General features: G+C 51.8%; 1 protein-coding gene across 6 annotated transcripts; it reads left to right on the plus strand.

Annotated features, from left to right (window-relative positions):
• Positions 1 to 22,106: 22,106 nt before the first annotated feature.
• Positions 22,107 to 40,015, plus strand: ATCAY (ATCAY kinesin light chain interacting caytaxin). Of its 6 annotated transcripts, none has more exons than XM_035570857.2 (12): positions 22,107 to 22,357; positions 24,514 to 24,578; positions 24,930 to 25,151; positions 25,945 to 26,130; positions 26,813 to 26,915; positions 27,455 to 27,586; positions 27,971 to 28,057; positions 28,545 to 28,643; positions 28,916 to 28,951; positions 34,154 to 34,189; positions 35,020 to 35,052; positions 35,667 to 40,015. In XM_035570857.2, the coding sequence occupies exons 2-12, from the start codon at positions 24,536 to 24,538 to the stop codon at positions 35,674 to 35,676; spliced, it is 987 nt and encodes a 328-aa protein (XP_035426750.1). In that variant the 5' UTR covers positions 22,107 to 22,357; positions 24,514 to 24,535; the 3' UTR covers positions 35,677 to 40,015. The 6 variants fall into 6 exon arrangements, with proteins under 6 accessions (XP_035426750.1, XP_035426749.1, XP_035426751.1 ...); XM_035570856.2 differs by having other exon boundaries at positions 22,141 to 22,357; positions 35,017 to 35,052; XM_035570858.2 differs by lacking the exon at positions 35,020 to 35,052 and having other exon boundaries at positions 22,141 to 22,357.
• Positions 40,016 to 57,334: the final 17,319 nt, after the last annotated feature.

A 57,334-nucleotide genomic window follows, 5' to 3' on the forward strand; every position in this document is an offset into this window, starting at 1 on the left:
GGCTGAACATCCCTAGCTCTCCCAGCCCTTCTTTGTAGGAGAGTTGTAGGAGAGGTGCTCCAGCCTATCGATCATCTTTGTGGCCATCCTCTGGACCTGCTTGAACAGGTCCATGTCTTCCTTGTTCAGGGGGCCCCAGAGTTGAACACAGCACTGCAGGTGGGGTCTCATGAGGGAAGAGTAGAGGGGGAGAATTGCCTCCCTTGCCCTGCTGCCCATGCTGCTTTTGATGCAACCCAGGGTACCACTGGCTTTCTGGGCTGCAAGTATGTGCTGCAGGCTCATGTCCAATTTTTCAGGCTGTTCTCAAGGTCACAGTTCAGTTAAGGGCTTGGACAACAGGTTAATTCCCCCAAAACCCATCAGTTTCAGGCTACACATCACAAGGTCCTTTAAAATGTTTAGTGAAAAGGCCTCTGGGAGGCCATTGATCTGCAAGATCAATGGATAAACACATCAGCTAAGTGAATGGACAGCAGTGCTATTGAAAGAGACTGTTTCTGGCGATACCCAGCTACCGCAGAGATGTGCCTGGAAACCCCATCTCGACACAGATCCCGCTTCCCTGAAATGCAAACACTGCCTCACCCCTCAAAGCACTCAAAATCCACAGTCAGGGCTGGGATTCTTGGCAGGGACTCCCCTGGGGCCTTGAGATCCCCTGGCAGGAACAGGTCCGAGTGAGGCAGGAACCAGCCCCACATGCTAGGGCACACTGACCACTCTGGGGCTTAGGGTCTGAAGGGGGCCTTTGGCTTGTTAAACCTGCATTTCTCTGCTCAAGTGGCTCCTTGCAGCCCCCAGGAAGTGATATCCTCATGTATCAACAATGCACATTGAACATCTAATGTCTGATGTTTCATGGCTCTTTCCCACCATGGTATTTCCAAGAATTCCAGTGTTCTGGTGTAGTGCTGTCACAGGGAACATGTCTGAACCAGGACTCAGCTCTGAAACAAATGCAGGGGGAATAACATTTTCCTACAAGAATAAAATGAAAAGACGTGTTAATCCAGCCTGGAGGGGACAGAGAAAGGTGCCTCAGTGCAGCTGATGGGTTTTACATTAGCATTCTCCTTTTCTCAGGCTGGCCCCAGCTGATCCTGGCACTTTGCTTGCTCGAGACCTGGGGGAAAATGGACCAAAGGGACATGATGACAACCACAGGGAGCAAACTATATTCTCTCAGCCACCCCATTACATCCCCTCCCATAATCTCTTCCAGGCAGCACAACCTTCTCTCGGCTCTAGGTGCCAGTGACCAGCAAAGGAGGCTTCCAAGGGTGCAGAGAGGCACAAGTCCCTCTGGTGCCCAGTGTCCTGTGTGGCAGTGGCAGAAAGGAACACTCGCCATCTGAGCAGAGACCTACAGACAACCCCTGGATCCTCCAGGATGTGGGATCCTGTTTGCTGTCGGCAGCCTGCCCTGTGCAGAATACCTCAGATCTGCATCCAGCACAGCAGGAAGGCACTCCAGGAAGCTATTTCACACTGTCCTACTGCTTTAGATTAGACTCCAGCTGTCTCCTGAGCTATGTAAATGTACGGGCTTGAGAAGTGAACTTTACACCCATGCAGGTGTGGAGCAGCCACTGCAGGGGCTGCAGAAACCACCCTAGATAAAGGGCTGACCAGAGAACTGCAGCTTCAGAGCCTCCCCAAAACCACTCAAGGGCCTGCTACAGATCTGATTCCAGTCAGGGTCAATCAGAAAATTGCCCTCTAATTATCAGCTGTCCTTTGGTTTACTGTGCTTTGTATCCTGAATGCGCAAAACAGTTCAGAAATGCACATTGCCTGTAAAAAACGCCTTGCTGTGATAAACAACCCTGAACCAACATTTATGCGGTAGCTTCCTGCTTCCTCTAAGACAGGAACCAAAGCAGGGCACCCTTTGCAATTAGCTATTGTAGACTTTCATTTAAGATTTTTCTGCCTTCCAGCAGGGCAGTCCATCAGGCACCACAGTGTTACAGTGAGAAACCGCACGGGCTTAATGGGAACCTGCAGATCCTGCACACAAAACAGCCATAGCTTGGAGGTTTTTCAGCACTTAGACTAGTAAAATGCTAATTAACAAGGATCTCTTCTCTCGGTCTTTTAATTTCTTTAAAGTTAGGGTTGCTTTCTGTCCTGTTATAGATGCTGGAGATGTCAGACTTGCTGCTGTTGGCACCCCTTTGCAGTGTGTGTGTGTGAGTCTGGCCCCCTCTGGCTCTCAGCAGGGAGACAAGGAGACTCAGGGACAGGGACATCCTCAGGTCTTGACACTTTTCCAACATCAAAGAAAACCAGCCCGTGAAGGGGGTAACAGCCTTTCCATCAAAACTATATCCACCTCTTTAATCAGTTTCTCCGTTTCTCCCTATTTCCTCAGTATTATAACTCAGAGACGTAACCTCTACCTGCAAATCCATCGTTGTGCCAGTATCTTCAGAAAAACAGGCATTCATCATCACTCGCCTCAGCCCACAGGGGCTCGGCCAGCAGCTGAGGGAAGGCGCATTCACATACAGGCTGTGCTGTCAGCACCAGGACCCAAAAAGCTTCAGCATCTGCCCTGCACCAGCCCCATAACAGGCTCCCATTGCAAAATCTCCTACCCAGCCAGCCAAGAAACCTCTCTACAGGTTTTTGATTGGAACATGCATTTCTAGCACAGCCCAGTCATCTGGAATCATAGAATCATGGAATGGCTTGGGTTGGAAGGGACCTTAAAGATCATCTAGTTCCAGCCCCCCTGCCATAGGCAGGGATGCCACCCACTAGATCACGTTTGCCAGGGCCCCATCTAACCTGGCCTTGAACACCTCCAGGGAGGAGACATCCACAACCTCTCTGGGCAACCTGTTCCAGTGCCTCACCACCCTCTGAGTGAAAGCAAGGGAAAGTTCACACAGAAAGGAGGAGGTAGAGAGGCCAAGAATGTAGCTAGCTCCAAAACAGGATTAGACATTAGACTGTGGATGTCAGGTACAGCTAGAGTTAGTACAATAAATGATAACCATCTTGGCAGGGATAGAAACCAAGTGTTGCAGGATTTCTGGCAATATCCTTCTGTTGCAGATCAAGACAAGAGCATCTCCCCCCTCTCTCAGCACAGGATGCCTCTCTTCCATCTTGCCTTGAAGGAAGGTCCTGGCAGGACCCTGGCTCTGCCCCAGCGAGAGACCAAGAAGCTGTTGTGGGGACCTGGGAGCAGAGAGGAGAACGGGCTGGCTGGGCAGGGGGAGCCAGGATGGGGCAAGGGCAGGGGAATGTCCACATTGTGGTCCTTTCCTTTTGAACTCGCAGCTTGCACAACTCATGAGTTCAAAGCAACGAGACAAGTTTCCTCCACACCCAGGTAATTTATTCTAGCAGATTCAGTTGAAATCCCATGATTTCTAGCACAGTCTCACAACTATTCAGTCATTACTTGCTCCTCACCGGTGATGCTTTAACAGGGAGAGGACAGCACACCAGTACCCCACAGCTGCTATGCAATCACCAACTTCACCAGCTCTGGCCCTGAGGGAGCACCGCCAGAAACACACTGCTTTGCAGGCATCTCCCCAGATCACTCCCATGTGGGTGCCATGGCTCCAGCAGACGCCCGGAGTCCTAAGTGCTTCCAGGCTGAAGAAGTCACGGCTGCTGGTTGGCGTCACTCACACCAGGGAATGGGAGCCAGCGTCTCCCTACTGCCTGCACAAGGCCATGGCAGATGTCCCCAGAAGGAAAGTTACAGGCTTCAGTTACCCAGTTAAAAATGTGTTTGAGGGGTTTTGATTACTCAGTTTGACAGAGGGAAGAAAACCCTCCGGGTCCTGGCAGCAGTGAGGATTTACGAGCTGGGGCTTTGCTTCAGGTCACAATGCCTGATCATGGTAAGTATCACAGGAGCAAAAAAAAAACCATAAAAGCTAAAACCAAACCAAACCAAACCAAACCAACCAACCAACAAAAAAAAAAAAAAAAGGAGCGATGGTGTCTGCATTCTTGCTGCTTGAATCAGATATGTTTCCTGGCAGCTCCAGCTCCCTCCCTCCCCCTCACAAGCTCCAGGGACTCAGGAAAGAGCAGGATGGAGCAGGTTGTCTCTGCTCTCCTGCGCCAAGAACTGTCCATGGCATCCCAGAGAGACATGTCCTAAACCAGGTCCACTCTCCCACCTCTTGTGCAGGAAGGAGGTGATTGGAGGTGTTAAGGCTTCCCCATCACTTGCAATCATCTCTGAAAGGATGTGGCAAATGCTTCAGCCCCAGTTTGTTCAAGGGCAGAATCTGCCTTCTTTTCAATTCAGGATAAACACAAGCCTGGCATTAATCCTGCTGTGTGGCTGGAATGCCTACTCCTTGCATGCCCCCTGCCTTCCCCGCAGCTCTCTCCCCTTCATCTCCCTGTAAAAGCATCACCGTCGAGTTGGGAAATGAGGGAAGACAAATCTCACAGCTGTCTGTCTCATTGCAGCATGTGAATGGCTTCCAGAACTGCCTCCAGACAAGGTGATTACTAGCAAGGGATTTGGGACCATGTATATTTATTGCCACAGCAGTGAATGGGAGACATGTGGCCACCAAACCCCAGTGCGGCTCAGAGGAAGCTAGCCTCCCAGAGCTGACCATCTATCTCCTGTAGGGCCCCAGGAGCAGCCTCCTGTTCACATTCATCCTCCTCACCTGCTTCAGGTCATCATTGAAGACAAGAGGCTGAGTTAATTGTGCTATCACCTTGCTCTTTGCTTGCCTTTGTACATAGCACCAAAATGCCTGGTGTTTCTCTTTAAGGCAACATTAAAATGAAAGGAAAAAAGTTATAAGTTATTTCAAAGGTCTTTGCTTCAAAAACATTCAAACCAAATTTATGTACCAAAGCCATAAATGTTCCATTTATTGCACACACAAAATAACCCTCTGCAATATGATTCCTCTAAATTTATGGTTCTTCCAGAGCTATTAATTCAGCCCAGGTCTTTTCTTCTTTTTTTTTTTTTTCTTCTTTTTTTTCTTCTTTTTTTTTTCCTTTTCTTTTTCCACCTTAAATAGAATAATTCATAAATGCTTCATGCTGGAGTGTACTTTATGAGCATTATTATGATCACTTGAATGTGGAAATGCCTGTGAAGTTATTACAATAACTTTAATACATCACAGACTCCCCAGCAGTATGGATAGCAAGGTACAAAACAACTCCATCAAACAGTGGAGGAAAGAGCTCTCTTGAGAAGCCATTTACTTGGCCAAATAATAAAGACTCTGTAGACCATGTATGTCTCTGAATTCAGTCAATAACAATGTCGGAGGTGAGTTTTAATTTACACTCCAGTTCAGGAGGGTTACATGTATTGTTGGCCAGAGCAAGACATTGATTCAGCCCAAATGGCTTAAGCCCACAAGTCACAATGCAATTTCCTTTATGTCATAGAATTGTCATAGGGCGGTTCCTTTGTGTCATAGAAACATAGGGTTGGAAAGGACCTACAAGATCGTCTAGTCCAACTGTCCTCCTATCACCAATACTACCCACTAAGCTACTAAATCATATCTCATAGCACCTTGTCCAGGCACTTCTTGAACACCGCGAGGGATGGTGACTCCACCACCTCCCTGGCAGGCCGTTCCAGTGCCTGACCACTCTTTGAGAGAAAAGTTTTTCCTCATATCTAATCTAAATCTCTCCAGGTGCAACTTGTGGCCATTTCCTTGAGTCTTATCATTAGTTATCTGAGAGAAGAGGCTGACCCCTTCCTCATCACAACCTCCCTTTAGGAAGTTGTAGAGTGCAATGAGGTGTCCCCTGAGGCTCCTCTTCTCCAGACCAAACAATCCCAGCTCCCTCAGCCTCTCCTCATAAGACTTGTGCTCCAGACCCCTCACCAGTTTTGTCGCCCTTCTCTGGACACACTCCAGGGCCTCGATGTCTTTCTTGTAGTGAGGGGCCCAAAACTGAACGCAGTACTCGAGATGCAGCCTCACCAAACCCAAACCCAGAAAAAAGAGATGTCAAAAATGGTCAGAGGTGCAACAGCAGGGCCATCATAAGCATATTTAGAAGAGCATGTAATTTGAGGTCCCCAGATATCTAGTGAGATGCAGATAAGCAGAATTGCCCTCACCAGAAGGCAGACACTATTTTTTGAACTATATTTTGAACATGTCACAGGATAGCATGCTGTTGAAAGCCAGAAATTAAGAGTTGCAGGATTGGATCCCCACAAAGATATAGCTGAAAACCACTGTTTTCTTCAAAGGAAAGAGGCAGAATACTACAGCTATTGAACTACTCCTAGATGGAAACAGGAAATCACCAAAATTAAACGTATTTTCCAGGATCGTTAAGCCATACAGGGTCTTTCCTCGGAGTGTCTCGAGGCTTTGCACATGCTTGTGGATTCCATGTCTGCGTTTCTCCTCCTCATTCTCCCATGTAAAATAGATCACTGGGGGGAACCATGGCCCAGAAAATGTAAAGCCAAAAATCAGTGGGAGGTGGAAGCATGTTTGAATTCCCTTAGAGGTGCTGTAGGACGAAAACCCCTCCAGCACCCAAACCCAACTGCCCCATGACCTTCCCCAAGACCACCCAGAAAGAGCTGCAAACAGAGCCCCCAAGTCCTGTCTGCCTCTGAACCACCACTGCTCCCCAGAAAATCAGTCTTTTTGTCTTGTAAAGAACTCCTACAGTAATTGCCTTCATATCTCAAGGGTGTCTTGCAGCCACAGAGGTGCAAATATTTATCCATACTTGGAATTGCAGAGTGAAGCCTAAATAAGTGTTCCCAGACACTTCGGCAATTGTTGTTTTAAGACCTGAACCATAGACACCTGGCTGGAATTAATCAGCAGATGTGAATGTGGAGGCAAAGCAAAGCCCTTATTAACCCTTCACACGTGAATGTCAAGGTCACAGGGTGTTTCACTGGGGCAGCCTGTACCTAGATGTCAGCTGTCAACAGCTTGGGAATCCAAAAGCAAAAAATGTTCTCCACTGAACAGGGCATGAACCGGTAGCAAAATTTATTATGCTTCTGTCACCACTTGAAGACTTGCTGTACTGATGCACTCATTCGTGAATAACAGCAATAATAAATGTTTATTATTAGATAATAAAATGCAAGAGTTAACTACTTTCTCTATGGGCTCTAAATTCAATAGGAGTTTAAGCATCTCCAAGGGAAATCGTTCACTTTGTACCAGGTGTTTTCAAGTAGTTCACATCAACAGCTCCCCAACAAGAACAAAAATCCAAGCCCTTCAGAAGCAATCAAGCAAAGACCTCAGAAAAACTCATGGCCTCTCCCATACTAGCTCTTCTCCAACACAGTGGCTGATTCTTCTCCCATGGTAAACGATCAAGCCCCACTGTCCTAGACTCAAGCCTTCAAAAAATACACAGCACCAATGACTACTCCACAGCTGTTGTCCTGGAAGCATCAGGATAAGGCCATGCCCCCTTGATTTCATCCAGGGTGTATTCTCTGCTTCCCCCTATCCAAATGTCTTCATTCCCATCAGTTCCTTGCTAGGAAGGGACAAAAGCTGACAAAGCTAAGGCCAAACATTGGCACAAGGACATATCCCTACATGGTGAAATGAATTTGTTCACAGTAAAATACAACCTGAAATTAGAAGGCAGCTCCCTCAATGGCTGTGGCAAGGGAACAGCCTCTCTGAGGTTCCAGGACAGGCCCAACTAAGCCTGGCTATTACAGAACTGCAGCAGAACTAGCCCTTGGACCCACAAACAGAAGGCATTGCCTTCCTGGTGGAGGAGGTCATGCTTTTATGTCCAGCTAAACCTCCCAATGAGACACCCAAGATGAGGTGCTGTGCGTTTTACCTTAATGCTAACCCATACAAAATCCAAGTATGGATGTAGCTGGCATTGATGAACTACATCAAGATGAAAAGAAAGACAACCTCTGCCCCATTCTGCCATTCCTTTTCACTGTGAGATGTCTGGTGAAAGAGAGTTCACCTGCTTTGAAGTGGGGATGGATCCAAGAACCAGGCAGGTGCAAAGCCTTCCTCAGCAGACAATATGCCATGAAGCTCACCCTGAAAGTCCATCACTTGCAGCTTCCTTTGGGTGGGCAAGGCTTGGGGGGATAATTCTAAGCAGATTAAAAGCCTCTGCATGAATCACACCAACCCATCCATTTGAATCAACTTACATCCTGAAAAAGAAATGATCAGTTTTCTCTGCCACTGACCCATGACATCCCTCTGCTGCTAAGCAGTTCTGATTGTGGGACTTACTGCAGAACACACTCACACACACACAAACAAATAAATAAACCAATCTTCTATTTTAAAGCAGAGGAGAAAAGCCTCCCTGGAGCTGTCACTACAGATATTAGCCCATCGCCAGATTTAAAATGCTGCATTCTTGAGTGATGTTGGTTTTCATGGCCCATTTACTTGTTTGCTTCAATTTCCCCTCCTCAACAACTCCAGTTACTGGCAAACTCTAGTTTTTTGTAGCTTTGCTGGCAGGCTGGGATCTTTTTCACACATCCAGTCAAAGGATAAGAATGGGGCAGAATGAAGCTGGAAGGAGGATGCAGGGGAACAAAGGAAGGAGAGAAGCAGAATAGTGAGGGCATTATACAGGGAAAGGGAGGGACAGAGTTTGAAGGAGCATAAGAGAAGCCTTGAAGATAAATGAATCAGAGCAGGAGGAAGGGTCACCTCAGCCATCCATCTCCCTTTATCCCTCCTGTACCTGAGCAGGATCAAGCCATACTTCTCATGCTGTGCTGAGATGGAAACAGCTTAGGCTCCCAGTTCATCTAGAGCAGCTCTAAGAAATGGCTTCACTGGTTCACAGTTTGGCCAGGAGCAGAGTCCAACATCAGCTTCCTGGAGAGATAGTTCAAAGCATTGCCAAAACAGCCAAATATGACCCTGTAAACAAGAGTCGAGGGACAAGGTCCTTACACAAACAGCCCCACCAGGTCAGGCCAAGGGTTCAGTTTGCCTCGTAGCTTCTCTTTAGCAGTAACTGTAAGAAGATTCCCAGAGAAATATGAGAATAAGACAAGCACATATGATATTACTGCAAGTCCCCTCCCAGTCTCCAGCTGTTTCCAAATCAGAGGAACTCTTGAGCCAGATGTACTTAGTACTCAGCAGTTTCTCTTGCATGCAATTGCCCAGTGTCCTCTTAAATCTGTATAAAATTTTAGCATCCACAGACTCCTTTGACAACAAAGTTGCGGGGTTGAGATCCTGCAATGTCTGTTAACATTGCTCTCTCCAGCTCTGGAGGACTTCCCTGCCTGTCAGCAAGGTCAGACAGCATTGCTGCCTCTGTTCTCCTGACCATGCAAACTTTGAGCAGCCGCCTGGGCCATCAAATGCAGTTTCCCTCTCCTGCAAGGCTCTGGGAAATGAACACAGTCTAGAAGGGCCAGATTTATCCCAGAGAAACTAAAAACAGCAAGGAACTACCAAAAATTGCGGCCTGCTGCACTCAGTTGAAGAAGATCCCACCCAGCCAAACAGGTGTGAGTGCAGCCAAGGCCCAGGATGCTTTGAATCACAGCTACTTCGACACTAAACAATCCACTCCCCAAGCCAGGGCCAGCCCCAGCTCAGCTAAATAAAATAAAATAAAATAAAATAAAACAAAATAAAGCAGGTCACTGGACAGCACTGTTTACGCCTTTCTGCATGATGTTTTCTTACTCAGGAAGACAAACAGGCAAATAGAGGAGGAAGAATTTGCAGCTAATCATCAGGGAGGAGGGTGTGGGTGAAATTTTGCATTTTATGAGATCTAAACAAGTCCAGCAAGGTTGGGCCACGTGATGCCCTCTTACCACCAACCATTTTGTTGAGCTTAACAGCAGCACCCGCACCAGGGCCATAATCTCTCCCGGATACTTTAGTCCTTTGTGATGGACCTGAACTAAGGGTTCAAACCTTAGGTGGGAGAATGGGGGATGAAATAACCTCATCCACTTTCATCCTTCTACAGCATCTAATTTCTACCCCAAAATATCTTCCCCTGGTGCTGGAGTTTGCAGAATGGTACTGCAGTGGAAGACAATGAGGTTTTACCCTGGTGCAGAGCCTGGGAAGAGGATTGGCCTGGGGCTGCTGCCCCAGAGAGTTTTTGGGAGGTAGCCAGAAGCCCTCAGATAGTCAGGGAGCATAACCAACCTGCCGGTCAAGGTCTCTGTTTCCCCACACTCCATCCCCATCACAAATGAGCTTGTCTCACAAAGCCCATTCCAACATGACAAGTGTTTATATAAGACTAATGAACGTCCTGTCACATACGACGCCTTGACTTGCTCAGGCACCAGGGCCCAGGCACACATGCTGTTTCCTCTGCCATGAGCAGGTTTGCAAAAAGCTGCAGCCCTAGTTCGGCCCTGCTGGAGTTGCTCCACTGCAGGGAGCAGCCTGGCTTGCTTTGGGCTGTGCCTCCTCACACTACTGCCAGGCTGAAAGCCATGTCCATGCGGGGAAACTACATGTGGCAAGAACCATAGGTGCTTCTCCAGGAGAGATGACGGTCCAATGGTGATGCTCTCGTCTCTTGCACAAGGACCAAGTGCCAACTGGCAGGAATGAGGCAGCCTGGCTCTCTACAGAAGGTTGCAAGTCCCCACCATATCAGTGAGCAAGCACAGGATGCTTGCCTTTATGGTTTACTCATGCAAACCTCCCTGTGATTAAAATAAACACCATTTTCTCATTTAAATGCCTTAAAAATACCAACAGGATTTGAATAGGAAAATGCCAGCCTTTCTGTCAGGGGTCTCTTCATTCTATGCCACAAATATCTGGTGTAACTGTCTCCATCTTACCACTTTCCCAAGCAGCCCTAGCTCTGCTGGATTTTCCCCCTAAAGCCTCTCCAGAGAGGTTCAATAGTCACATGAAGTGATGGGGCCTGTCAGCAAACGACTGTGATTGGGTTTGGGCCATGCTTTCCTGACAGCTGCCTCTGTCTATGCTAGAGCTCCTTCCAGCTGAGTCCTTTGGGCCCTGTAACCTAGGAGCCTCCTTAGAGCAAACATGTGTAACCTCTGACCGACACAGTCCAGGCTGCACTCCACCACAGGGCACTGCCTTCAGACAGGAAACCTGCAGCTGGGGAAGAACCGGCCTCCCCTCTCTCTTTTTCCACGTTGCCTCTTCCTTCGTAGGAGGCTGGTGGGACCCATGGGTGCCAATTCCCACCACAACCCCAGGATGGCCCAGTAATGTTGGTCAAGACATTGGATGTCGCTTCATAGGAGAGGAGGAAAGGTACTGCCAGCAGTCTCAGTTGGGAAACATGATGCTTTTTTTTTTTTTTTCCAGAAACATTTGGGCACTTTCTTTTTCCTTTGGGAAATGTGTGACCTTATTGATGCAGATGGTGCCCACCTGAATGGATTGTTCCTTCACACTGCATTCTCCATGCCCTTTACAGCTCCTAGGATTCATGCTCACTCATCCATCTGGACCTACAGATCCGAGTTTTGTGAGAGCGCACAGCAGCACCATTGTCCTGAAAAATGCAGAGAACAGAAGGAAGCAGTAAGGAGGAGAGGCAGAGGCTTCTGCTGCTCTAAGATCTGCACTCAGCATGCTCTGGTCCAGTGCAGTCCAAAACACTAATGGTACTCGGCCCTTCCCAACCTGAAAAGCCCTGAAGTAAAGGGCCTGATGCAATGGGAACAGGCATAGATCCTCAGGGCAGTGGGATGTGCATCACAACCCCACTTACTTATTTCACACCATTGCCCAAACAGTCTTTTGCTGCCAACAGCTTTGAGCGCTGTTGTCTCCAGACTGGAAACTGCAGCAATTGTCCTGTAAAAACCTCAAATGGAGAAGACAAACCTCCCAAGAACTGGAAGACACTACAAGGTGAGGGTGTAGGGGTTTCCACATATTTATTCTGTGGTCTCCAGCTCCGCCAAGACTGAGCTGATCTCAGCAGCAGCAAGCGCAGAGTACAGCCATGCCTGGCAGCACTGCCCACGCTGAGATTGGGCTGCCCTACACATGTCCAAGCCCACCCCAGTCCCAGCCAGCCCTGGTTTGCCTTTAACAGAAATTACCTTGATGGGCCCTAGACAGGGGCAGAACCTGATAGTTCTGCTTTGTTACCACACCAGCACCCTGGGTGTTTCCAGTTCACCCCCTCTGGCCTCCCAGTAAGGAATCGCTGCACATCTTCTAGCTGTTGCAGCAAGCAAGATTTATGAAACCCATAGACAGTAAGGGAGGCCTCTAGCTGTCTCAGGATCCAGCTGCACACATGCCATCCTCTGCTAACCTTCTCTTTCACTCCTGATCCCTCCTCCTACTGAACAGTCCTCCAAGCCCTTCCTGCTGAGACCCAGCATGGAAGCACCTCCATCCCAAAACAATCGATCACACCCTGCACCACAATAAACCAGCTCCATCCTCACACAATGCTCCCACACCCAGTTGAAACACCCCACAAAAGGCATAGTTAAAAAATAAGCAATTTGCAAAGGAGAGTTCAGATCTGCAACAACTGTTGTTCAACAGAACTAAGTCCTACCCAACCCCCCATTTCAGAAACCTGCCAGATTCCAACAGTGGCCTCCTTCCCCTGCTCCTCTTCTTAGATTCCTAGAGGTGAAGCTTAGACATGTGCAAATAGCTGGTCTATCCTTTAAAAATCAAAAGAAATTAGAAAGAGGAAAACATTTTCTCTTTAGGTCAACCCAAAATGAAACCTTTCTATTAGTTACATCAAAATTATATTTTTTTTTTCTTTAAGTGAAGACAATGAAAACATTTTGTTCTCCCCAAAATAAGGCATTTCTCTGTTTTCAAATGCATGTTTGAAGGCACTTGTGGTCCCCTCCTTTTTAATTAAAGGCAGGCAAATTTCAAACGGAGAATGTCACAGTGCAATAAAAAGTTAAAGAGTTTAATTTCAAGCATATCTTAAACAAAGCCTGCAGTTTTTCATCCCCAAAATACTCTTTATTTTTTCATTTCAGACTTGAACCAAGGTTGTAAATAATGTCAAAGGAACCAAAATAACTTTTTTATTTTTCCTACAAACAAATGTTTAATCTTAATTTCAGCCAGGCTAGCTTTAAGTGATTGGAGCCAGACTTTTCTCAGTGGTGCCCAGTAAATGGACAAGAGGCAACGTCCATGAATTGAAATACAATTTGTTTTAAATAGAAGAGAAAAATTATTATTTTTACTGTAGGGTAGCTAAACCCTGGAACAGGTTGTGCAGAGGGGCTGTGGAGTCTCCATCCTTGGAGATAATCAAAACCTGACTAGACATAGCCCTGAGCAACCCCCTAACTAATCCTGCTTTGAGAAGAGGGTTGTATTAGGTGATCTCTGGAGGTGCCTTCCAGACTTAATCCTTCTCATTTTATCACACACTGGAAAGGGAAGTATCCAGATCCTGCAGTCTCCTCTCTGAAGATTCACAGACATACACCAGGCCCATTGAACCACTGCAAGCTGTGGTATCACCAGCCCTGCTGAGTTTGAGAGTCACACAGAGCTTCATGCTATTTTTAAGTTCCAGTTCCTGAGATATTGTAATTGACTGTTTAAAATAAAACATGCATTTCTTACCCTTGTAAATGAAGAGAAAACCTGTAACCTCTGCCTGAACTGCAAGGGAGAAAAATAGAAGGCAGATTTGTAAAATAGAAACCCACAGGCATTTAAAATCAGCCATTCCTCAAGCAGTTTGAGCAAGCTGGATTTCTCTGGACCTTACACATCCTGCTTGGGTTCTCTGGTGCCTAGTAAGGTGTAAACTCTGGAAAGCTTCTCCCATAGCTGGGTATTCAAAATGTCCTGTTCCTTGGTAGATTCACTGGATCTTAATTTGAAGAGGCCGAGCTCACACTGGACTGTATAATTCATTAGGGGCTCACATTATTTTCCTGGCCACCTCACATAAGAGTCTGATATCCCCATGAGTTTGAGCCCACTGTCAGCTTGAACTGAAAGTGGTCACTCAGTACAAAAGCTGGTAGGGAAAACAGGCAGGCAGACACAGTGTCACAAGCAGCCTTGCTCATCACAGCAGCAGTCACAGCTCAGATGGGCTTCTACCAGCTTTGCATCAGAGAATTTGCTCAACACTAAGCTGGGCACCATCACCTCAGTCATTGCCACACTGCAGGATTAATAAAGTGCTAGTGACTTTTGGAAAATTCAGGAAGTGTCCAAGTTTGTTAAAAAGAGATGGAAAGAAGAGTGAACATTCAATGGATGTTTCATATCTGGGCTTTTGGACTGTCAGAGTCTGCGGTCACCTCCACCTGTTGGGGTCAGGAGACGGGAGTGTGAATGGAGAAAGAGATCTATGAGTACGGAAATCTCGGACCCCTTTCATCACCAAGGCCTGAACTGCACTCCATCTCTGGGATGTTCAGCCGGACTCAAATATTTTAATGTCCTGGACAATAAGAAAAACATTTAAAGTGCCCTTAATTTCTATAAGATTCCTAGAAACCACATGAACATGCGTGCAAATGCGCACACACACGAGCAATCCACAGCTCTGCGGTGCACACACAGCACTGAGCTCTCAGCTCCAGCAGCTTGTCCCAAGCAGCCCCTTGCATTTGGGGCAGGTTTGAGTTCATCTGTCATTAAAAGAACAGAGCGAGCATCTCTTGTCTGTTTTCTTCCAGCAGAACCCCACCTCGGGGCAGTGGCAGGATCCTTTCAATACTGGCTTTTGGAAAAGCATCTCAGCCCGTTTTCAGTGAGCCATCGAACTTATCTAGGGGTCAAATTTACCAACTCTGTTTTCCTCTTGGAGAAAGCCATCGGGACACTTTCACGCCTCAGACCCAGTCATCTCCTGGTGCAAAGTGACCTCTACAGTCTGCTTTGTGTATGTCCTGTTTCAGCCAGAAGAGACAGATTTCTCCGCAGGCTGGGCTGGATCCACTGCCCTCCTGTGGCCGACTCCAAAACTTCGCAGAAAGCCTGAGGTTTCTCAGTGTTCGATTTCCATCAGTGTAGAGAAACAGCTGGATTTGCCGTAATAGCGATAATATTAGCACTTTCGATCAAGCCAATAATTTATATTACAGGCTCACACATTTAAGAAAGTCAGCTAGAGCCTCTGGACTGCTGGTGACCAGCAGGACTGTAAAGTCCCCATCAACACAACCTCTCGCTGCCAGAAGTGAAAAAAGCTAACAAGTAACTTAAAAACCTGCTATTCTAGGTGAGAGGAGCATAAGGAAACACTAGAGGGACTGGAGCAGGGTAAAAAAAGGTGCTCTGGAAAAAAAACAAACAGTGTTGGGAAGGTCCTGCACAATGCATTCCCTTGCCTCCTCCAAGTCAGCGGGACTCTGCAGGAGTTGTGCTCAGTAGTTGGAGGAACAGCAGAATTCTTGGAGGAATTGCAATGCTGGAAAATTAGCTCAGTGAAGTGTTCACTTTTTATGTACCAGCACATCAAAACAAAATGTACTGCGAAAAAACGTTTGGGCTGGCAAGTGGAGATGGGCTAACTCAACCCTTCACGCTGTGCATCAGCTCAGCAAAATACAAGCAGTGCCTTGGTGACCTGATAGGGTTTTAGAAGCAGCACACTTGCTCCAAGTCCAAGGACCACAGCCAGTAGACGGCATTCATACGGGGTTGTATTATGTATATGTATGCTATTAGGTTTAAACTGTCTTGGAAAACATGGAGGATAGCATTTCTCATATAGAAGTGAAGGTAAAATGCAAATATTAACCTTAGCCTGCTGACTTTGATAAGGAACTTTGGAGCTGTCAGGTGTTACAGACTTTCTGGCATCTCTTTCACTCCCCATTGATCTTCTGGCTGCTTCTTACGCCTTAAAGAAATATAATGCCTCTCTAAAGCATCCCTAAGAATCTTGTGTATCCTGGACCACAGAGATGCCCAAACAGAGAGATGTGAATGAGGGATACCCCACCATTCCTCTGAGGGATGATCCAGGATCTACCAGGCTGATGATGCACATGGCTACAAGCTGCTAGTGCTTAGCTACCACTGAGGAAATACTGCCCTAAGCATCTCGTCCTGTAGGAGCTGCTGGTCCTAAGTAAGCAATGTCAGCATGGAGGTATGCCACTTGTGTAAGGCCTACCTCCCTGGTGATGAACCCAAGGTCCCAGTTCCCAACAGATGAGGATGGGAACACCTAGCAGGTACATGTGGTTACAGAAGAATGAAATGGCTGAGGTGATAGGAGAGGCATTTCCTTGGTGGGCATCTAAGGAGTGTTTGTCAGTAGGGCTCCTCCAGAGCAGGGCCTCATGACATTGTAACTTAGCCAGCAACATAGCACATCAGCCCTTCTCCTCAGCCTGCTGACCTTGCCAGTGTTGACCAAAAGTGCTGGTGGAGCCCCCCAGCATCACACTGCGACTGCATGGGAGCCAAGACAACCACAGGACTCATGTTCTTATTGTAGCAGAAAAAAGAGGTGCAATAAGTAGAATCCTGCTTCTACCATATCCCATTCCTTCATCTCCCCACCCTGCCCTGCTCTCTAGATCACTGCAGTCCCTCTGTCCATGGAACAGCCCCCCAGAAAATCAAATGCATCTTTAAGAGGTGGTAATAGGAAAATCCTAGTGCAGCAGGCAAATGTGGAGTTCACAGCCCTGCTCTATCTATTGATACAATAGAAGAAATAGGCTCTCTCAGACCATGTCTGCTAAGACTCAGAAGGAAAACTGTTTTATTTCCTTCATTGGGGGATCACCACTAAAAATTAAGATGACCTACCTTCATCTTAGTACAGCACCAAGCAAGTTGTCTGCTCTGTGCAAGCTTTAGGGGGATTTTTGACAGTAGACATCATCAAGCTAACACCAGGGCCTCTAACAGAAGCTGGGTTGAGTATTTGGCCTGAACTGGAGGTAATGCTATTTGCTGGAGCCCAAGAATCAGAAGGCAGAAATCAGAACCTCTGAATATTACTGCTACTTCATTCACTTTTAGATTTACACTTGCAAAGAAACTTGCAAAGGCCTCAGGCTAATGCTGTTACTGACATCCTGGAAGCAAGTAACAGGAGTTGATCCCCCAGAATAGGGAGAACTCAGATCTATTTGTACAGTACTTGGCACCAGAAGTGAGACCTGTGCCTGAGTCTTAAGTACAGATCAGCTCTGAATGTGCCAGGCAAGATGGACCTTTAACACTGATACAGACAAGCTCCCTCGCATTCTAACACATGCTCAAACCACTTTTTTCTTTCTCAGCGAATGATGCACTGCATTAAAAAGCCCTCCTCTTCCTACCTGTCCCTCCCCAGCTCCATGCCTCCTCTGGGACCAGATCCTGTTGGATGAGGGGCATCCCTCACTCCCACTGAAAACAGCAAGGAGGTGGTGTGCTCAGTCCCTGGCAGCATCATTCATCCCAAGCAAGAGCGATGGGAGATATTTGGTACCTCTCAGCCAATTGGAGGAGAGGTGGCACCAAGAGGGGGTGCTTTCAGCTCTTCTCTCCACCCATCCTCCCATAACCCCCCCCCGCCCCCCCGTCACTACCACCATCCTCCTCACACACAAAAGCAGCGCAATTAGCTGACTTAAGAGAGCTGACGATTAGCCAGCTGCAAGAGGAAAATAGTGAAACAGGAAGGGAGAGAGGCAGCTGAGAAAGTGGTCGCCATGGAAGAATACAAATAACAGCTCCCAATACCCTCCCAATGAAATCCACATCACAAAGCACTGTCTCCTGCGAGAAAGGCAGACCTAGATGCATCCACACAGTCTTCCACTGAGAAAGCACCACACGTCTGCATCCAGATCCAGGCACTGAACCTCCTGAGCAGCCTGTCTGCACTGGGAGGAATGCGCAGCTGGGATACGGGCAGGATCTTCTTTGTTCCACATTAGCCACAAGCATCGGTGAGTACAGCGTCATCTGGGCTTCCATACTGCCAGGCAATGTCTGATATTAAGAAACATCAGGCTCCACCCTGGGATTCGTTTCAATTTCTTCCCTTTCTCTTTCTCCCTCCATGATGCTTTCAAGGGCTAGCAGAAAGCAGATGACAGCTATGGGGAGCGGGGAGGGAAGGTGGAGTCTCTCTGAGCCCCAAGGTATCTCCCTTGCCTGCAAGTTGGGGTATAAAAATGGGGACACGTATGACATGTCATGGGCATTGCATGCAGCCAGGCATGGTGGTTAAGGCCAGAATACAAAATGTGCATGCTGTGAGGAAAGGCTCAGAGATGCTGGTCAGCGAGAAAGCCCTGCAAACCTCACAGACAGCTCTTTGCTCTGATTTCTATCTCTGTCAGTGCCTGTAATAAAGATGGATGCCTGATTTACTCGGGCCTCTACACAACTTAATTCCTTCAAAGCAGATACACACAGGCAGATTTACTTCTCCCCAGTTCATCACCAGTGACACCCTCTGTAAATACAAGCCTCCAGGGAAGCAGAAAAAGCACTGGCTCTCTAGAAAAGCCTTATAGCAATGGGTCAAATTCTGCTAGATGATGATTTTCCTGACACAGGGGACAAACAGAGTAGCCCCATCCACTTGGGAAACCACTCCAGGCCTGTTACTCTGAAAATATATGTTACTGCCCAGCCCATGCCTGGATACATTTACAGCACAAGGGCTGAGCTCAGGAAGAACATTCAAAACTGTACTGCAGCAGACAAGTTAATGCTGTGCCCACCATTTGCACTGATTTCACCTGAGCATGTTCTGTATAAGATAAAGCCTGCCCTTGTCCCCTTTGGGCTCAGGTGCTACTGAGCTCATCTGCAGCAGCAGCCAGCTGAGAGAAGCATTTCTGCTCTTGCCAACTGGAGCTGGTTCTGCAAGGACTGGTCCCGTTCCCTCAGCTGGACTTTGTAAGGGGTTGCACTTACACACCAAACACAGATGCAGTCCCTGGGAAATAGGTAGAAAAGTCTGATATTTGTTGGCTGGCAGTGTAGGAATCTTCTAATGAAGGCAACAATATTTCTGGTCTTACGGGCCCCTGGCACTACCAGGGTGTTACTATATGTGAGAACAAGGCCCCTGGATCTGAATCTCTCCTGTTCATACCAGTGCAGGTGAAAGCCCAGCCTGGGAACAGCACATCTGCATTGCCTCCATCTGAGGTGCTCCAGGTTTTTTGCTGCTTTTTTTAACTTAGAGCAAGGTAGAGAGCGAACTCTTCAGGGGTGTGAAAGGACATTCAACAACCCTGTGAAGGCCTCCTTACCCTCTCCCATTTCTCTCTTGGTACAGGGACAAGCATGGGGATGGAGAACAGAGCAGGCAGCAGCATTCGGGAATTTCTTTGCAAAACCTGAGCCATTAGCTTCTGTTCAAGCCAGCAAAATGGAAAATGGTGCTACTGCCACACCAACCTGAAAACAGCCTGGGAGGAGCTCTTCTCTTCCCTTTAAGCCACATTTAATTTCCCTCAGCAGATGTGCATGTTAATGTTGAGATTACTATTGCAAGAAAGGTAGTAAGGGAAAATAGGAGGGTGTCAGCCCAGAAGGTATTTATTTACAGGGAGGAGAGCTAAGACCACAACAGTGCAGAGATATACCTGTTGCTTTGATTCAAGGCCAGCCTCACCTCCTCTTTTCTTGTCCAAAATGTGTCAAGAAGCCACAAACCTCCATGTTCTTGTCTTATGCCTTTTGCACAACAAGCAGCCATCTCGCTGCTTCTCTGTTGAGATTGGTATTGGCATACCTGTTCTGAACCTGCTCGGATTAGGTGCTCCCCTGTAGTGATGCTCAGTGCCAGCCTCTCTGCCTTCCATTTTCCAGCCTGAGCCCTTCCTTGAGGAAAACACTGTGCATCCAGACCATCTCTGAGCACAATGGGAACCACAGAAGCCACTCTGCGGATGGAGAATGTGGATGTGAAGGAGGAATGGCAAGATGAGGACTTCCCCAGGTTTGTTCCCTGAAAAAAAAAAATCAAGACAAAACAGGGAAAGCTTTATTTCTTCCTGTAAGAAACCAGCAGATCACGGAGCATGCTGGTCCCTCCTACCAGCCCCAAAGGCAACAGAAGCCTTGACTCCAGCAGAACGACTGGCCAGAAAGCAGGGCTTCTGTAGCAAGGCTACTTTCAATGATTAGACAAGTTTGGGTGGTTTCTGGCAGCACTCTGTAAGCATGCCAAGGAGGGTAAGGAACAGGGTGCAGAGGACAGAGAGAGATTAACAAGGATAAATACATGCCTATAGGGATGGATGGACGGAAGGACTGACTATTGGATCTCAGCCTCTGCATCAAGCAGTGTCTCCCAAAACAAAGCAACAATGCTTTGCCACAGGAACCAAAGTCATTGGGATACAATGACCACTGGAACTGACACGCTGAGAGGCAGAATCTGACCCTGCCATGGGCCATCTGCTTGGATGAATGAATGAATGAGCAAAACACTGCTCTTTTCCTTCTCCCTTCTCCCAGGACAGCTTCTCAGTCCTGAAGATAATTACCTTTTCCAGGACATGGTAGATATAGACTGTTCCACCCACATGGGCAACCTGGTTGTTGCTCTTCTCATGCCTGAGACAACAGAGCACTGGTCGCAACAGTGGTTGCATACCTTGCAGGAAATGATGTGTGGGCAAGAAAAGGTGCCAAGGTGACATCTTTCACCTTCACAGGCGCCTTATTTACTGCACAGAGAGCTGACAAAAATCTTTGTAAGCTCAGTGAGCACTTAACTCCCTGCAGCCACTCAAGCATTGCCCCACACATCCAGCACTAAAGCCCATTGCCCAGCAGCAGCTTGCAGAGGCACACAGCACAGCCAACACCAAGCCTTGCTGCACCCAGCACAGCCAGCCCCAGGCACATAGGGGCCTGGGAGGTTGAGGGGCTTTTCAGGGCTGTTTCACCCCATCCCAGCTGCAGCTGAATCCCTCCAGCAACCCACAGGGTCCCTGTGTTTGCAGGACAGTGGCTCAGTGTGCTATGTGGGTAGGCACACACAAACCCTTGCCATGTTAGAAAGGATCTCCTGTGTCCCTTGGCACCGGTGGATGAGCTTAGCTCTATTTACCCCAAGCCCAGCTGCAGTGCTAATCTAAGCATCTCTGCCTGCCAGCCCAGCACCTGGCTCCTAGGACATCACTTGTCCTTCCACTGGCCACAGAGGAGTGCTCAGCCAAGCCTTGGGTTTCTAGGACAGATTTTTCTTTCCTCTGAAAGCAGGGCTAGCCAAAGCTTTGGGCTGACAGACCTCTGCCAACATAAAGCTCCCTTAGAGTGTTGCACTGACAAGCTTTGAATTGAGTGGAATGGAAAGTGAGGTATAGAAAGAAATTATACACCCAATGCTCCCTAGAAAATCTGGGGATAAAGCTGGGCTAGCACCTGGACACCCGTGCAGTATGCTGGAGCAGGAGTCAGGCTGTTTCACACTTGCCATGCAACCAGCAAACGTACCCTAGCAACAGGCAAACCTTCAAGGGGGCTCTGCAGAGCCCATGGCACCAGGTAACATGGGCATCATCACTCCTGACTGGCAAACAAAGCCCAGGGAGAGGCAAAGTAATGTGACCGTGGCTGGGCAGCAAGTCAGTGGCAGGGACAAGGCCAAAGCCCAGAGAACAAGCTCCACAGCCTGCTGCTAGACTGCTGCAGAGGGATTAAATCAGGAATGATGCAAGTGAAATACAACCCAAATATCCACTAATACCAGCTGTGTTTTGCTGTCATTAAAAAAAAATAAAAAAAAATTTCAATTAATTCCCTCCTAGAAGCATTAAAATAACAGGGCAGAGGCTGCTGCATGTGGGACAGTAGCTCTCTACCAGATGATTTGCTGCATAGCTATTTTTGCTTAGCTGTGATTAACCAATCTTGCTACAAAAAATATATACCCCAGACAAAGATCTGGGCTGGGGAACTGAATTCATCTCCTTATTAAGAACACAAGGGGACATTCCCATCCCTCCCCAAGAAGCTCCTTTGCAGAACAAGCTTCTGCCTTTTTCTGCTGCAAGGGTGTAATGCCAACACACTGAGACATCGCCTGGAGAGATCAAGCAGGGAGGAAGCAGAGAGGAAAGGGCCCCCCCCCTCCTGCTGCTCCCTGAAGGCTGTCTCTTGCTGACAGCCTGTCTCAGCTGTTTGTGCAAGTGTCGTCCTGCAATGATGCTGTAACGTTGCAGCAGGGCGGGTGCAGGAGCATGCTCACTCCGCCACACATCCATCAGATCACAGTCAGAGAAGGCTTGGGCTGGTTGGGGCCTGAGATACAGGGAAGCTGGGCATCACACTATCGGCAGAGAGAAAAATGGTGGCACCTAACCCTTAGAAAAGCGGCTTCATTCAGAAAATTTGGCATCTAGGTCTAGCTGTGTGTGGGAAGGAAGATTTACACGGGAGACTGGGAGGTAGTGATTCAAGCTTCCTTTGGGAAGGTAAGAAAGACCTTTTCTTTGCCTCAGACTTTTGAATTGCTTCTCTTTAATAAATCCTAAAATCAAAGAGCCGAGTGCCTCACTGCAGCACTGACTTGGGTACAGCTGGGCCTTCCCCCCCTCCTTTTGATGCTGTATCACCAAGTTGTGCCAGGCACCAGCTCACAGCCAGATAAACAACCAGACAGGCTCTGTTCAAGGTGAAAGCAAAAGGGAGGAGGAAAAGCTGGAGGGGGGCAGAGGGCCCTTCGGTCTGACTGCTTAGGAATACAGGGGGCTGCCCAAACAAGCAAGGACCAAGCACCTTTGATCAGGTCCCTAGCTCTCATAAATATGCAACAACCAGCTCGGAGAGGATTATCCCTTAATCTAAATATTTATGTGGTTTAATTTGGCTGGTAGCTCTGGTGTTAAGGCCACACAAAGAGAAGCCTTTGTAGGGCAGAGCCAAACAGCATCCTTCTGCTGACTCAGAGATGCCAGTCCTATCAGCTCTCTCCCTGTTATGGTCAGACTAACACCAGCAGCTGCTAGAAAGCAACCCTGTGGTCCCATCCCAATTCTTACTTTACTGCCTTAAGACTGGTGGGTTTTCCTCCATGTTTCACCTCAGGGCCATCCCAGAACACAAGATTTTATACCTGAATGCCTGGCCTGTTTCCCTGTTGTGGGGGAGCTTTCAGCAATGGGCAGGTAAAACAAGGATAGCTTAGAAGGTCGTTTGTTTTTTTTTTTTTTTTTTTTTTTTTAAACAGTCTGTTGACATCATGAACATGTCATGGGGTTGGTGGGATTTGGTCATGGTGTGTGAAAAGTTTCAAACTGCCTCCCCTAGCTAATGCCAGGGAAAGGTACAAATTATAGCTCAAATTAATGGGAAAAGTGTCCAGCTCAATTAACGGGAAAAGTGTCCAGCTCAGGGTGGGCAGTGTGCTGTTCAGTACTGCCAGCTAGGGTTACGCATAACAGAACTGGGGGCAGATTCTTACTTCACTTACCCCTATGAGTTGGGAGCAACTTTACCAGTTTGCAAAGGGCAACAGCCACATAATGAGATCTGGCATTAACATCTATAAAGGAAAGCCAAACTTTTAATTCAGTTGACATTTCTAAGCCTCCAGCAACTGGCATGGTGATTTATACCAAGGGGATGAAGATGAAAATCCTGGCCTCTGACATGGAGCCCAAGGAAGAGATCAGGGGGTCAGCCTTTGGATCCAAGATACTGGTTTGAGTGCCCGTACCTGGATCTTAGCTCAGAATGAACCTGCTTCCAGACCTCAGCAGGGTTTGGGTATCGCTGTCATCTTTTGCCAAGTGGGGACTGAGTCAGGATGGGGGAATGACTCTGTGATCACACCTAAGGTTTAGAATTCTTGCCTTGAACACCAAAAAAACAACTAAAAGAGCAAAGTCACGACAGACTAAGGAGGCAACTGCCTTTCACAAGAGGTGGTTGTGGAGGGTGTTTTGAAAAAACATTTGCTCCACTTCAGCCATAGCCAGTGGCTGAAGGCAGGATGCACTGTTCAGAAAACATTGGTGGACAGTGGCAAATGCTCCTGTGCTAAGCATCTGCTGCTAGCTCACCTTCTACTGGGATCAGAGCATTCCACTCTGTGCTTGTAAACAGCCAAATTCAGATTGTACAGCCCACTGCATTGCCTACACTGTGCAGGGTTCAGTATCAAAGTACCAGCATTGGTACTCTTGATGAGGAGCCCTAGAGTTTGGCACTGCCTCTCAACCTTCTGATGGAGATCAAAATGGGGATAATATGGAGAAAAGGAGGGTGTTTTCTTTTTTTTTTTTTTTTTTTTTCCAAGGACAGTATTTGTTCCAGTGTCACTGGCTAGATTTTCCAGACTTTTGGTTGAATGGCAGGATAAGAGACGTACTGGGGGGATAGTTTGGAAATTTCTTGGGATTGCACTGTTCTCCAGTGAGAAAGCACAGCTATTGGGTTGCTCCTGAGTAAATCCCCTGACGTTAGCACCAGGCTGATGCTCACAGACAAAAGGAAAAGGGAAGCGCACACATGGAGTTGTATGTTTTTCCCTGACATCCTCACTTCTCTCATGTCTGTCATGCAGTGACTTTCTTCTAAATATCACTTGTTTCCCATCTTTTACCTCCTCATCTTGGCTTGCCTGCAGACCTCTCCCAGAAGAGACAGGAATGGAGTCACTGGGCAGCCCTACAGAAGATGAGAATACATCCTGTAAGTACCAGCCTGCCTTATCAGGAGTTCAAAGGAAAACGAGCCTAAGGGAGTGACAGCATGCAGTTAGGGCAAAATTCAGTTCCCTTGGAGTCTCCACAAAAACTCCCATGTGGAAGAGGAAGCCACAGAGATCTAAATTTGCAAATCTTTTGCAAGAGGCTGGGGGAGGAAATAGGGATCTCAGAAGTGTAGGCACTTTTATCCAGCCATACCTGCATGTGTTAGGTACTGCCCACTACCCTTAGCTTCCAAGACCATATCCTGAAATAAGAATAAGGAAAACACCATCTCTTGCACTAAGGATACAGTACAAGGACAATCTGTCAGTTATTTTCCTTTTAACTCCAGCTCCCCCAAATACTTTAAACTTTAATGGGTCGCATCGTAAACGGAAGACACTTGTTGCACCTGAAATCAACATTTCCCTGGACCAGAGTGAAGGCTCCATTCTCTCCGATGACTTCTTGGACACACCAGATGACTTGGATATTAATGTGGATGACATTGAAACTCCTGATGAAACAGATTCCCTTGAATTCCTGGGAAACGGGAATGAACTGGAATGGGAAGGTAAAAGGATAACTTTGGGTGAACTTCTACAGGGGCCAGGGCTTTTTTTTTTTTTTAACCCAAATTTTAACCACTTTTGATAACACTTACCATCAGCAGCTGTGGACTGACTTCCCCAGCAGTGAAGCACAGGACATAAAACCACAGCCCATCTTCCGCACAATATCTACCCCACCAAGACACCAGCAACAGTCCAGGAGTGCTCTCTCAGCATTTCCACCAGTGGACAGTGTGGGCAGAAATAGTTCAATCAAACACCAGTCTAACCACAGTTCAGGATAAAGCATAAGGCTGTGTACATACATTCCCTTCCAGCAGTATCTGGGCCACAACCCCAGGCTGGAAGGTGCTACCTACTCAGCTCTGCAGGTAGAGCTGTCATGTAAATGCTCAAACCAAACCAGATTGGTTTAAACAACTTGAATAACCTCGTCTTTGCTAACCTGGATGATTTTGACTGAACTGGGCTAAGAAAGACTCACTTAAGCAGCTCTGGTAGCAGATCGGAAGAGATCCCCTGATACAGGTAGTGCCCTCTTCAGTCAGCATAAATGGATCTGAAGGAAGATCCAGCAAAAAGTCCTGTGAACTACATGTGACTGCAGGTGTGAGATATTAAACTTATTTCTATTACAATTTGGCAATTGAAAAAAATAAAGATCCATAAACATACACAAATCAAAACTGCACGTGAAAGAGATCATCCCGTCTGTGGACGTTACTGAACACCAAAGCTATTGCAGAGCCTCTTCATACATGTTATTAATGGCAGAAATGTTTGTCCCTTTTCTAGATGACACTCCTGTAGCCACAGCCAAGAACATGCCTGGGGACAGTGCAGATCTCTTTGGGGATGGTGGGACAGAAGATGGGAGTGCTACCAATGGGCGACTCTGGAGGACAGTCATCATCGGAGAGCAGGAGCACCGCATTGACCTCCAGATGATCAAACCTTACATGAGAGTGGTGACACATGGAGGTGAGGCCTAATCCTAGCCAGGCGGATTTCTTGCACTATCTTTGTCAAGCTGGAAGGGATGCCCTGACTGTTTTGGCTGTCTTTAGGGAAATTTGCTATTCCTTTCATACTGCTATGTGGCAGATAAGCACAAAAAGCACCCTGCTTATGCTAAAAAAGAGATAGCCACAATAGCAAGGTTTCAATAAACAAACGCAATAATAAGACTGGCTCTGAGTGAGCACGAATACACCTTGAGCCTCTTCTACAGCTGCAGGCTAATGCTGCAGCTACATTGCCAATGCTGAAGTGACTGCAGCTGCTTAATCCCTCCATAAATTAGCGTCTGAGCTGTCTCTGGAGGCATATCTAAAGGCTAAGATGCCCACAGTTGATGACCATTTCTGAAATTTGGTCATAGGCAAACAAAGACCCAGGGCAAAACTCTTAGCTCTGTGCTTTGACATACATGTATTCCTTCTCTGAACCCCATGTATATGGTACTGCCAAAACCAGGATAAGAAGCAAATCCAGTTGTGAAAAAGGTACGTAAAAAGGGACAAATACTTACCTAGAGCTGAACAGAGACACAAAAAGCAGTACAGGCCCACATTTAGCAATGCATCTTTGCTGATATTTTTCCATGAACTCTTGTGTCTCCCCCTGGAAAGAGTCACTGATGCTGCCTGTCTTTCTTTCCCAGGATATTATGGAGAAGGTCTCAATGCCATCATTGTCTTTGCTGCCTGCTATCTCCCAGACAGTAACCTGGCTGATTACCACTACATAATGGAGAACCTCTTCTTGTAAGTGGCTGGTCAAGGTCTATGAGGGAGAGGAGGGCAAGGAAGGTAATTTGGGTCCTGGGGAACCAGTTTCCATGTATTCATTGCATCAGGAACCTCAGGTGGAAATAGTTTGAATCCAGGCCAAATATCTCTAGCATGCAGCTGCAAACTGGAGCAAACATCACTGTCCACAGCATTCAAAAACAAGTCTAATAAGCCAAAGCATTCAAATATTTAGTGTTAATTATGCCAGTAGTGGACTCACAACCAGGATAGACCATACATATACAATGCTGAACAGCCTGCAGATTCTACTACTAGGCAGAAAAATGGTGCAGGAATTGGTCTATCAATGTACACTCTATGCTAACAAGTGCAGGCAAACCCTGAGAAACACCATCTGCACCCTGCAGAGATGCCAAGAGAGCTTGAAACATATTATAAGGTGTACAAAGAAAAGACCTGGAGTACTTTGGGGATCATACAAAGACACCTCAAGAAACCTCAAGGTACTTTTTCTGAGTCTCATGTCCCCATTGCTTCTGATCACCCAACAGATATGTGATCAGTAGTCTGGAGCTGCTGGTGGCTGAGGACTACATGATTGTGTACCTAAATGGAGCAACACCCCGGAGGAGGATGCCAGGCCTTGGCTGGCTAAAGAAATGCTATCAGATGATAGACAGAAGGTGAGAATCCTATTGGTGTTGCCTCTTCTTTTTTCTCTATCCTCTTTCCACATTTCTTCCACTGCTTTCTCACAGCCTTTCCCACCTGTTTCAGATTCTGTAATTTCTTCCTCTGTCACAGCTTGCTGACTTCATCTCCTCTTCTCCCTGACATGCTCCCTTCACAGAAATCTGACTAATACAACACTCAGGCAAGGAAAGCAGTACTCCTGAAACTGCCCAGCTCTGAGCTTAAATAGGTCAGGGCTTTTGGCTGGAGACCCCGAGGTGTGGCTGCTGAGCATTATTAAAGCCTAAGTGTGCCCACAGAGCCCTGAGAGATTACAGGTGAGTTTAAGAAAAGATAATTCAAGTTTGACTTTCTGTCCTATGACTTTTCCACAGGCTGCGTAAAAACCTCAAAGCCTTGATAATTGTGCATCCTTCATGGTTCATCCGGACAGTGCTGGCTATATCAAGGCCCTTCATCAGGTAAATATAACGTGTTCCCATACTCAGCCGGTTTTGGAATGGAAATTTAACCTCTTTAATCAGATCTTTTAAATAGTAGGGACCACGGTGAAACTTCATCATTTGTCCCATGTCTGATACTTCCAAGGACAACTCTAAAGATGGTTTCAGGAGACACTATGGTGATCTGGATACAGAGCAGACTTTGTCCCAGTGGGTAGTGTATAAAGAACACTGAAAGACAGCAAATTTACTGGGAAGTGCAGGAATGGTGGTCCTGGGCCCCTACTGTAAAGCACACTGCAGATATTGAGTGGTACAGTGATGTAGTATCTCATCGTAGTTTTTAGTCATCAGCATATTAGCACTGGAAGGATATAAGTGCACTAAGACTGCAGAAGATACAGAGATGCAAAACTCCCTGTTCCTGTCAGGAAAAGTCTGACTTCCTACGGAGAGGAAATCAAAGCAAGGCCTCAAGAGCACACTCTTTCCCTTTCTTTGCCAGTGTGAAGTTTATCAGTAAGATCCAGTATGTTCACAGCTTGGAGGAATTGGAGCAGCTTATCCCAATGGAGCATGTACAGATTCCAGACTGTGTCTTGCAGTAAGTATCACAGGGACCCTGGAGCACGTATAGATCTCAGCAGGCCCAGGACAAAAATCCTGTGTAGCAGAATATTGTATTGAATCAAAAGCCATGTACAGAAAACACAGAGCCTGGGGCAAACCATATCTGACTCATACACTTGTGCCAAGCAAAAGCCTGCAAACTGCTAACTTGCAGTTTCTGTCATCTTTGGAGCAAACACTGCATTTTACTGAAAGAGAACAGTCTTGGCCGGGTAACATTTAAATAATGTTTCCTGTTCTTTGCAGATATGAAGAAGAGAGGATCAAGGCCAGAAAAGAAAGGTAAAATTAATTTCTTGGGTGGAAGGAGGGTTGGTTCGTTTTGTCAGGATATTGTTGCCTTTTTGCTTTCTCATATGGTTATTTATGCATTATAACCAGTCAATCCCATGTTCCTCCTAGCCTATTCCACACAGTCTACATTTATTTTCTATTGATTTTCTCAAAATACGAAAAAGCTATAAGAGGAAGAAAAAGCTTGATTAAAAGATTATTTGTCCATAGAATTGTTCCTCTTAACTCCATAAGTCCACGTCACGGGCTCAGAGAATCATCAAATGGTTTGGGTTGGAAGGGACCTCAAAGCCCACCCAGTCCCACCCCTGCCATGGGCACGACCCCTCCATCAGCCCAGGCTGCCCCCAGCCCCATCCAGCCTGGCCTTGGGCACTGCCAGGGATGGGACACTGACAGCACCTTTGGGCAGCCTGTGCCAGGGCCTCACTGCCCTCAGAAGGAGGAATTTTTTCTTCATATCTAATTTAAACCTACCCTCTTTTAGTTTAAAACCATTACCCTTGTCCTGTCACTACATGCTCTCCAGCCATTCATCCCCCAGTCTGTGCTGATGTTTGTGATTGCACTGTCCCAGGTGCAGCACTTGAACATGGCCTTGTTGATGTGCGTGAGGTTCATGTGGGCCTCATTTCACAAGCCCGTCCAGGTCTCCCTGGATGGCATCCCTTCCTTCTCTTGTGTCAGTTCCTCCACTCAGTTCAGTGTCATCCACAAACTTGCTGAGGGTGACTTGATTCCGCTCTTTATGTCATTATTAAACAGCACCAGTTCTGATACAGACCCCTGACGTACACCATTTGTCTCTGATCTCCACCTGCACATTGAGTCACTGACCACAACTCTTTGGATGCTGCCATCCAGCCAATTCCTAATCCACCAAGTTTTCCATCTTTCAATTCCATCTTTCTCTACTTTAGAGACAAAAATGTTTCACGGAAGCATGTCAAAAGCCTTACAGAAGTCCGGGTAGATGACATCAGTTCTTCCCTTGTCCGCTGATGTAGTCACTCTAACATAGAAGGCCACTAGACTGGTCTGGCACAATTTCCCCTTGGTGAAGCCATGTTGGCTGTCTTGAGTCATCTTCCTGTGCCTTAGCATAGTTTCAAGGAGGATTCATTCCATGATCTTTCTCAGGCATGGAGGTAAGGATCACCAGCCTGTAGTTCCCAGGGCCTTCCTTTGTACCCTTTTTAAAATAGCTGTGATGTTTCCCTTTTTCCAGTTACTGGTGACTTCACTTGACTGCCATGACTTTTCAGTTATGACAAAAGTGGTTTGGTAACTACATCATCCAGATCCCTCAGGACCCTGGGCTGCATCTCATTGGAGCCCATAGAATTCTGTATGCTCAGGTTCATCAAGTGGTGTCAAACCCAATCTTCACTGATATTGTGAGGGACTTTGCTTCCCCAGTCCCTGCCTTGAGGTTCAGAGACTTGGGAGATGTTGGGAGAGTGACTGCCAATGAAGACAGAGGCAAAAAAATTGTTGAGTACCTCAGCCTTCTCCACTCCTGTTGTCACCAGTTCTCTCATCTTGTATCAATGGTGGTGCACTCTCTTTAGTCTTCCTTTTCTGATGAATGTACCTGTAGAATCCTTTTTTATTATTCTTTGCATCCCTTGCCAAATTCATCTTCAACTGTGCCTTGGCTTTGCTAATCCCACCCCTGCACATCCGGGTGGCATCCTTACTCTTCCCAGACAACTTGTCCCTGCTTCCACTGACCATGCATTTTATTCTTGCCCTTCAATTTGACCAGCAGGTCCTTGCACTGTATGTGCTAGCAAAGATAATCAGATATCAGCCCATGTATAAAGATGGCATATTTTCCCCATGTGACCATGCAACCTGACCTTAGAGTGAGAGCTAGTGCTCATTTTAAAAGCCACTTCATTCAGCTAGAGTGGCATAAAGAGGCCCATTAGTTTACAGTTTGTTTTGTTTCATTTTCTAGAGCCATTCCATCACCAGTGATTTAAGTTAGAAGTGCTAGCCATAAGCAATCAGTCAGCACTGCTAAGAGCAAAAAGGAGTCATGGGCAGAGGAAGGACCGGCTGGGTTAGCACAATAGCCATGTGCTATAATAACACCTCCTTAAGCTGGTGAACTGAATGTGAGATGCCAGTTTGGGGGATTCCATTCAGTTCAGCATTAGCTGCTGAAAAACAAGTCACCCAGCCCAAATTAGTCAGCTACCACCTTATGGGACCAACAGAAGCATACCAAGAACGTTATAATTATTAAGGCTGCATATTACAGGGACAAGGCAGTTCTGAAGGGCAGAGGAGTCCAGGAAGGCTCCGATCTGGGGATTGTGGTTGACAGTAAGTTGAATGTGAGCCAGCAGTGTGCCCTGGCAGCCAGGAGGGCCAACCGTATCCTGGGATGCATCAAGCCCGGCATTGCTAGTCGGTCGAGGGAAGTGATTGTCCTGCTCTACTCTGCGCTGGTGCGGCGTCACCTTGAGTACTGTGTGCAGTTCTGGGCACCACAGTACAAAAAGGACATTAAACTGTTGGAGAGTGTCCAGAGGAGGGCGACTAAGATGGTGAAGGGCCTAGAGGGGAAGACATATGAGGAGCAGCTGAGGTTACTTGGCCTGTTCAGCCTGGAAAAGAGGCTGAGGGGAGACCTCATTGCGGTCTACAACTTCCTCGTGAGGGGGAGTGGAGGGGCAGGTGACCTATTCTCCGTAATCACCAGTGATAGGACCCGTGGGAACAGTGTTAAGCTGAGGCAGGGGAAGTTTAGGCTGGACATCAGGAAGAGGTTCTTCACTGAGAGGGTGGTCGCCCACTGGAACAGGCTCCCCAGGGAAGTAGTCACTGCACCAAGCCTGTCTGAATTTAAGAAGTGATTGGACTGTGCACTTAGTCACATGGTCTAAAATTTTGGGGTAGACCTGTGCGGTGCCAGGAGTTGAACTTGATGAACCTTATGGGTCCCTTCCAACTCGGGATATTCTATGATTCTATGATAAGGCTGGGCATTCTTCAAGAAGGAAATCTTAATGGCTCAGTAACGGTCTGTCCCCACGTGCCCAAAGACAAGCCGGCGCAGAAGAAGACAGGCCTGGCTGAACAGAGAGTTGTGGCTAGAGCATAGAAAAAAAAGAGTGTTTATGATCTTTGGAAAAGAGGGCGGGCCACTCAGGAGGACTATAAGGATGTTGCGAGGCCATGCAGGGACAAAATTAGAAAGGCCAAAGCTCATCTGGAGCTCAATCTGGCTACTGCCGTTAAAGATAACAAAAAATGTTTTTATAAATACATCAACACAAAAAGGAGGACTAAGGAGAATCTCCATCCTTTACTGGATGCGGGGGGAAACTTAGTTACAAGAGATGAGGAAAAGGCTGAGGTGCTTAATGCCTTCTTTGCCTCAGTCTTTAGCGGCAAGACCAGTTGTTCTCTGGATACTCAGTACCCTGAGCTGGTGGAAGGGGATGGGGAACAGAATGTGGCCCTCATAATCCACGAGGAAATGGTTGAGACCTGCTACAACACTTGGATGTATGCAACTCAATGGGGCCGGATGGGATCCACCCGAGGGTACTGAGAGAACTGGCGGAAGAACTGTCCAAGCCACTTTCCATCATTTATCAGCAGTCCTGGCTATCAGGGGAGGTCCCAGTTGACTGGCAGCTAGCAAACGTGACGCCCATCTACAAGAAGGGCCAGAGGGTAGACCCAGGAAACTATAGGCCTGTTAGTTTGACTTCAGTGCCAGGGGAGTTCATGGAGCAGATTATCTTGAATGTCATCACGTGGCACTTGCAGGGCAACCAGGCGATCAAGCCCAGTCAGCATGGGTTTATGAAAGGCAGGTCCTGCTTGACGAATCTGATCTCCTTCTATGACAAAGTGACGCACTCAGTGGACGAGGGAAAGGCTGTGGATATGATCTAACTTGATTTCAGTAAGGCTTTTGACACCGTTTCCCACAGCATTCTCCTCAAGAAACTGGCTGCTCATGGCTTGGACTGGCATACACTTCGTTGGGTTAAAAACTGGCTGGATAGCCGGGCCCAAAGAGTCGTGGTTAATGGAGCTAAATCCAGTTGGAGGTTGGTCACTAGCAGAGTCCCCCAGGGCTCAGTATTGGGGCCAGACCTCTTTAATATCTTTATCGATGACCTGGATGAGGGGATCGAGTGCACCCTCAGTGAGTTTGCAGATGACACTGAGTTAGGTGCATGTGTCAATCTGCTCATGGGTGGGAAGGCTCTGCAGGATAGGCTGGACCGATGGGCTGAGGCCAACTGTATGAAGTTCAACAAGGCCAAGTACAGGGTCCTGCACCTGGGGCACAACAACCCCAAGCAGAGCTACAGGCTGGGAGATGAGTGGTTGGAAAGCTGCCTGGCCGAGAAGGACCTGGGAGTATTGGTTGATAGTCAGCTGAATGTGAGCCAGCAGTGTGCTCAGGTGGCCAAGAAGGCCAACAGCATCCTGGCTTGTATAAGAAACAGTGTGGCCAGCAGGTCTAGGGAGGTGATTGTCCCCCTGTACTCGGCTCTGGTGAGGCCGCACCTCAAGTACTGTGTTCAGTTTTGGGCCCCTCACTACAAGAAGGACATGAAGGTGCTCGAGAGAGTCCAGAGAAGGGCAACAAAGCTGGTGAGGGGTCTGGAGAACAAGTCTTACGAGGAGCGGCAGAGGGAGCTGGGATTGTTCAGCCTGGAGAAGGGGAGGCTCAGGGGCGACCTTATAGCTCTCTACAGGTACCTTAAAGGAGGCTGTAGAGAGGTAGGGGTTGGTCTATTCTCCCACATGCCTGGTGACAGGACGAGGGGGAATGGGCTAAAGTTGCGCCAGGGGAGGTTTAGGTTTGGATATTAGGAAGAACTTCTTTACTGAAAGGGTTGTTAGGCATTGGAATGGGCTGCCCAGGGAAGTGGTTGAGCCACCATCCCTGGAGGTCTTTAAAAGATGTTTAGATGCAGAGCTTAGTGATATGGTTTAGTGGAGGACTTGTTAGTGTTAGGTCAGAGGTTGGACTAGGTGATCTTGGAGGTCTCTTCCAACCTAGATGATTCTGTGAAGAAGCTAATACAGACATTTCTGATCAGATGTGAAATTTTGAGTTCCAGCTATCTCCCTACAAAGGCCTTAGATACTCCACTCTTTGACACTGCTAAACCCTAGATGACAGACTTCAGATGTAATTTGTGTTTGCAGGGCAGAAGACAAACAAGACATGGCTGAAAAGGAAAGGTAACTATTCTTTCATATTTTATATGAAACATATTAGGATATATTTCATATCCTAAGGATTTATTTCATATCCTTCACTTACAAAATACCTGGAACAGTCTTTTGTCACAAGAATGGTCCTACTGCTTGGCAGCACCTTCTGGAGAGCCAGGCTCACCACTCTCAGGAGATGTTTGGACCCAACAGGGTATTTCTGAAGTGCTTGGGAATTGATAAACTCTCTCTTTTCCCTAAGATCTCACTGTGCCATCACTTTTGTTATCACAGTGAGCCCTACTTTTGTTTTGTAACTTAGTTATTGACCTTTATTTATGTGAATGGATTCCTGACTCTGCTTTTAACCTCCATAAAACTGGCAGACCCACTGGGTCATGGAACAGAGCCAGCGGCACTGTAGAACATTTTCCTGACATTCAGTTTTTGCATTTGCACACCGGAGCAATGCAGAGAGCCAAATACTGCTGTCAAGCACATCTTGGGTGTACGTAAATGCAAGACACAAGACTGTAACATTAGATGGGAAGGAGAATGCTAGGAAGGTTTGGAAGACACTGTCAAAATCCCTTGCCAGGATAATTTGGCTTGATTTCGGCTCTGCTTCTGACATAGCCTGTCTTCTTTATTCTATCTAACTAGCTCCTGAGAGGGAACAGTGGAAATTTCTGCTGTTCTCTTCACAGAGCAGCAGGAGCTTTGATCAAATTTGCTAAGGTCCATTTGAGTAATCTGAATTGTTCCAAAGAACCACATGGGACCTCAGGGCCAAAAGACAGGATGATAAATTTGTGGTGGAGATTCACTTACCCTTTTGATGGTTCTCTTCCAAGCAGGACTGTGCCCTCTGCAGAGGATCAAGAAACCAGGTTTGATCAGTACCTCACTCTTTTGTTTGTCTTTTCTCTGCTATGGGATGGATTCCATTGCATTTGTAATGCTCTAACAGGAAAGGCAAGACTGAGCTAAACACAAGACCTCTTTAGCCCAGTGCCATTCACCAAACACAGCAGAGACATCATCCATTTTGCAGCAGAGGTGTACAAACTGGGAAGCTGTTAACACCTTCACCCCCACTGCAATGTGGTTGCAGTTGCAACCACAACCGCAGACTGCATCTTGCCCCAAAGCACTGACTTAGAACTGCAGCTACTATGCAATCACTTGAGGAAAGTTGCCCCTCAATAAAAGGAGTAAATTACCTGGCATTTGCTACATGGTAAACATGTGTGCATGGGAAGTTACTGCAGAGCTGCCTTCCATTACCCTACAGTAACTTCTTCATTGTCCTATACACTCAGGAAAAGTCCTTAGAGAAGATGAGTGCCCATTAAAGCTATGAATGACTTTATCTTTGGCCCCGATAGTATTTGGTAGAGGATTACATCCAAACATACTCATATTTTTAGATATTATGAGGATAAGAAAATATTTACTGCAATTTGCTTTCTAAAAATACCTCTGTATTTCTGTTCCTTCACAGTATGTCATGAATGGAAGGAGAGTTGAACAAGTGGAGTAGAAGAATGATGCAGTCTGGCAGTCACCCATGTAAATGACCTTTTGGTATAAGACCTTGTCATCATCTTATTCTGAGTTCTGTAAGATCATGGAGCGTGCCTCCCCCATCTCCAAGATGCCAAGTTCTTCAAAATTTTGGAAACATTTTACTTTAAACAGCAAGAAGAAAGAATAAATAAACAAAGCAGAGAATAGCACTTTTCAGGTCAGGTTCCGACGTGTTCAACAATAGTCTGTGGAGAGCTCTAAGTAGTGCAAATAGGTAACATATTTCCTGTTAGTAATTTAAGGGCATCCTGTAGCCCATTAGTTATCAGCATGAAAGAGAAACATTTTTTGTTTAAATTATAAACCCTTCCCCTAACTTGCTGCTGGCCAGCACTGAGACATATTTCTTTAAACTGTACACCCAGTTTCCTCTACACAGGTGTTACAACAGCCATTGCCCCAGGAAATAACTAATGCAGGAAATGAAAAAAGTACATTTTCTTCCTTCCTCTATTCACTGTATGTTTCTTCCCATAAATCCCAAGTGCCCTGGTCTACACATTTCTTCCAGCCTTGACCTCCTCAGTTAATCTATTGCCAGTTCCTCTGATTAACTCATAGTGAACCTTTCCTATGCGTAAATGCCATGATTTTTCTTATTTGTTCTGTCTCAGTTTGCAAGGCACTGGTAATTTTAAAAAGGGTCCCATGTGGTATGACAGAACCTTTTTATGAGCATCTTCTAAAGTCAATGCACACACACTAAAAGGTCTGGTTTTAAGAAGGAGTCTTATGGACAGGAAAGTCTTTCATGCCTTGTCTTTATATTGATTTCATGACATTGGACAATCATTCACTATTAATACCTCCTATTGCAGAGACAAGCTGCTAAACGTTTGAAATTTCCCACTTTCTGTCCCTGGGTAATGAGGGTCTCATCTATTAATATACATGCCTGGGAAAAACCTGGGTGGAGTATGCTGCAGGACATTGTATCTGGGTTCAGCTTCTCAGTTATCCAAGAGACACAGATGTGATATTGGGACTCTGAAACTTGTTGTTTGGACCCATGAGGATTCTTTGACCAAAGAGAGAAGAAAATTTGGGAAACAACTAACTGGCAAAATCATTTGGAAACTCCTGATTTCATCAAAGCCAGCATACATAAACTGTCACATCTACCCCTTGCAGACAAATGAAGATGAAGAATTATCTGCAGATTTCACCACTCAAAGAATATTTCAGGCTGGCAACCTCAAACCATGGCTATTTAAAATTAACTTCACTCTGCTGTGAAATCCCCCAGAGGACAATTCTGGAAAAGCAAGATTTTCTTCAACATAGTGATGTCTTCTCTGTATTCATAAAAATTCTATTTTTTCTTCTCAGTGCATAATACTGTTGCAGATGAGATCTTTATTTTCCTGAATGCTACAAAAAAGCACCAAATATATTTGCTAACTTTACTTCTCATTTAATGTTTGTTTTTTCTCATATTATTCGGTCATTGACGTATTTACCAAACAGGCCTTTACATGAAAAAGAGAGAACTGCACCCATAACATTAACCCTTGATGCTGAAGATGAAAACTCGATATTCTGTTTCACTGGCATGTTTATAATAAGCACCGAACAAGCATCAACTGACAAGGCTTTCTAGAAATTTTATTATGAGCCTGTTATTGGCAACACGAATTCCATGCTACAAGGAAAAAACAGCACTTTGGGAGTTTATGTTTTATGCCCATCAAAAAACATTCTGTAGTAAGCCTTCCAGACAGCAGACATACATTTCAAAACAGAAGTAGGAGTCAGAAATTTTGAAATCTTCATATGTTAACTTGATCTGCAAAGCTGGGCAGCCTTTTTCACACAGTCTGTCAGATGGACTCAACAAACCCACTGAAATGAAGAAAGGCCTCTTCTGATCAAATTAATTTTAGCTCAGACTATAAATAATCACAGATCTCTTTGTAGTACATAGTATGTGAATTCACTATCTCCCACTGGTAATACTTAAAGCTAGATTTTCCTTTTGAGACTGTTTTTATGCATTTAGACAAAATGTAATTGCTATGCTTTCCAAAAAGGAATGCAATGCAATTGGACACTGAAAAGGGAATCTACAATTATATAGTGAACAAAATTAGTAGGACATTTAATAGTGTTTCAAAGTACAACTCAAAATCTTTTTTTGCATGTGTAGTTTCTGAACACTTCAGTGAAAAATGTTCACAACATAATAGAAAATACTGCTGTTATGGAACACATGGACATGGAGAATAAGAAACCCAGATTGGATTTAGCATTGGGACCTGAAGAAACAGACTACTTCTTGATCCTGGGCAGTAACCATACCAGAAGAATGTTTTTTTCCCCTTTTTTATTATTATTTTCCAAAGAAAAGACACTGTGTCTACATTTTAACAAACAAACAAACAAACAAACTACAGAATAATAAGACCTGGAGATGTAACTTCCTATTTTTTCAAGTAATTCCTCCAGGCCAAGGTTAATAGTTCACTTGTGAAAATGTACATATCACCAATTTCATTATAAGATACAAAGGTAAGAGTTTGAATACAAAAGTCAATTTGTAACTTCTTTGAAACAATTTTTCAATAAGTGCACTTTCTGATAGAGCAGTCTAAATAGTATGCACTAAGTTTTAATTTTTAACAAACATTTATGAGTGTGTAATTATTTTTATTCCTGGATGGATGTCTATAAGTTTTTTCAACATAGAAAAGAACTTTGAACCCATAATGGATAAAATATAGCTAAAAGTAAAAAGTGTTTTTATAGCAACAAAGAAAAGCATTATTAACTTATTTCAGACAGTGATTTTAGATGCTACTTGAAACCAAAGTAGCTGCAAATTCTTTGAAAGAAGCACAGTGATCATGTTGGCAGCGTCCCTTTACTGATCATGCAGCAAGATATCTAAGTTTGAGGCTGATAGACTAGCATGGGCTTCAAACAAAATCACATGCATTTTATAAAAGATCTTCAAAGAAAATATGCTGTACCAGCAAAAAATTTTGCTAGTGAAAGTGCATTTACAAGTGCATTTACATTAGGACTTTTGCCAGTATATATTCATATGTCTAAAAAATAAAATGAAATAAATTACAACATTGCTATACTAGTCAATGTTCCAAATGTAGACCAGGCGTTGTTTCTGTCTCATAAAAACATCTCTGAAGGATAAATATTTTGACTAATGAATGCGCTGTATTATATCAAACAGCAGGTATTATCAACAACATTTTTCTTGTCTTGGACTTTACCTTTCATGAGATTTACTTAGTTCTAATGGTGAATCCATGTATAGCAACATTTTAGCTGCAGAAAAATTGATTTTATCCCTATGACGGCATAGTCACAAAAATCGTTGTATTCTTATTCACAGTCTAATTAATAACAATTTCAACATCCTCCCAGCATCAACCTACAGAAAGAAAAATCAGATTCCTTCCTATATTAATAACAGACTAGGAAATACCTTCCCATCTCCTTAAGGTAGTAACAGGGGTCAGTCTAGCCTTCTGAAATGTGAGCAGTTTTCAACGTATTATGCAGCAACCATCGAATTTATACAGTCAAACCACTTTGTTTTGGCATATTTAGGAATCATCAAGTTTTGGAACTGACCAATAATTTTCATTTTGATTCACAAGGAAGACATAGGAAATAAAACTGAGATGCTGCTCTCTATATTCAAGTTGGATAATTAATATAATTTCTTATGTACAGTACTGTGGAAATATGAGTGGATAGAGTATACCTCATTGCAATTTTTCCATCTACTTTTTCCAAAGATTATTTGCTTACAGATATATATACATGTGTATGAGAAAACCTAAGTGGTAAAGGTTTTAAAAGCAACACATCCTTTATTTTACATAACCAGGAATTAAAAAAGGAAAGAGTTAATAAAATGCTAGTGGCATTTAACTCAGATAGGCCTGGCAGCAGATGAAAAATACAGGCAAAATTGCTGTAAAACAAAAGCACGTTTTCTCTTTTGTAATTCCATATTTTCTGACAGTCAAAAATACAGCATGCTACTGATAAAGTGAATTTTAAAAAGTCACCATGGCAATATAAGATAATCTATCTCAGTTTTTTTTCCTTTGTAGTGGGCCCTTTTAACCCAAACCTACACGTAAAAATGTGTGAACTGTCATTTTTCTAAAGTGTTTGTAATTAGATGGTTTATGCTAAAAGACATAGATTGCTGTTAAATATGTATTATTTTTTGCTTTGTATGATTCCTTAAGAATCCGTGGATATTCAATTAAAAAGAGACTAACCCTTAAGCAAAAATATGTACCCTTCTCTGTCCTGAAATCTCTTCTGTCATAAGAATTGTAAACTACACTGCTACCCAAGTGAAAACCTGGTCTCTCACATGTGCATTACATATCTGTTCTTCACTTTAAAGTGACTGAGGTTCCTGAATGAAGCAATACTAAGCAAAGTGCAAATTACTGCATAGACTGTTCTGAGGTGTTTGCCATCGTTGCAATTATGATGCACCACAGATAAGAAAATAAGGTTCTCAACTCAAAAGAATTAGAATTATCTCCAAACAATTAACCTCAACACTATGGATGAGATTCATTTCACCTAATTTTATTAATCTAAAAATTAAATATGGAGTCTAAATTTTAGTTTTATGTTCCCTCTACAGTTGATGAAAAGAGAAAGAGAGATGATTTCACCTGTCAGGACTGGATGTCACTCTGTGGTGATGCCTTTCTCACTCTCTCTCTCCACTGACAAAACATTTAGCTAAATATCTGGCCTTACACCATGCAGGAATCTTTTACACTACACGGGTAAATGAATCATACCCTAAGGGAAGAAAATGAAGTGATAAGTCAAGTCAAAGAGAAAGAAAGTGATCGACCATTCCCTCCTTTTTTTAGCACACAGAAGTTTAGTACTTTGATCATTCAACTTGTCACCTTAGGTTAACTTCTGAGGATGTTTGAGTCTTTGTTTACTTGACCTTTTGTTTAACAATTCAGTATGATCAAAAGCAGTCAGTTTCACTGAGTAGCATAAGAATGGAGATTAAGAAGGGAGTGCTAGCTGAAGAGCTGAGTTTTAAGAACAGATTTGAAGCAGGAAAGCCACTACATTTCAGTTAAAGTTCATTTTAGATTGGTTGCTTATTCTTTTTATTCAATCATGTAACAGCCAAAATGGAAAATTATCAGTTTTTAGATAAAAGTTAATGTCAAATATGAGCTGTAAGAATAAGATTTTGTATCTGGAATGGAAAGAAAAGATAAATCACTGGTAGAAATTGAACAATATTGCTAATAAGTGCTCAGAACATTGCTTTGAGGAAACCAAATTGTGAGAGCATTGGAGCTAAATACTCACTGGGCTTGAGTGTAAAGACATTGTTTCTTACTGTTATTGTAAGCAAACAACACTGCATGAAAATAAACTCGATTCTGTTCTCAATGTCCCCCCATCCTCCTCCAACCTACATTTTCCCAAATCTGGCTAACTCCTTACATCAGACGAAGGACAGTCATTATTCTTGCATAATATATTCAATTTCAACATTTTTTTTCATTCTTAAAACCTCCAAAATTTATATTTCCTCATTTCTTTTGTTTTGATTATTATTAATTTGTCATCCTGCAGTCAAATCAATAAAGATTAATGATTAATAATTCTACCATTGTGAACTTTGTTCTAAATATCAAATATAGCCTCTTAGAAAATATTACACCCACAAGAACCTATTTTAAGGAATATTTCTTTGAATTTATTTAAAGAATTTAACAGCTATCAACTGTTTCTGTTTGAGCATTGCAATGTAGTCATTTATTATATGATACACGGAAAATATTCTTTTACACAGGGTACGTAGCCCCCTAGGCACCTAGGTCTAAACACAATGTCAGTTTTGCAATATTATTTTTTTAATATAGCTTTTCAAGTATGACTAATTTTAAGCATTTTTTTCCACAGTAAACTAAAAATGAATTGTATATATCTATAATGAAAATAATGAATTTTGGGTAAATTTATTATATCAAGCACCTGAGTCATTTTAGCAATGTCTTATCAAAAACCATTAGACCAAGGCAGTCACTCAACATTGAAAATTTAAATATGGGCACCATGTGTGTGACCAAGTTTTAACCAACTCAAAAAAAAAAAAAGAAAAAGACTGGTAATGAGAATAAGTGATCTGTATAAATAGCCTTAGAAACACTTTAGTCACTTCAGTAAATCTCCAAGGGAACTAAATTTCAATGTAAAATGCCTCTGCAGCAGATTGACTCAGAATTTACTCCCTGCTCAGGATCTCTCTCCCCTAATCTTAACCATCTTGGAATTACACATGTAAGCTAAATTTGCAAGGTCATTGTAGTGGCCTATAGGCAATAGGGAGAAAGGGGTAACTCCAGAGGCTGACTCAGCACAACTATCCTACAATAAGCTATATATGGCAGCAATAGACAAATTCTGAGATGGCCAAAGGAAAGCAAAAGACTTTGGGTACACCTGAACTCCCTTGGGGAACCTTTACGGAACCCCACACCCAATGGTCCTCTGCACCTTCTCTCTTTCCAAACAACCCTAACTGGAACACTAAGCCGAACCCTAATTAGGACCCTAAAAAACACGTATGGTGCCACTTTCTCCCATCAAAAATTTTCCCCCAATGGAAGCTTTTGGTATGCCTGAACTCCCTTGGGGAGCATTTACGCAACCACACACACAACAGTACTCTGCGCCTTCTCTCTTTCCAAACAACCCTAAACCTAACCCTAATTAGACCCAAAAAAACATGTACGGCGCCAGTTTCTCCCATCAAAAAGTGCTCCCAAGGGAAGCCTTTGGGTACACCTGAACTCCCTTGGGGAGCTTTTACACAACCCCACACGCAACAGGACTCTGCACCTTCTCTCTTTCCAAACAACCCTAAACGTAACCCTAACGGGAACACTAAGACGAACCCTAGTTAGGACCCTAAGAAACACATGCGTGGTCTACTCTTCATGGGCTATAGGTCTGGTCTGGAATCTGCTCTGGCAGTGATCTTCCACAAGATGCAGTTTCCACCAGTGCAGGTCCACCAGCTCCACCGTGGTCTCCACCATGGGCTGCAGCATGGAACCCTGCTCCACCGTGGTCCTTCATGGGCTGCAGGGGACAGCCTGCTTCACCATGGTCCTCACCACAGGCTGCAGGGGACTTCTGCTCTGGCACCTGGACCATCTCTCCCCCTCCTTCTTCACTGACCTTGGCACCTGCAAGGCTATTTCCCACTCCTTTCACTCTCCCAGCTGCCGTGTAGCACAGCGTTTTTTTTTTCCTGTCTTAAATCTGCTCTCACAGAGGCGCAAACATCACTTATTGGCTTGGCTCTGGTCAGCAGTGGGGCCCTTACCTAACATGGGGCAGTTTCTAGATTCTTCTCACAGAAACTACCCCTATGCCCCCCTGCTACCAAAACCTTGCCACGTAAACCCACTACAGCTCCCCAAGGCAGTTCAGGTATACCCAAAGGCTTCTGTTGGGAGCACTTTTTGATGGGAGAAAGTGGTGCCGTACATGTGTTTTAGGGTCCTAATTAAGGACCCCAGGTGCCTACTCCCAATGAACCCCTCGGACCCCTTGGCAGACCTGGTGCGCAGACTGCCGCCGAGCCCCCGCACCCTGTGGCAGACCCCAGGTGCGGATTCCCGCTGAGCCCCGAACCCCACGGTGGACTCCAGGTGCTCACTGCTGCTGAGGCCCTGAAGCCTTCTGTGGACCCCGTGCGCTGACTGTCCACCAAGCCCCCCGGGGCCGTGCTGTGGACCCAGGGTGCCGACTCCTGCTGAGGCCTCGGACCCCGTGGTGGACCCCAGGCTTCAACTCCTGCCAAGCCTTCAGAGCCAGCAGCGGACCCTGGGTGCCAACTCCAGCCAAGGCCCTGGACCCTGTGGAGGACCCCGGGTGCCGAATCCCACCGAGCGCCTGGACCCCTCGGCAGACCCCGCGCACTGACTCCCACCAAGCCCCCGTACCCGGCTGCAGACCCCGGTGGCCAACTCCTGCCGAGCCCCCACACCCGGTGGCAGGACCCTGGGTGCTGAATCCCTCTGAGACTCTGGAACCCATGGAGTAACCATGCGTGGACTCCTGCTGAGGCCACAGACCCTTCAATGGACCCCATGCGCCGACTCCCGTTGAGCCCCTGGATGCCTTGGTCCCCAGATCTGGTCCCCAGAATTTTTTCACCAGGAACACGATTCGACAGAGCTGTCAACTGGTTTTTTTCAGCGTTGAGTATGCTGAAATGGTCCCTGGTTTGAAAAGAACCACTTCCCAGCCTGTCTCTAAAAATAGTTGCTTAGGGCTAAAATCTGAGTTTCCTTTCTGTTACTTGAACATCCAGAGGGACTCATCCTCCCTTCTCAGTTGACTTCGGTGCTGCCTAGTCTTAAGATTTTCAGTACTCATTCGTGTAGCCCAGACACTCGTATTTTGAGAGGGATTGCACTCCCCTTACATAATATGGGAATCCCATTTTTCTGTCTCAAGGGTGAATGGTGTAAGGCACTTAGAAATCATTGCAGATTGTGGTTGTTGTCAATTGCCATGTAAATTAAGGCCATGCAAGTACCTTCTACTGTTTCATCTTCCCTTTCATTTGTTGTCTGATTACTACTCAATATTACATACCGGGTGAAATGTCCTAAAAAGACCTTACTCTTTAATTTTAACGACTTTTGTTTTTTCTTTCTCTAGGTCTGCCAGCAGCTGACAAGGTAGAAAGACAACACTTCACATTACGTAGATCACACTTGCCTGATTCTCTGAAATGATAATATCATACCTATAGTCTGCTGCAGGCTGAAAAGTAGCCTATGCCTCAGGTACTGTTTTAGGTCTTTGATTTTGTTACTGCATCCTTGTAAGTCTTCAAAAGGGAAATGAAATTATCCTATTCAGAAGAAACACCATCCGGAGGGTGTCCCCCAGGGTGCCCTGGGACCTGCCAGTGGTCAAGGGATGGGTTCTTGGGGCGCTCGGGGGCCCGCCGGGGGTCACCGGGGTGGGTCTTCCGGGGCCACCGGGGGCCCGCCGGGTGTGACCAGGGTGGGTGCTCTCTGGCGCCCGGGGGCCTGCCGGGGGTCACCGGGGTGAGTCCTCCGGTGCCCCCGGGGACCCACCGGGAGTTCACCAGGGTGGGTCCATTGGGGCGCCCGGGGGCCCGCCGCAGATCACCGGTGGGGTTCCTCTGGGGTGCCCGGGGGCCCCCTGCGGGTCTCCAGTGTGGGTCCTCCGGGGTGCCCGGGGGCCTGCCAGGGGTCTCCAGGGTGGGTCCTCCGGGATGCCCGGGGGCCCGCCGGGGTCACTGGGGTGGGTCCTCTGGGGCGCACGGGTTGCCCGCTGCGGATCACTGGGGTGGGTCCTCCGGGGTGACCTGGGGCCCGCTGCGGGTCTCAGGGGTGGGTCCTCCAGGGCGCCCCGGGGCCCGCCGGGGGTCACTAAGCTGGGTCCTCTGGGGCGACCGGGGGTGTGCCGGGGGACACCGGGGTCGGTCCTCCCGGGCGCCAGTTAGCCCGCTGGGGGTCACTAAGCTGGGTCCTCTGGGGCGCCCGGGGACCCGCCAGGGGTTACCGGGGTGGGTCTTTGGGACGTCCGGGGGCCCACATAGGGTCACCAGGATGGGTCCTCCGGGGCGACCGGGGGTCCGCGAGGGTCACCAGGATGGGTCCTCCGGGGCGCCCGTGGTCCGCCGGGGGTCACCGGGGTGGGTTCTCTGGGGTGACTGGGAGCCCCCCCGCGGTAACCGGGGTTGGTCCTTTGGTGTGCCCTGGGGTATGCCGGGGGTCACCGGGGTGGGTCCTCCGGGTCTCCCTGGGGTCCGCCCAGGGTCACCGGGTTGGGTCCTCCGGGGCGCCTGGCCATCCGCCGGGGGTCACCGGTGTGGGTCCTCCGGGGTGACCGGGGGTCAGCCGGTGGTCACCGGGATGGGTCCTTCGGGGCGCCAATGGGCCCGCCGGGGGTCACCCGGGTGCGTCCTTGGGGCGCCTGGGGGCCCGCCGGGGGTCACTGGGGTGGGTCCTCTGGGGCAACCGGGGGCCCATTGGGGGTCACCAGTGTGGGTCCTCCGGGGTGACCGGGGGTCCGCCAGGGGTCACCGGGGTGGGTCCTCTGGGGCGACCAGTGTTCCACCGGGGATCACCGGGGTGGGTCCTCATGAGTGCCCAGGGGTCCGCTGGGGGTCACCGGAGTGGATCCTCCGGGGCGCCCACGTGTACGCCGGGGGTCACCGGGGTGGGTCCTCCGGGGCGCCCTGGGGCCCGCTGGGGGTCACCAGGGTGGGTCTTCCGGGTCAACCGGGGGCCCGCTGGTGGTCACCGGGGTGGGTCCTCCGGGGCGCCCGGGGGCCTGCCGGGGGTCACCAGGGTGGGTGTTCCCTGGTGCCCAGGTGTCTGGCAGTGGTTACCGGGGTGGGTCCTCCGGGGCGACTGGGGGTCCGCAGAGGGTCACGGGGGTGGGTCCTTCGGGGCGCCTGTGAGCTCGCTGGGGGTCACTGGGGTGGGTCCTCTGGGGTGACCGGGCGTCCGCAGGTGGTTACCCGGGTGGGTCCTCTGGGGCGAGTGGGGGCCCTCCGGAGGTCACAGGGGTGGGTCCTCCTGGGGGCCTGGGGGCCCGCCAGGGGTCACTGGGGTGGGTCCTTCGGGGCACCCGGGGGCCAGCCAGGGGTCACCGGGTTGGGTACTCCGGGTCGCCCAGGGGTCCGCCGGGGGTCACCGGGGTGGGTCCTCCAGGGCGCCCGTGGGCCTGCCGGGGGTGACCAGGGTGAGTCCTCCAGGGCTCCCAGGGACCGCCGGGGTTCGCCGGCGTGGGTCCTCCAGGGCTCCCGGGGGCCCGCCGGGGGTCACTGGTGTGGGTCCTCTGGGGTGATCGGGGGCCCGCCGGGGGTCACCGGGGTGGGTCCTCCGGGGCGACCTGGGGCCCGCCAGGGGTCACCAGGGTGGGTCCTCCGGGGCACCCGGGGGTCTGCCGGCATCACTGGGATGGGTCCTCTGGGGCACCTGGTGGTCTGCCAGGGGGTCACCGGGGTGGGTGCTCCAGGGCGCCCGTGGGCCCAACGGGGGTCACGAGGTTGGGTCCTCCAGGGCGCCCGGGGCCCGCTGGTGGTCACCGGGGTGGGTCCTTCGGGCGCCCTGGGGTCCGCTGGGGGTCACCGGGGTGGGTCCTCCGGGGAGCCCAGGGGTCCGCAGAGGGTCACTGGGTTGGGTCCACCGGGTCACCCGGGTGCCTGCCGGGGGTCACGGGGCTGGGTCCTCCAGGGCGCCCGTGAGCCTGCCGGGAGTCATCGGGATGGGTCCTCCGGGACACCCGGGTGCCCGCCGGGTGTCACTGGGGTGGGTTCTCGGGGTGCTCGGGGGCCCACCGGGGGTCAGCGGGGTGGGTCCTCTGGGACACCCGGGTGCCCGCCGGGTGTCACTGGGGTGGGTTCTCGGGGCGCTCGGCGGCCCGCCGGTGGTCAGCGGGGTGGGTCCACCGGGTCACCCGGGTGCCCGCTGGGGGTCACCGGGGTGGGTCCTCGAGGGCGCCCGTGAGCCCGCCGGGGGTCACGGGGGTGGGTTCTCGGGGTGCTCGGGGGCCCGCCGGGGGTCAGTGGGGTGGGTCCTCCGGGACACCCGGGGTCCCGCCACGGATCACTGAGGGGGGGCCTCCGGAGCGCTCGGGGGCCCGCCAGGGGTCACCGGGGTGGATCCTCCGGGGCGCCTGGGGGCCCGCCTGGGGTCACCGGGGTGGGTCCTCCGCGATGCCTGTGTGTCCGCCGGGGGTCACCCGGATTGGTCCTCCAGGGTGCCCGGGGGTCCGCCCGGGGTACTGGGGTGGGTCCTCCTGGGCACCCGTGGGCCAGCCGGGGGTCACCGGGGTGGGTCTTCCGAGACGCACTTGGGTTCGCAGGGGATCACCGGGGTGGGTCCGCCGTGGTGCCCGGGGGCTGCCAGTCGTCACCAGGGTAGGTCCACCGGGGCGCCCAGGAGTCCACCGGGTGTAACCGGGGTGGGTCCTCCGGGGGGATGGGGGGTCCTCCGGGAGTCACCGGGGTGGGTCCTCCAGGGCGCCCGGGGGCCCGCCGGCGGTGACCGGGATGGGTCCTACCGGGCGCCCGTGGGCCAGACGGGAGTCACCGGGGGTGGGTCTTCCGAGACGTAGTTGGGTCTGCCGGGGGTCACCGGGGTGGGTCCTCCGTGGCGACCAGTGGTCCACCGGGGGTCACCGGGGTGGGTCCTCCTGGGCGCCCGTGGGCCAGCCGGGAGTCACCGGTGTGGGTCTTCCGAGACGCACTTGGGTTCGCAGGGGATCACCGGGGTGGGTCCTCCGTGGTGCCCGGGGGCTGCCGGTGGTCACCGGGGTGGGTCCACTGGGGCGCCCAGGAGTCCACCGGGTGTAACCGGGGTGGGTCCTCCGGGGGGATAGGGGGTCTTCCGGGAGTCACCGGGGTGGGTCCTCCGGTGCGCCCGGGAGCCTGCCGGGGGTCACCGGGGTGGGTCCTACCGGGCGCCCTGGTTCCCACCGGACGTCACTGGGGTGGGTCCTCCGGGGTGACCGGAGGCCCGCCTACGTTCACCACCTGGCTCTTCCCATGAGCCCATGGGCCCGCTGCAGGTCACCGGGGTGGGTCCTCCCTGGCGACCACAGGCCCGCCGGAGTTCACCGGGGTGGGTCCTCTGGGGCAAGTGGGGGCCCTCCGGAGGTCACCGGGGTGGGTCCTCCAGGTCGACCTGGGGCCCGCCAGGGGTCACCGGGGTCAGTCCTCCGGGGCGCCCGGGGGCCCGCCTGGCGTCACCGTGGTGGGTTCTCCGGGGCGAGTGGGGGCCCGCTGGGGGTCACTGGGGTGGGTCCTCCCTGGCGACCACAGGCCCGCCGGGGGTCACCGCGGTCGGTTCTCTGGGGCGCCCAGGGGTCCACGGGGGGTCACCGGGGTGGGTCCTCCGGGGCGACCTGGGGCCCGCCAGGGGTCACCAGGGTCAGTCCTCCGGGGCGCCCGGGGGCCCGCCTGGCATCACCGTGGTGGGTCCTCCGGGGTGAGCGGGGGCCCGCCAGGAGTCAACTGGGTGGGTCCTCCGGGGTGCCCGGGAGCCCGGCGGGTTTCACCTGGGTGGGTCCTCTGGGGCATCCGGGGTCCGCCGGGGGTCAGCTGGGTCGGTCATGCAGGGTGCCCGGGGTCCAGCTGGGGGTCACTGGGGTGGGTGCTCCGGGGCGCCCAGGGGTCCGCCGGGGGTCACCGGGGTGTGGCCTCTGGGACGCCTGGGCACCCACCGGGGGTCACCGGGGTGGGTCCTCCGGGACGCCCGGGGGCCTGCCGGGGGTCACCGGGGTGGGTCTTCCGGAGGGCCCGGGGGACCATCGGGAGTCACCAGGGTGGGTAATCCGGGGCACCCGGGGGCCCGCCGGGGGTCACCTGGGGGGGGTCCTCCGTTGAGCCTGGGGGCCCGCCGGGGGTCTGCTGTGGGGGTCCTCTGGGGTGCCCGGGGGCCCTCTGGGGGTGACCAGGGGGGGTCCTCCCTGGTGCTCAGGGATCTCCGGGGTCACCTGGGGGGGTCCTCCTGGGGGCCTGCCGGGGATCACTTGCGGGGGTCCTCCGGGACACCCAGGGGCCCGCCGGGGGTCACGTGCGGGGGTCTTCCTGGGCACCTGGGGGCCCGCCGGGGGTCACCTGGGGGTGTCCTCCGGGGTGCCTGGCGGCCCACCTGGGGTCACCTGAGAGGGTCCTCCGGGGCGCCCGGTGGCCTGCCGGGGGTCACTGGGGTGGGTCCTACAGGGTGCCCGGGGGCCCGCCAGGTTCACCGGTGTGGGTCCGCCGGGGCACCGGGGGGCCCGCTGGGCTCCACTGGGGTGGGTCCTCTGGGGCACCCCGGGGGCCTTGCGGGGGTCACATGGGGGGTCCTCCGGTCCGCCTGGGGACCCGCTGAGGGTCACCGGGGTGGGTCCTCCGGGGCGCCCAGGGGAGCCCCTGGGGTCACCATGGTGGGTCCTTTGGGGCGCCCGGGGGCCCGCCGGCAGTCACCTGGGTGCGTCCTCCAGGGCGCCCGGGGCCCTCTGGGGGTCACTGGGGTGGGTCCTCCGGGGCGACCAGGGGACCGCCGGGGGGCACCGGGGTGGGTCCTCCGGGCCAGCTTTGGGACTGCCGGGGGTCACCTGGGTGGGTCCTACGGGGCACCTGGGGGCCAGCCGGAGGTCAGCTGGGTGGGTCCTATGGGGCGCCTGGAGGCACTTCTGGGGTCACCATTGGGGGTCCTACGGGGCGCCCGGGGGCTCGACGGGGGTCACCGGAGTGGGTCCTATGGGCTGCCCAGGGGCCCTCAGGGGGTCAGTCTGGGTGGGTCTACCGAGGCACCCGGGGGCCCTCCAGGGGTCATATGGGGGGGTCCTGCAGGACACCTGGGGGCCCGCTGGGGGTCACTGGGGTGGGTCCTCCGGGGCGCCCGAGGGCCCGCCGGGGGTCACCGGGGTGGGTCCTCCAGGCCTTCCAGGGGCCCGCCAGGGGTTCACCGGGGTCGGTCCTCCAGGCCACCCGAGGGCCCGTAGAGCGTCATCTGGGGTGGATCCTCCGGGTCTTCCGGGGGCCCGCCGGGGGTCACCGGGGTGGGTCCTCTGGGCCGAACGGGGGCCTGCAGAGGGTCAACTGGGGGGGGTCCTCCAGGGCTCCCGGGGGCCCGCCGGGGGTTACCGGGGTGGGTCCTGCGGGGTGCCTTGGGGTCCTGCCAGAGGCCACTGGGGTGGGTCTTCCCAGCTGCCCGGGGGCCCGCCGGGGGTCACCTGGGGGGTCCTCCGGGGACCCGGGGGACCACCCGGGGTCAGCGGTGTGGGTCCTCCAGGCGGCCAGGGGCCCCGCCGGGGTTGACCGGGCTGGGTACTCCGGGCTGCCCGGGGGCCCGAAAGGGGTCACCGGGGGTAGTACTCCAGGGCGCCTGGGGGCCCACCGGGGGTTACTGGGGGGTGTACTCTTGGCCACCCGGGGACCCGCCGGGGTAACCTGGGTGGGTCTTCTGGGCTGCCCGGGGGCCCGCCAGGGTTCACTGGGGTGGGTCCTCCGGGATGACCGGAGGTTCACTGGGGGTCACTGGGGTGGGTCCTCCAGAGCAACCGGGGGCCCGCCGGGGGTCACAGGGGTGGGTCCTCCGGGGCACCCGGGCGTGCGCCGGGGGTCACCGGTGAGGCTCCTCTGTGGTGACCGGGGGCCCGCCGAGGTTCACCGGGGTGGGTCCTCTGGGCTGACCAGGGGTCCGCCGAGGGTCACCGGGGAGGGTTCTCCGGGGTGACTGGCAGACCCCCGGGGGTAACCGGGGTTGATCCTCCAGTGCGCCCTGGGATACGCCGGGGGTCACCGGGGTGGGTCCTCTGGGGCGCCCATGAGCCAAGCGGGGGTCACCGGGGCGGGTCCTCTGGGGAGCCCGGTTGTCCGCCGGTGGTTACTCGGGTGGGTCCTCCGGGGCGACCGGGCATCCGCAGAGGGTCACCGGGATGGGTTTTCTGGGGCAAATGGGGGCCGCCGGGGGTCACCGGGGTGGGTCCTTCGGGGCGCCCGTGGGCCCGCCGGGGATCACGGGGTTAGGTACTCCGGGTTGCCCAGGGGTCCGCCGGGGGTCACCGGGGTGGGTTCTCCGGGGTGCCTGTGGGCCCGCCGGGGGTCACCGGGGTGGGTCCTCCGGGGCTAGCGGGGGCCCACCGGGGGTCACTGGGGTGGGTTCTCCGGGGCGCCCTTGGGCCCGCCGGGGGTCACTGGGGTGGGTCCTTTCGGGCGCCCGGGGGTCCGCCGGGGGTCACCGCGTTGTGTCCTCCGTGGCGCCTGGGGATCCGCCAGGGGTCACCGGGGTGGGTCCTCCGGGGCGCCCAGGGACCCATCGGGAGTCACCGGGGTGGGTCGTCCGGGGCGCTCTTGGGCCTGCTTGGAGTCACCAGGATGGGTCCTCCGGGGCACGCGAGGGTCTGCAGGTTGTCACCGGGGTGGGTCCTCCGGTGCGCCCGGTGGCCCGCTGTGGGTCACCGGGGTGGGTCGTCCGGGGTGCCCGTGGGCCCGCTGGGGGTCACCGGGATGGGTGTTCCAGGGCGCCCAGGGGCCCACCGGGGGTCACCGGGGTGGGTCCTCTGGGGCGACCCGGGGCCTTCTGCGGGTCACCGGGGTAGGTCCTCCGGGGCGCCCGGGGTACCGCCGGGGGACTCCGTGGGGGGGTCCTCGCCGGCACCCGGGGTTCCACCAGGTGTCAGCGGGGTGCATCCTCCGGGGCGCCCGGGGGCCCGCCAGGGGTCACCGGCGTGGGTTCTCCGAGACGCCCAGGGACCCGCCGGGGGTCACCGGTGTTGGCCCTCCAGGGCGCCTGGGGTCTGCCGGGCGTCACCTGGGTGGGTACTCCGGGGCGACCGGGAGTCCGCCAGGGGTCACCGGAGTGGGTCCTCCAGGGAGACAGCGGCCCGCTGTTGGTCATCTGGGTGGGTCCTCCGGGGCGACCGGGGTCCTCCGGGTGTCACCTGGGAGGGTCCTCCAGGGCGCCCGGTGACTCATCGGGGGTAACCGGGGTGGGTCCTCCGGGGCGCCCGAGGGTCCACCGAGGGTCACCGGGGTGGGTCCTCCGGGGCGACAGTGGTCCGTTGGGGGTCACCGGGGTGGGTCTTCCAGGGCTCCTGTGGGTCCGATTGGAGTCACCGGGGTGGGTCCTCCGGGGCGCCCGGGGGCCAGCCGGGGGTGACCGGGGTGGGTCTACCGGAGCGCCCGAGGGCCCATCAGGGGTCACCAGGGCGGGTCCTACAGGGCGCACGGTGGTCCGCCGGGGCTCACAGCGGTTGGTCCTCCGGGGCGCCGGGGGGCCCGCCGGGGGTCAGCGGGGTGGGTGTCCGGGGCGACCGGGGGCCCGCCGGGGGTCACCGGGGTGGGTCCTCCAGGGCGACCGGGGACCCGCAGGGGGTCACTGGGATGGGTCCTCCGGGGCGCCCCGGGACCCATCAGGGGTCACCGGGGTGGTCCTCCGGGGCACCTGGGGGCTCGTCGGGGGTCTCTGCGGTCGGTCCACCTTGGTGCCCGGGGGCCGTACCAGGGGTCGCCGGGGTCTGTCCGCCGGGGCGCCCTGAGGTTCCGCCAGGGGTCACCGCGGTGGGTCCTACGGGGTGCCATGGGGCCCGCCGGGGGTCACCGGGGTGGGTCCTCCGGGGCTCCCGGAGGCCCGCTGTGGGTCACTGGCATGGGCCCTACGGGGCGCCCGTGCACCTGCTGGGGGTCACTGGGGAGGGTCCTCCGGGGCGCCAGGGGTCCGTCGGGGGTCACCGGGGTGGGTCCTCCAGGGCGCTCAGGGGCCGCCGGGGCTCACCGCGGTGGGTCCACCGGAGCGCCCGGGGGCCCATCGGGGCTCACCAGTGTGTGTCCTCCATGGCGCCCTGACGTCCGCTGGGGGCCACCAGGATGGGTCCTCCGGGGAGCCCGTGCACCCGCTGGGGGTCACCGGGATGGTTCCTCCAGGGTGTCCGGGGGCTCGCCGGGGGTCACCGGCGTGGCTCCTCCAGGGCACCCGTGGGCCCGCTTGCAGTCACCGGGGTGGGTCCTCCGGTGCGGCCAGGGGCCCTCCGGTGTTGACCGGGGTGGGTCCTCCAGGGCGCCTGGGGGCCCGCCGGGGGTCATCGGGGGGGGTCCTCCGGGGCGCCTGGGGTACCGCCGGGGGACACCGGGGGGGGTCCCCTGCGGCACCCGGGGTTCCGTCGGGGGTCACCGGGGTGGGTGCTCCGGGGAGCCCGGGGGCCCGCCGGGGGTCACCGGGGTAGGTTCTCCGGGGTGCCCAGGGGCCCCCGGGGGTCACCGGGGTGCGTCCTCCAGGGCAACTGGGGGCCCGCTGGGGGTCACCAGGGTGGGTCCTCTGGGGCAGCCGGGGGCCCGCCGGGGGTCACCGGGGTGGGTCCTCCATGGCGCCCGGACTTCCGCCGGGGGCCACGAGGATGGGTACTCCGGGGAGCCCGTGCACCCGCCGGGGGTCATCGGGGTGGGTCCATCAGGGCGCCCGGGTGCCTGTCGGGGGTGACCGGGATGGGTCCTCCAGGGCGCCCGGGGGCCCGCCGGTAGTCACCGGGGTTGGTCATCTCGGGCGCCCTGGGGTCCGCTTGTGGTCACCGGGGTGGGTCCTCCGGGGCCCCTGAGGGCCCGCCGGGGGTCACCGGGGTGGTTCCTCTGGGGCGCCCGAGTGCCCACCGGGGGTAACCGGGGTTGGTCCTCTGGGGTGACAGGGGTCCGTTGGGGGTCACCGGGGTGGGTCCTCCGGGGCCGCAGGGGGTCCACCGGGGGGTCACCGGGGTGGGTCGTCCGGGGAGCCCAGCGGCGTGTCGGTTGTCATCGGGATGGGTCCTCCGCGGTGCCCGTGGGCCCGCCGTGGGTCACCGTTGTGGGTCCTCTGGGGCGCCCGGGCGACCTGTTGGGGGTCACCGGCATGTGTCCTCCGAGGCGTCTGATATAGTGTCACAGCAGGTTGTCCTCCGGGGCACCTGGGTGTCCCAAAGGATGTCACCAGGCAGTTTTCCATCGGAGCACCCCCTTTACGCCAGAGGTCACCAGAGGCTGGGCACTGAGGCATCCGGGAGTGCCTACACTGTCACCGGGGGTGGTCGCCTGGGGCACTTGGGAGGGTGTTCCACAGTCTGTCACCAGGAGCTCTACACTGGGACACATGTAGTTCTCAAATACTGTCACCGGGGGTTGTGCTCTGGGGCAAATATGGGACACAAATACTCTCACCGCCGGTTCTCCTCCTCCTCCTCTGGGGGCCTGCGCTTTTGGGCCTGTCTGTAGCATTTGGCACCTGCATTAATACTTTTTTTGGCATATGTTTAGGCTTTTGGGGCCTAGCTGTAGTGCTTGGGGCCTGTGTCTGGGGTTTTCTGTAGCGTTTTGGTCGCGTGTTTGTGATTTGGGGCCTGTATCCAGGGTTTTGCCTTTTCTGTAGTTTTCAGCTTTGTGCTTGTTTCTTTGTTGGCTGTCTGGGGTTAGGGGCAGTTTGGGGTTTGGATCATTAGTCAGTGTCATTAGCGATGGGGAGTTGATGTGAAGGGTTAGGGTTGTGGTTAGAGTTGTTAAGGGTAAAGGGAATAAGGATTTTCGGGTAAGGGGATCAAGGTTGTGGGAATAAAAATGTTTTTGCACAGAGTTACATCATTTAGAGGGAAGGAAGGTGGTATTGAGATATGCTTGCAGCGATAAGAAAGCTTAACAGACAAACTTGTAAAATGCAGACAACCACACTCCTTAGAGCAATTGGGTGGAAATCACAGTGTAAGTAAATCACAGTGTAAGTAAATCACAGTGTAACCACTCCAGGCGCCCCGTTGGACCCAGCCCGGTAAGCCCCGACGGCCCCCGGTCGCCCCGGAGGACCCACCCCGGTGACCCCCGGCGGACCGCCCGGCGCCCCGGAGGACCCACCCCGGTGAACCCCAGTGGACACCCGGGCTCCACGGAGGAACCACCCCGGTGACCCCCGGCGGGCCCCAGGGCACCCGTGAGAACCCACTCCGTTGACCCCCGGCGGGCCCCCAGGCGCCCTGGAGGACCCACACTGGTGACCCCCAGCAGGCTCCCGGGCGCCCTGGAGGACCCACCCCAGTGACCCCTGAAGGATCCCCGGGGCCCCGGAGGAGCCACCCCAGTGATCCCTGGTGGGCCTCACGGCGCTGCGGAGGACCAACCCCGGTAACCCCCGGCGGTCCTCGGGTCGCCCCGGAGGACGCACCTGGTGACCACCGTCGGGCCCACGGTCACCCCGGAGGACCCACCCCGGTGAAGCCTAGTGGACACCCGGGCTCCCCGCAGGACCCACCCTGGTGACCCCTGGCGGGTACTCAGGCGCCCCGGAGGACCCACCCCTGTGACCCCCGGCGGGCCCCTGTGCGCCCCAGAGGGACACACCGTGGTGACCCCCCGCGGGCCCACGGGCGCCCCGGAGGACGCACCCCGGTGACCCCCGGCGGGCCCCCGGGCGCCCTGGAGGACCCACTCTGGTGATCCCTGGCGGACCCCCGGGAGCCCTGAAGGACCCCCCCCGGTGACCCCCGGCAGGCCCCCCAGACGCCCCGGAGGACCCACCCTGGTGAACCCCAGTGGACACCCGGGCTCCCCGGAGGACGCACCCCGATGACCCCCGGCGGACCCCCGCGCGCCCAGAAGGAACCACCCTGGTGACCCCCGGCGGACACCCGGGCCCTCCGGAGGACCCACCCCGGGGACCCCTGGTGGGCCCCTGGGCACCCCGGTAGACCCACCCTGGTGACCCCCGGTAGCACCCAAGCGCCCTGGAGGACCCACCCCGGCAGACCCCCTGCGGACCCCCGATTGCCCCGGAGTACCCCCACCGGTGACCCCCGCGGACTACCAGTCGCCCCGGAGGACCCACCCCGGTGACCCCCAGCGGACCCCCCTGCGCCCCAGAGATCCCACCCCGGTGACCCCCGGCAGGCCGCCGGGCGCCCCAGAGGACTCACCCCTGTGACCCATAGCAGGCCCCCCGGTCGCCCCGGAGGACCCACCCCAGTGAACCCCAGTGGATCCCCGGGCACCCCAGAGGACCCACCCCGGTGACCCCTGGGGGGCCCCTTTGTGCCCCGGAGGACCTACCCCGGTGACCCCCGGTGCGCCCCCGGTTGCCCCAGAGGACCAACCAGGCTGATCCCCGGCGGGCCCACGGGTGCCCCGGAGGACCCACCCCGGTGACCCCCGGCGGACCCACGGGCGCCCTGGAGGACCCACCTCAGTGATCCCCGCCGGGCCTCCGGGCACCCGGCAGGACCCACCCCGGTGAGCCCCGGCTGGCCCCTGGTCGCCGCAGAGGATCCACCCCGGTGACCCCCGTCGGGCCCCCGGGCGCCCCAGAGGACCCACCCCGGTGACCCCCGGCGGGCCCCCGGCTGCCCCAGAGGACCCACCCTGGTGACCCCCAGCGGGCCCCCAGTTGCCCTGGAGGACGCACCCCGGTGACCCCCGGGGGCCCCTGGGCACCCCGGAGGACCCACCCCTGTGACCCCCGGCGGGCCCACGGGCGCCCCGGAGGACCCACCCCAGTGACCCCCAGCGGACCCGTAGGCACCCCGGAGGACCCACCCAGGTGACCCCGGGCGGACCCCCGGTCGCCCAGGAGGACCCACCCCGGTGACCCCCGGCGGGCCCCTGGGAGCCCCGAAGACCCACCCTGCTTACCCCCGGCAGACCCCAGGGCGCCCCGGAGGACCCACCCCGGTGCCCCCTGGCGGATCCCCGTTCGCTCCGGAGGACCTACCCCGGTGACCCCCGGCGGGACCTAGTAGGTGGCGGGAACTAGTCGGTGGCTTGTGGGATGCCTGCCGTTGCAATCGTGACTAAAAATGCTACTTCATTGAGATCCTTGCCTGAGGCCTATGTTACTGGTTACAGAGTGTTTCTAACAAGGTGTTAGGGTTTTAAGGTTTAGGGCTAAGGCACTAGGGTTGGGTTTCAGGGTTTAGGGTTAGGATTTTAAGGTGGTTAGGGCTGGAATTGTAATAGGGTTTGGGGGTTAGTGTGTTAGGGCTTTAGAGTTTTTTGGGCTTTAGTGTTGATAGGGTTTTTAGGGTTAGGGTCTTAGGGTTTTATTTGTGGTC

Source organism: Cygnus atratus, chromosome 26 (assembly GCF_013377495.2).
Source record: "Cygnus atratus isolate AKBS03 ecotype Queensland, Australia chromosome 26, CAtr_DNAZoo_HiC_assembly, whole genome shotgun sequence".
NCBI classification, from domain to species: Eukaryota; Metazoa; Chordata; class Aves; order Anseriformes; family Anatidae; genus Cygnus; species Cygnus atratus.

Excerpts from the sequence above, each read along its gene's own strand:
- ATCAY (XM_035570856.2), top strand. The coding sequence starts at position 24,536 with ATGGAGTCACTGGGCAGCCCTACAGAAGATGAGAATACATCCT. Across the intron at positions 26,131-26,812 it reads GAGAGTGGTGACACATGGAG|GATATTATGGAGAAGGTCTC; the intron begins GTGAGGCCTAAT and ends TTTCTTTCCCAG. Across the intron at positions 28,644-28,915 it reads ATTCCAGACTGTGTCTTGCA|ATATGAAGAAGAGAGGATCA; the intron begins GTAAGTATCACA and ends TGTTCTTTGCAG.